The following is a 72,089-nucleotide window of genomic DNA, read 5'->3' on the forward strand; positions in this document are numbered from 1 at the left end:
AATTTTACTTTTTTTGTGTTTATCCCAAAATATCCATAATAAAGAGCTTTTAAAAAATGAGAAAACTACTTATAACTACATACTAACAATTTTGAAAACTTAGAAAAAATGGTCAAATTCCTAGGGGGAAAAATATACCTTGCTAGAACTGACTTAGAAATAAAAAATTATTTAAGAAACTAAAGCAATTATTAGAAAACATCCTATGATATTTATTGGTGTTTTTTAATTTTCTTAATGGCAGAGTAGATTATATTGGACTAATCCTCCTGCAGATAATTAGGAACACTTGACGAAAATATTAAAAAATCTATTTAAAGCCCCTGGAAGGCAACCAAAAACTGGTGGAAACCAGAGGGGATCAACCTTCAAAGGGGATCAACATCAATTCTCCACAAACTGATCTACAGATTCAATGCAATTCCAATTAAAAATCTCAAGAGGCTTTTTTGCAAAAATGGACTAGTTGATTCTAAAATTTACATAGAAATGCCAAGGACCTGGAACAGCCAAGAAATCTAAAAAGACTATTATGAAGGACTCACACTACCCAATTTCAAAATTTACTATTAAGCTACAATAATCAAGACAGTGTGGTGTTGGTATTAGGACAAACATAACAGTAGAACAGAAAAGAGTCCAGAAATGACACACAAATATGGTTGAGGCAACAAGGCAATTCAACAGGAAGAGTTGTCTCAACAAACGATGTTAGAACAACTGGATAAATGTATGGAAAGAAATGAAACTTGACCCATGCATCACTTTAACACTGGAATAGATAACAAGACCTAACTGTAAGAGTGAAAACTATAATTGCCTAAAGGAAAACATAAGAGAAAAATCTTCACAGTCTTTGGATAGGTAAGCGAAGGTCTCTAGTTTTTAGATGCATAAAGATGCAAAGATGAAGATGGGATACAGGATGAGACTTTTCTGGAGGAGACCCTGAGATGGGATGGGGTGGGGAAGTTGGGGGCACCAAATGTTTAGAATAAGTTACTGCTCAGATTCTAGCTTCTGTTTTGGGAGATGAGGGCACATTACTATTACATTACTAAAAATATACACATAGACCAGTCTGTCATGAACTACAGACTATGATTATTCCAATTCTTTATGTCTGAGGTCCAAAATTTAAAAATTACCTCAGAAAGTATTAAAAGGAAATACTCTAAAAAGCATTTTGAGGGAATGCACAGCGGTTAAGGATCCACCTGCCAATGCAGGGGACATGGGTTCGAGCCCTGGTCTGGGAGGATCCCACATGCTGTGGGGCAACTAAGCCCATGCACCACAACTACTGAGCCTGTGTTCTAGAGCCTGCGAGCCACAACTACTGAGCCCATGCACCACAACTACTGAGCCCACGAGCCACAACTACTGAAGCCCACGCGCGTAGAGCTCGTACTCCACAACAAGACAAGTCACTGCAATGAGAAGCCCGCACACCGCAAGAAAGGGTAGCCCCTGCTCACCGCAACTAGAGAAAGCCCGCACGCAGCAACCAGGACCCAATGCAGCCAAAAATAAATAAATAAATAAATTTTAAAAATATTTTTAGAAAAAAGCATTTTGAGTCTTTAAAAATTAATATTGTGCCTGCATATCTGGGCAGTAATGGTGGGTGGAATTTCAGCTCTCACACGGTCCTCTTTTCTGCAAATGTAAAACAGTGATTAGAGAATGAATTAATTTGATAAATCTGGACATAAGTATTTATATCTAATTGAGATAGTTTGTAGTACCATTCTTTAAAATATTTACGTAAACGTGTTCAAACCGTACAGTGTTAAATGGAGAAACAATTCTTCCAATAATTATACCCTCAGTGTTAAACCTTTGGTCAAGGGGAGATAGAATGCACACTTAACAAGTTATAAGCCAAAATATGTACCAGCTGTTTATTGCTACCTAACAAAGCACCCCAAAACTTTATGGCTTAAAGCAATACATAATCTGTTTCTGTGTACCAGGAATTCATGAGAAGCTCCTTTGAGCAGTCCTGGCTCAGGTCTCTCAAGAGGTGGCAGCAAGATGTCGCCTTGAGACTGGAGCTCCGCTTCCAAGGCAGGTCACGCACATGGCGGGCAGGTAGTGTTGGCAAGATAGCTTCTCTTTCAGCAGGGCTGCTTAAAGGTACCTACAGCATGGCACTGGCTAACTCCAAGAAACTAAGGCTGAAGTTGTAATGCCTTTTAGGGCCTAGCCTCAGCAGTCACACATCTTTCCTAAAGTATTTTGTTGGTCACACAAGTCAGCCTTGTCTTCAGTGTGGGAGGGTACTAACTATACAAGGGCTGGAAGGTTAGTCAACATATTAACGACTAGAAGGATAACCTTAAAAAAATCTTTTAATTTAGGGAAAGTGGTTAAGGACATGGGAAGAGGGCAGGACTCAACTTTTAAGGTGAAAGATGACAAAAGGTTTCAGTTGGCCTTCGGTGTAATATGTGAACCATCAGGACCACATGGGCAGGGCACATAAACGCACAATTATGTCCTGATGTAGGAAGGCACTGCCATCCACTGTGCCCTACTTCTGGTAGTAAACCTGGGAGAATACCAGGTCCATTTCTGGGCACCAAACATTGAATACATTTTTTAGGTAGCTCCAGAGGGGGCATCAAGGACTGGTTTAAATTATGGGAAGCATTTCACTTAACACAGGAAAAGGAAGTACTGGCAGTATCCTAATGTCGGGCCAACAGAAGCTTTAATCGCCCCTAAGTTCCTAGTCCACGGGTTACAATCTGCTGTTTGTTTAGAAGGTAGTCAACCACACTCTTTAGAACTATGATTAGAGGAAACTCATGAGCAGAATCCCCTATGAGTAAACTAGCGGGACTTTAAGGTGCCTGCGCCACCTGCTATGGTGGCTGCTCAGTTTCTTTGGTTTACCTAATGATTTTCAGATGTTCACACAGGTAACATTTTGGGATGAGCTGAGCCCCAGGAGGCACGGATGCTCCTGTATTTCTTACAAATGACCATGTGTAATGTTTGTCAAACTAAAGAGCCTATAACTAAGACAAATTAAATACAACTACCAGACACTATGGCTCCAAGATTATTAAAATTTAATGCTTTATTTTTTTAAAAAGGTTATTTTCGAAATTCCATATGTGATTTTTCACCTACACATAGGAAGGGTATAAAATAATGCGTGAAGAAGTCAGTGATGGAAGAGCCGGAGATTCGTGTGAGCGAGGATTATTCCCAGCTCATCGCAAGCCTCGATCACAACTTTGTCAGCAGTGGAACCGGAAGGGGCAGCGATGTAGGCCACGCCACTCTGAGGGGGAGACAGAGACGGACTCTCATAACACAGCCTCATGCCAAAACACGTCCAGGATCAACCCGTCACACCCAATAACAAATGCCCGCTAACAACGATTCACGCTGCAGACTTATTCGGTCAAGAGGCAAAATAACGGGATTTGGGTTGTCCATACAACAAAAGGAGAAGTCAAAATAATACTCTAGATGTTACTGATATATCACATCATCATAGCCTGGATATATAATATAACTCATAGAAATGAAAAATCAGAAGCAGCATCTCTGAAGTGGTTGCTGCATAATGACCAAATCCATACACACACCAATTCCACACTTACCCTTTTAGCTCTGTCTACATTGTCCCGGAAAGGAAAGAAAGCATCAGAGCTGATGGAAACTTCACTAAGTTTGTCAACCCATTCCCTCTTCTCTGCCTCGGTTAATAACTCGGGGACCTGCTCAAACAGTGCCTTCCACTTGATCAAATCTTCACCCTATGAGTGGGGGCAGAGGGGAAAGACAGGTTTTACACCATCTTCAGTACTATCTGATACAAATCAGAATGCCAGAAAAACACTTGGGCATTTTTCCTAGGACTTAATTATAAATAATGACTCATTTATACCCAAGTCCATATTTCTAGAACCTTTTTTTGATGCTGTATAACATTTCATTAAGAAAGAAAATTAATCTTAAGTGTACCAAATAAAGACTGTACCATTTACAAGCCAGTTTATTCCAAATATATTTTGTTCTTTAATCTCTAAGTTAAATCTACTGCTTTATATCCCTGTATCAAAGCAAGCAAAGAAACAGATAATTTCTAGAAGTACATTTCTACAATAATTAGTCTTAAGTACAGAGTCTGTCTAATAGACCAACCAGAACATGACTCAACAGTATTCATTTTTAAAAAGTACTTCTATTTAGGGTTTAAGCCAAAAGGCTTAAACAATATACTTTTATTCTTATTCACTGTTTGAAGCATTTCCTGGTTACAAAGCACACTCTCCAACGACACCTGTTGATCATGTCATGGATTCCTATCCCTGAATGGACAGCCCAGTGGAGTTGACTCGCCCCCTCAGAAGACCACTGAGTTTTTGATTACCAAGCTTCTCTTTGTGTTTTGCATCCAGTACCTGTTAAGCATTTCTATTTCCAGAAACTGGGCTAAATCCTATTCTTTTAGCAGGCTACCTAATACTTGCAATTTTAATGCTCCCATATACTTGCTTCAAAGTAGAAAACATTAAAGAACATGAAATATAACACAAGTACACTGAGTTGTTAATGGAGCTTGTAGAAAATGTAGAGGGACATTTGTTACCTGCTATCAAGTAATTTGTATGCAATGTTAAATACACACCTCTCACATAGTAAGCATTATGACTGGCACTGTGACAGACACCCAAGATGGGTGAAAAACAGCCCCTGTCATCAAAACTTATAATCAGGGACTTCCCTCGTGGTCCAGTAGTTAAGAATCCGCCTTCCAATGCAGGGGATGCAGCTTCGATCCCTGGTCAGGGAACTAAGAACCCACATGCCACGGGGCAACTAAGCTCGCGTGCCACAAGTACTGAGCCTGCGCACTCTAGAGCCCGCACACCACACCTAGAGAGTCCACGTGCCACAGCTAGAGAGAAGCCTGCATGCTGCAACAAATCTTTAAAAAAAAAAAAAAAAAAAAAGCTTATAGGGACTTCCCTGGTGGCGCAGTGGTTACAAATCCGCCTGCCAATGCAGGGGACACGGGTTCGAGCCCTGGTCCAGGAAGATCCCACATGCCGCGGAGCAACTAAGCCCATGCACCAACAACTAGTGAGCCTGCGTGCTACAACTACTGAAGCCTGTGCACCTAGAGCCCACACACTGCAATGAGAAGCCTGCGCACCTCAATGAAGAGCAGCCCCTGCCTGCCACAACTAGAAAAAGCCCACGCGCAGCAATGAAGACCCAATGCAGCCAAAAATGAATAAATTTATAGGAAAAAAAAAAGCTTATAATCAACAGGGGAGGTACAAACATACAAAACTAAACCAGTGGTTATAATCTAAAAAGACATATGATCTGTAGTGTCAGAAAGGGATAAAGAACGCCAAAGAAAGGTAAATGAGACAGAAGAAGTTTAGATTAGTAAATTTAGATAATACAGAACTTCAAGAAAAATATCTTTTATCTTCGTAGTGATGAAGATAGTCTGTTACACAGAAAGGGTAAACATACTAATACACTCCACCCACACTCAACGACAGCCCTTTTACCTCTCCGATGGTTCCAGTAACATACTGATCGACGGCGTTGGAGATTTCTGCTCTCTTCACTCCAGTTTTAAACTTCATGGAAAGCACTTGTGGGTGATGTCTAAGCCACCAATAGTTTGCCTTATCCCCGGCAAGGCGTGTGCAGTGTATCCGAGACTGCTGTCCAGCTCCAATGCCAATAACCTGAAGAATGAAGAACACGGACGTTAAAATGAATAACAACACGCTTCTCAATGGATCTTTTGTGCATATTCCCCCAAATCCATCAATTTTGTGGGGGGAAAAGAAAATCAGGCTGAAATAAGAGAAATACAAATAATTTTAAAGTCATTAAAAAGGTTAAGTGTAACATGTTTTAACTATTATTGGTATGTGTTACCTCTTCAGTGAAATTTGAGGTATGGCTATTAATTAATATCTGGAAGTTTCTAGAGCTCCTGGACATCAGTAGTGAAGCGTGGTCTTGCTGGAACTTATTAGACAAGTAGCCACAGTCTCCCAGGTTTTTGGTATTACAGATTAGCAATCTTGCAGCAGTAGGCAATCACCTAAATTCCGAATTTGAAAGGGTCTTCCAGGTCACATGCCAATTAACATCCATCCTCCCCTCCCACCTACGGGCCAAATAATTTAACAAATGGCTAGAGAGGAGCTCAAGGCACTGTGAGAAGAAACAGTGCTAAAGCCACAGCAAAACCAGGTTTATCCTAGAGCTAGGAGAGGCCCAGTGATGAGCCAGCTCAGTCCCGCATCCTATGGCTTTTAACCAGGAAAAGTTAAATACCTAGCTTAACATCAGATAGTAAAAGATGTTCAATATTTTGACTGTGGTAGTGGTCACGGTCAAACAACTACATACTCTGTGCAAACTGGTCAAACTCTACACTTAAAAAGGGTGAATTTTACTGTATATAAATTATGCCTCAGTAAACCAGATTTTTCATCATGTTAACTCTTAGTCTACAGATTCTTGGTAAAATAACATTAGAAGTATAAATAAAAATACCCTTTATGCTGCAAAACGATGGGCTAGTGGGTGGCAGTATGTTCTACTCCCTCTTCACTGGAAATGCTACCGATAGGGACGAGGGGAGCAAAAAAACTAGTTCCCTAGCAACCATTGTCCCCTAACCCAAAACATGCCAACTCGTTCCAGGCAAGAAGCAATAAGAACAATTTTAACACTTAGTTCCAAAGATACTTTGTATTCATTACTGAGTAAATACTGACAAACCGAGAAGAGAAAAACTTGGCAAATTTTCCTTTTCAAGCAGTCTAGTTCCCAAGACGGATGGATTTTTGAACATCATCTTGCAAAACAACAGTCCTCCCAAGGTGAGTCTGACAGCTTGGTTACCTGCCCGTCCCTGGCATAGCACACGGAGTTAGACTGAGTATACTTGACAGCAATGGTGGCCACAGTGAGGTCTCTGAGCGCAGATTCCGGCAACTAAAAAAACACAGAATGGTAAATGGGGCTTTTTTTTTTAAACCTTCATTTAACTTTTAGCATCTTATGTGTCCCTTATAACAGACCTATAATATAGTTCTATCCTTCAAATGAGGGAGTGAAATTAACTGTTCATAGGAGACACTATCATGTTTTACTGAAAGAATCATATTTAACATATTTGTCATGGAACTCTGTGCGACGCCTAATGCGTCACAAACTCAAATTGATGCCATTTTGCAACAAACTTTGGCTTAAACCTCTTTACGTATCACACTAGATATGAAATACCATAACCACTCCAAAACTGACAAACAGTATTTTCTCTATCACAGTAGCACCGAATAACTGGAGATGTGATAAAATTTATGTTCAAAAAAAAAACATTCCCTGGTGGCGCAGTGGTTGAGAGTCTGCCTGCCAATGCAGGGGACACGGGTTTGTGCCCCGTCCAGGAAGAACCCACATGCCGCAGAGCGGCTGGGCCCGTGAGCCATGGCCGCTGAGCCTGCGCGTCCGGAGCCTGTGCTCCGCAACGGGAGAGGCCACAACAGTGAGAGGCCCGCGTACCGCAAAACAAAACAAAACAAAACAAAAAAGCACTGAGCGTAATTTTCACAGACACTACAAATAACTGTGATGCACATACAGCCAAGACTGCTCAGGAAAAACCAAATTAGGATCATTTTTTGGTTTGCCTAGAATATTCTACATAGAAAGTATTCAAAAATGTATTATGTACTACCGGTTCAAACGAATGAAACAACTACTATAACTAAAAATGTCACTATCTTTAATATAAAGAGCAAATACAAATTGAAAAGAATAATAATGATCTATGTTGGTATGCTAAGCGGACAAAAAATATAAGCACAGCTAATTGATAAATTATCTAACTGAAAACCTGTTAAGTCAGACTTCATCAAAACTAAAGCTTCTGCTCTTAGAAAAGATCCTGTATTAAGAGGATAAAAAGACAAGTTACAGACCATGAGAAAATATTTTGCAAACCACATATCCAACAAAGAACTAGTATTCACAATATATAAAGACCTCTCAAAATTCAGCTACAAGAATAAAAATATAATTAGAAAATGGGCAAAAGACATGAAGAGACATTTGAAAAAAAGGATATACAGATGGCAAATAAACACATGAAAAAATGTCCATCACTAGGCATTAGGGAAGGCAAATTAAAATTATGAGGTATTGCTACACACCTATCTAACAAGAAAGCGACAACACCGAAACCTGGTAAGGATGCAGAGAAACTGGGATCATGCATATGTTGCTGGTGTAACATATAAAATGATGCAGCCTCTTTGGAAAACAGTCTGGCAGTTTCTTAAACTACATATGCAACTATGATGCCAGCCAGCAAATACACTCCTGTGTCTTTAGAACAGAGAAATGAAAACTATGTTCATACAAAAACCTGTTCATGAATGTACAAAGAATGAAAGTTACAGGAAGGGAAACAGATTAGTAGTTGCCCGAGGTTACAGAGGAGGCAGAGGCAGGAGAGAAGTGAGTGTGGCTATAAAAGGCAACAGAAGCCTCCTTGTAGTGAGGGGCATGTTCTGTGTGTTGACTGCATCAATGTCAATTATCAAGGTTGTGATGCTGTATTAATAGTTTTGCAAGACACTGTCCATTAGGGGAAATGGAGTAAAAGATACATGGGAACTCTTAAAACTGCATGTGTATCTATAATTTTTACTTTTTAAACTCAAAATTAAAAGCTTAAAAACCACTGTTAGAATTTTTTAAGAATTTATTATACTAAGGTACTATTGATGTATTGATAGTATATCCTTTTCTATCTGTATTTGCTCTTTGCCAACTATACATTTTATTCCTTTGGTTCTAAGAAAGATTAATAACAAAAGCCAGCCTTCTTAGCTGCCTACCTTCAAATATAACCCTAGTATCCCGAGTTAGGATCAAGGACTATTAGACATGTCAAGGGGTGGGAGTGAGAGAATCCAGTGTAATAAACATGGCACATATAAAACAAACTGAAGCATTATTCAAGAAAAATGGGAGAAGACAGAAAAATTCAAGCATGTTTGTTAATACTTAACACACACTCATTACACTTCTCCGGCTTCCTCAGGACTGAAACCATTCTAGACCTAATAGTATAATCTGATGATTTTGAGGCTGGAATATTAATAAAAACCTGTTTTAAAAGAAGGGAGAGGAATATAAAGGAGGATAATACCATCATTCTCATCCTTAGTTAGGTTTCCAAATTTCCATTAAAAATACATATGAACAAGTACAAAAGGATGTAGATAAAAGATTAAAATCAAACCCTTGTAAAAATATCCAAGCTAGCACAGCCAGAGGCACAAAACCTATCAAGTGCTACTAAATTAATCAGTCCAATACCTATAAAACTACAAGGAAAACTTACAAAAGTAAGAGTCTCAATAGGTAGACACAGTTGTCAGCATGGGTACCATGGAATCTAGCTCAATACCCTTTTGGTATTTTAAAAAATACATTAACCAGCCAGATTAATAAAGTTAAAAAAAAAAAAAGAGTCTCATTTTACTGTGAGCTGCTTAAAAACACTGCTACCCCAGTACCTCAGGGCCTTGACCAAAGGAGTGGATTCCAAAGGACTGAAAGATCTTTCTATGTATGATTCCTACATGTTCCTTCACTTCAGGGCACCATTACGTTTCAAAGATAAAAATGAAAGAATAACCAGTAAACCAACAAAGATCATGTCTTAATCACTATATGTTTATTAACAGAACTATCCTGATAAAGATTTTAAAGCCTATTTTCAGCATTCTACTTAAAGTCGCAGGATTCAGACCGGGAAACAATAGCCAACTCGTCCACTTGTTACAAAATGACTTCTTAAGAGACTAATCCTTTTCTAAGAACAAATAGAAAAACTGAACACAGAGCTCATAAAATATCAAGTACTGAGAGGCAAGAGGCAAAGACCCCAGAGATAAAGGAAGCTGGAAGAAATGAATGTGACGATGCTTTTCCCCTCAAGGCATTTTCCAAGTTGCAAGGCAGTAACTAAGAGGTAAATGAGCTAAGCCCCGCATAAGTCAACTCTATGAAGGGAAAAAAACACCATCCAGACCCTCAAAATATCCATATGGTTCTTTCATATTACGGACCAAAAAACTGATCAAATAGTCAACCTACAAAAGATATGGAAAATTTTATTTGAGACAACCTGAGGAACCCAGGAGACAGTCTCTCAGAAAGATCTGAGAACTGTTCCAAATAGGTAAGGGGGGTGGCCAGTATATACGTGATTTCGATGAAGGGGCACCTGCAATCAATCACACTTCTCGGCAGAAGGTTACTGCTATTCTCGAGGAACAGACATCCTAGTTAATGGTTTTAAGTGCTTTCCTAAGTACGGGAAGATACAAGAAACTGGGTTCACAAAATCTCCTGAAAATATATAACTATCTGAGGGCCAGTTTTGTCAGTTTTCCCAGAGCACAGAGTACCTCACCCTGAATTCCTTTCAGTGACTGCAGTGGCTAAAGACTTGATTCTTGCAAAACTGGATGGTGGGCGACATTCTTTATTTTACGATCCCCTCCCTTTTGGTCTTAATTTCAACCAAAGTTTGGGAGGCATTTTGTGACTAATTTGTCCCATGGTGCTAGGAAAGCTCATTCAGTTCACACAAGGATTTCATTGATAAGCCACTCGATGTGCTATGGACTAGGCCCTCTTGGCAGTAACCAAAAGCCTCTGGACCACCTGATTTACTAGTCTATTATGGTCCAGGAAATGGCTCCCTCTTATTGCTTCTTCCCATATCTATAGTTACACTATTATAATCACTGATCTTATAGAAAGATGTATTTGGCCAATCATTTCAACTCCCCTAGTCATCGTTATTTTTATCAAACGCTCAGTCACATATTTGGAAGAAACAATAATCTTGTAAAATAGGCAGACTAGAAAGAAAATAGCTAGTACTATTAATAAGGTCATAAGTATTTAAGCTAAGAACTTCCACTAGGTGCAGCCCAGAATCTCCCCACGTTGTCTGACCAGTCTGCTCTGTACCAATCACTATCTTTAAGGGAAGTGATATATTGGCATTGTACATAAAGTTCACCAAAGATGTCTGCATACACAAGGCAGAGTGGTGGCTCATCGTGACCCCTCACAGGATTGAGAAAGGAATGTTATCTTCTAAGGAGTTACGTGGCTGGCACCAGAAGAAGAAAAATTGAGCTTTATGGTTGAGCAGGTATTTCTGCCACTGGGGAAGCCTGGTTAACGCATAATGCAGATGCACAATGCACGCTAGAGGGGAAGGAGGAGGCCAAAGAAAAAGTTTCATGTTAAATTTTTCTTGCCTTGCCTTAAAATATGAATTTTTATTTCATCAATATCCAATGCCCAGCATGCAATCAAAAACACCAGCCATACCAGCAGGTAAGACCAGAAAACAATGAAGTCAGTTACACATCTGAAGTACTGAAAAGAAAGCACAGCCAACATTAGACCCAGCAAAAATATCCTTTAAAACTGAAGGCCCAATTAAGGGATTTCAGAAAAACAAGTACTACTAGCTCATCCATTTCCTTGTAGTATAACCTTGGGCAAATGTCTTAACTGTCCTCTCTGTCACAATTTTGTGATCTTTACAATAGAGTTGACAGTACTCACACCCCGCCCAGAGGGAGCTGTGCATATTAATTGATATAATACATGTAAATACAAATAGAAAACCATTTTTATCCTAGGAATATGTCCTTCTAAAAGATGACAACAGGACAATAGCAAAATCGTGACTATGTGAAAACACCCATCACATCACTGAAAATGGAAACAGCTTAAATATCCATCATAGTACGCAGATTGCCACACGGCCTTTCAGATGAAGATGTGGATCTATGTTTCTTGATATATAAACACATTTGTAGCTCAGTGCATAGAAAAAAAGGCAAGTTACAGAACAGATTTATAAAAGACATGATCCCATATATGTAGAATTGAAGGTAAATAACTACATATATACATATGCACAGAAGTTTCTAATATGGCCTTCTGTTCATTTTTTGAGTTCTCAAACTTACTTGACAACTCAGAGATGAGCTAGCTCTTTGCATATCGACCAGTTTTAAATATGGGCCTTAATAAATGCATAAGCATATAAATATTAAAAACAGATCTACTGGGCTTCCCTGGTGGCGCAGTGGTTGAGAGTCTGCCTGCCGATGCAGGGGACATGAGTTCGTGTCCCGGTCCGGGAGGATCCCACATGCCGTGGAGCGGCTGAGCCTGCACGTCCGGAGCCTGTGCTCCGCAACGGGAGAGACCCGCGTACCGCCAAAAAAAAAAAAAAAAAACAGATCTACTGAATTACTAGTATTCAGTTCAGATATTTTCAGACTTACATCTTTATTCTTGGTAACAATGTTGCTAAATAATGACCTGTTGATGACACTATTATTTCTCTTCTGGCTTAAACGAAGACCAAAGAGAGTTCGAACTTCGTTTTCATCCGGACTGTAAGACTGGTCCATCTAAATAAAACAAAGTTAAGGAGTTAAAAGAGTAAAAAATATGTCTACATCCCTCAAAATTTTTCACTTAATTTATGTTCAAGATATTTCATTATAAGCAAGGCTATATGCATTTTTTCTAACTTAGGCAGGTACAAGATCATTTCAGGATGGGTGTAATAGAATGGCCAGGCACCAATATTTTGCTCCAAAATTTTTTATAGGTTTTATAATCTTATAGGGTTTTGTAACTTATACCAAACATTAGAACCAATGATTCCAACAGAGCATTTCTGGTTTCAGTAACTGAAAGCACTATACATATGGTTTTTTCTTAAAAAAAAAAACTAAAACAGATATGCTAACAAATAGGCAGTGGCACAAAAACTAACCTCTAATTTTTTTCTAAGAATCTATTACAAATACTTAATTAAGACTTAGATTAGAAGTTAAAAGAGTAGGCTTCCCTGGTGGCACAGTGGTTAAGAATCCGCCTGCCAATGCAGGGGACAAGGGTTCAAGCCCTAGTCCGGGAAGTTTCCACATGCCGCGGAGCAACGAAGCCCATGCGCCACAACTACTGAGCCTGCACTCTAGAGCCCGCGAGCCACAACTATGGAAGCCCGTGTGCCTAGAGGCCATGCTCTGCAACAAGAAAAGCCAATGCAATGAGAAGCCCACGCACAGCAACAAAGAGTAGCCCCCGCTCGCCGCAACTAGAGAATGCACGCATGCAGCAAGGAAGACCCAACACAGCCAAAACTAAAACAAAACAAAACAAAAAAAAGTTAAAAGAGAGAGAACAGCATTTGTAGTCTGTGTCTTTGTTATTTGAAAAGGAATATGTCATTCATTGCTTTCTTTCTCTCCCAAATTTTTAACTGAAATGATAGTAAGACATGGGAATAACCTGCATAAGACCACTCTCTCCCTAGACACTTTTCCAAATTTGACAGTATTTCTTTGTTTAACCTTTGGATGATCTTTGATTTAGAAAGCACTGATATCTGTAACTTATAAGCAAGACCTCATATTAATTCTGCTTAATCTGCATTTTCCTGAATTCTAAAATGGTCCTTTTCCCTTTATATTATAAAATTTCTAAAACTGAGATGTGCCCGCCTATTAACTGATGTCATAAAAAAACCTCTCAAATAAACAGAATATTGAGGAAGCCCTGGTGTTCTTTTGACACCCTGAAACATGATATTGTCCGGTGCTAAAGAGGTCATGATCAGAGTCAGGCTCAGGATTTGGAAAACATTCTTCATGATGCTACAAATAACTGCTAATAGCCAGAAGTACTTACTACTCTTAATGACAACAACAACAAAAAACAGTTAAGAGTGAAAATACAGGGGCAGCTAACTGAATGATTAAGTACCTTTTAAAAAAGCTACTTCTGTCAAGTAGCTTTTTAAAAAGTATTACATTTAATGTGGTATTTTTGTTTTCTTTCCTTGAAAAGCTGACATGGAGTCTATGGTGAACCATGTAATTATTGGTTTCTTAAAGTGAAGAATAATAACTTTCAATATATGGAATTTGGATTCCACAAATTTTTTTTACATTAATACCTTCTGAAAAACAGTATTATGAATTTTAACTTTCAATTCAAATAACTTTTTGCTTTATCCATTTATGATCAGACTATGGGCTAATTTCCCTAATGTATAAGAGCTTGTTAAAATCAGTAAGGAAAAAACTCAACAATCTATTAGAAAGACAGGCAAAGAACACGGGCAGACAGTTCATAAAAGGGAAGTAAAAACACTTAAATGTGAAAAGATGTTCACACACACACAATAAGAAACTAAAACTGCAATGAGATGCCATTTTCATCTATCTAACTGCTAAGATAAAAATGTTTAAAAACTTGATGCTAGCAAAGGTGTTAGGAAACAGGCACCCTTACACATTCCCATTAAGACATAAAATTGGTTGTACAACCTTAAAACGAGCAGCATCTATCAAAGTCACCAATACAGACAGTCTGCAACCCAGTCCTAATTTTATTCTCAGGACTTTCCCTCTAGCTTATTTCACTGCAGGGTATGTGTAATAGCTAAAGACTGGTGACTGGCTAGATAAGATACACAGATACAGGACAAACTTCCAAGATGATGAAGCAGTGTGCATTTGTGTCAGTGGGGAGAAAAAGAAGAAATGCAAATCCAAATATTTGCTGAATATGTATAGACTACATATTTCAGGAAAGGTGAGCAAGAAATTGAGACTATTACTTTTAAAAAAGGTAACAGAGCGGCAGAAGGGAAGGATGAGGAGACTTCATCAAATAACCTTCAATACCTTTTGAATAGGAAACCACATTAAATATATTATTTTTAAAGAAATGAAAAGTAAGGGCGGGAAAGCTATCTTGATCTTAAGCCCAAAAAATTAATAGGAAGAAAAAATTTGCAGGGTTAAGGATAAAAAAACCATAGCAAAGAAGGATAAATTAGAAGGGTGCCAGTATCAAGGAAAGATTAAATATGGGGAAAAAGAGACAAAAGAGAAGAGCAAATTACTGTTTCAAACGTGAATTGCACTAACCTGAAGAACACAGTAGTTCCCATTTTTCTTCTTAGAAAGTAATTTCAAAGCTTCATCTTCATATCCCGGGGCAATAATACCATCAGATACCTATATGTGTATTAAATATTAATTTCTATTTTAAAAAATTAGAGAACACCTCTTAAACGATCTAGAGATAATTATCTGTCATAAATAATGCAGTAGCAGTTTCTGGTTTCTGCCTCCACCAGATAATACAAATACTATACTTGGAAAAGGTAAGTCTATGCTAGAATACAACTTTCTACAGCTGATCTTATCTCATTGGCTGTCCTTCTGGTTGTCTGTTTCAATTTTAACCAAGAATATATGAGTGATTCGCTGTAATACACGTATCTTAGGAAGAAAAATGATTTTTTACTCTTCTGTTCACAGGGAGGTTTTGTACTAGAAAGAGCATGTTCTTCTAATTCTGGCTCTGCCAAAACCTGGCTAAATGACCCGAGGCAAGGCAGGCTCCTCAACAGCAAGAAAAGAGGTCAGAGGAAATCAGATTTAACACATCATAAAGATAAGAAAGTCACAGATCACACCCCAAAGCCTCGTGCGTGCTGTAACCTATAACGCAGCACACCAGCTCCACGGCACCTGGGGATGGCAGGGGTGATGGTAAGGATCCCTAAAGCAACTAAATATTGTCAAGTCACAGGCCCTGTTAGCCTTAACTGCTAACTGTTTGTTTTCCTCCGAGGCATCTGACCTCCTTCATCTTCTTCGAGGCATCTGACCTCCTTCATCTTCTTCTCTATCTCCCCAGCCCCACCCCCACCTTTCCGGAATGCCTGTTTGGTACTCAATTGATGGGGGTTAGTTTTTTAGAGTAGTTTATAATTCCCCTCACTATACAGTCTCTTTCATTACAGACCTAATGAAAGTTTACAGCCAGGTTCACTATTACGTCACCATCCAAGATAGCATCCTCTATTCTTCAGAAACAGTAACTCTGGCATTAAGACAATGACTACTAGAAAATTTTAAAGAATTAAACACATAAAACTTGATCACAACAGCCAAACACAAATATTATAGGTTATGGTTTCAATAAACACTATGAACAAATTAAGCTCTACTTAGTTATGCATGGGACAAGATACAGAATGTCCACTAACCTCTCTAGAGATAATTTTGGCAGTAGGGACATCACAAGTATCAGATAATGCAACAAAATCACCAAAGGAGGACATCCTATCAGCCCCTGTAAATAAAAATTAAAACGTAGTATTTATCACAGATTATCCATCCTTATACAGAAAAAGGTAATGTTCAACAAACCCCAATGTGATCATATACAATCTAACTTCACTAAGATTTAAACAACAGATTAATAAGTCATTTAACTGAAATAATCAATAAGAAATATTCTTTCATTTTACCTCCTAGAGCAACATTCAGCAAACTTTTTCTGTAAAGGGCCTGATAGTAAATATTTTTTAAGCTTTGCAGCCACGCGACCCTGTTCCACCTCCAAGACTGTGGTTAGCAATCAGCCACCGACAATACTATGTGGCCCTATTCCAACCAGACTACATTTACAAAGCTAGGTGGTGGGCTGGATTTAGCCAATGAGCCACACTTTGCCAACCCCTGTGGTAGAAAGTAAACCATGAGAAAGTGTCTCAATAATCTCCCATTAATTTTACAATAATATTCACAGGTTATTAAGCTCATGCATTAGATACTTGTGAATTATATAAAATATAACTTTAACAAAATTCAGTGTACTTAAATAACCATACAACTTAAATTTAGCAATACAAATACATTCAATAGCCTAATGTGAAACTTCACGCACCAAATTCCAATTGTGCTTCCCTTTATTACATTAAGTACTAAAAGTAACACACACTTTTATAAACAAATTTATTCCAAGGCTCTCATATAGTCATTCTGAAGTATTAATGAAAAACAGATTAAGGCAATTTGAAATCCTATAACGAAACAAAGGATATTACTACTTTAAGATAAAATATTGCTTTTCCTCTCAAAAAAAAAAACAACAACAGAAAAAGCGCTATTATTCTTCTGACCTCTTGCTCTTGCATATGCAGTGGATATGGGTGTGAGCGTTTCGTACATATCATAGACCATGCAGACTTTGGCTTCATCTTCACTGAGTGGAATTCCAACAGCAGCGCCTGGTATAGAAAACCATAAATAAACCAAAAATCTCAAGTGACTACTTATTAATTCCTAAATCAGGACATTTTTCTAAACATCTAGTCTAAAACATCTAGTCTATATAGCATAATTTCTAGTGCTTGGGCCAAATTAAACAAAAACATGTTTGGCCAGGTAATTAAATGCCAAAAATATAACTGTAGGGGAGGGTGAGGCGGGGGGAATCTCTTCTCCAGCCTCTGAAAACAGAGCCACTGTCTTGAGTCTGCCAACACTAGGCGTGTATGAAGCTACTTTAATTCACTGCTGACTCTCTGTCCTGCTTGATATCACACACCGTTTATTTCTCTGCCACTCCCATTGTTTTCATATCCAAAAACTATCTGAGAACTAATTATGTGTTGAACTGTCAGTAGGTGACACAAATAACTAAGCTGTAAAGCTGACTTAAACACAGAAGAAAAAAGGTCTCTCATACAATGGCCACAAAAAGTTAAAGTGCCATAAGAACAATTTATGTCTACTCAGTTAACTTTTCAACCATGTGGAAAAATGTTTAGTTTAGTCATACTGCATTAAGCAACATCACTTTTATTTTCTAAAACATGTTTCCACTACAAATACAACTATCATCTGACCTTCCTATCTCATAATAGTGTTACATATTATATATATGTAAAAGACACATGCGCATGGTATTGTTATCAGATTTTATCCAGTTACTACACTGATACTGTTATTAACAAAAGTGGTTTCAGACTTTACAGAATGTCTATATTCGCTTTTGAGTCTTGTCAAACTTCCAAAAATTTTTTAAAAAGTGTATTTTGAACAGTTCCAGAGAATCCCAGAGGGCAGTGCTTTACCTGCCGGGCTGACATGTTTGAAAGAGGCAGCGGCTGGAATGCCTAAAGCTTCTTTGAGTTCCTTCACCAGCTGCCAGGCATTCAAAGCATCACACAAGTTGATAAATCCAGGGGCTCCATTCAAAACTACATATAAAAATATAAATACACATTAACAAGCCAGGTCAATAAGATCAGATATGTGTACACTTCCTAGAAAAATTTTAAAAACACATATATAAGGACTGCACAAATATGTTGCAAATAAAGTATAACGAAGAGGCAAACAGATACACACGAACATACAAGAACTTGCTGAGACTGAATAAAGCACCCGAGTCTGAGCCCATCTCAACAAACACACACACACCACGGAGGTGCATGAACACATACGTGTGCACACACCACTGGTGGACCAAAGCCAGCCAATCCATAAATAAATCAACAAAGAATTCAGGAACAGGAAAAAAGTACGACTAGACTAGTGATCATCAGGGATCCACTTCAGTACAGAAATAAGATCAAACAACTGTGGCAACTTTACTGTACAATTTATAGTATAAAATTTAAATTGTAAGTCCTGTCAGTTTAACAAATAATGTTACAAACTAAAGCAAGAGTTTAGTGGGTGGGAGAGATGGAGGGAAAAACGTGTGTTGGGTTTCTCTTCTTTTACACCAGACTCGGTACACTCAGTCTAAAGTTGAAATGCAGTTAAAAAGGAGACTACAACTTTTTCACTGCCTATGTTCTTAACAGTGGCAGGATTTTTAAAAGCCAAAATCTTGTGAATAAACATTTATAAGAAGTTCAGCGCACACACAAAACTAGTGGGCCACTAATTAAAAACAACTTTATAATTTCATTTCCTTTGTGTTATTTTGGATAGCACATACTTTTAAAAGCAAAACCTTGCCAAACATCTACTGAGTGCCTACTACAATGTTAAGCACTGTTCTAGGAACTTGGGATACTATCAGTGAATAAAACAGTCCCTCCCAAATTACTGTCATTGACAACCCTTTTAGATAGCCTCATCCAAGAGGGCAGACAGCAGAAGCAAGAAGAACTACACTTCTGCAGCCGGTGGAACGAAAACCACATTCACAGAAAGACAGACAAAATGAAAAGCCAGAGGACTTGTACCAGATGAAGGAACAACACCAAACCCCAGAAAAACAACTAAATGAAGTGGAGATAGGCAACCTTCCAGAAAAAGAATTCAGAATAATGATCGTGAAGATGATCCAGGACCTTGGAAAAAGAATGGAGGCAAAGATCGAGAAGACGCAAGAAATGCTTAACAAAGACCTAGAACAATTAAAGAACAAACAAACATAGATGAACAATACAATAACTGAAATGAAAACTACACTAGAAGGAATAACTGAGGCAGAGAAACGGATAACTGACCTGAAAGACCAAATGGTGGAATTCACTATCACGGAATAAAGAAAGAAGAATGAAAAGAAATGAAGACAGCCAAAGAGACCTCTGGGACAACATTAAACGCAACAAAATTCGCATTATAGGGGTCCCAGAAGGAGAAGAGAGAGAGGAAGGACCCGAGAGAATACCTGAAGAGATTATAGTCGAAAACTTCCCCAACATGGGAAAGGCAATAGCCACCCAAGTCCAGGAAGCGCAGAGAGTCCCAGGCAGGATAAACCCAAGGAGAAACATACCGAGACACATAGTTATCAAACTGATAAAAATTAAAGACAAAGAAAAATTATTGAAAGCAACAGGGAAAAAAGACAAATAACATACAAGGGAACTCCCATAAGGTTAACAGCTGATTTCTCAGCAGAAACTCTACAAGCCAGAAGGCAGTTGCATGATATACTTAAAGTGATGAAAGGGAAGAACCTACAACCAAGAATACTCTACCCAGCAAGGATCTCATTCAGATTCGACGGAGAAATCAAAAGCTTTACAGACAAGCAAAAGCTAAGACAATTCAGCACCACCAAACCAGCTCTTCAACAAGTGCTAAAGGAACTTCTCTAAGTGGGAAACACAAAAGTAAAGGACCTATAAAAACAAACCCAAATAATTAAGAAAAAGGTCATAGGAACATACATATCGATAATTACCTTAAATGTGAATGGATTAAATGCTGCAACCAAAAGACACAGGCTCGCTGAATGGATACAAAAACAAGACCCACATATATGCTGTCTACAAGAGACCCACTTCAGACCTAGGGACACATACAGACTGAAAGTGAGGGGATGGAAAAAGATATTCCATGCAAATGGAAATCAAAAGAAAGATGGAGTAGCAACTCTCATATCAGACAAAATAGACTTTAAAATAAAGACTATTACAAGAGACAAAGGACACTACATAATGATCAAGGGATCAATCCAAGAAGAAGATATAACAATTGTAAATATTTATGCATCCAACATAGGAGCACCTCAATACATAAGACAAATGCTAACAGCCATAAAAAGGGAAATCGACAGTAACACAATAATAGTAGGGGACCTTAACACCCACTTTCACCAATGGACAGATCATCCAAAATGAAAATAAATAAGGAAGCGCAAGCTTTAATGACACATTAAACAAGATGGACTTAATTGATGTTTACAGGACATTCCATCCAAAAACAACAGAATACACTTTCTTCTCAAGTGCACACGGAACATTCTCCAGGATAGATCACATCTTGGGTCACAAATCAAGACTCAGTAAATTTAAGAAAATTGAAATCATATCTAGAATCTTTTCTGAGCATAACGCTATGAGATTAGAAATCAATTACAGGGGGAAAAAACGTAAAAAACACAGACACATGGAGGCTAAACAGTACATTACTAAAGAGCCAAGAGATCACTGAAGAAATCAAAGAGGAAATAAAGAAATACATAGAGACAAATTACAACGAAAACATGAACGATCCAAAACCTATGGGATGCAGCAAAAGCATTTTTAAGAGGGAAGTTTAGAGCAATACAAGCCTACTTCAAGAAACAAGAAAATCTCAAACAATGTAACCTAACACCTAAAGGAACTAGAGAAAGAAGAACAAATAAAACCCAAAGTTAGAAGGAAAGAAATCATAAAGATCAGAGAAGAAATAAATGAAATAGAAACAAAGAAAACGAGCAAAGATCAATAAAACTAAATGCTGGTTCTTTTTGGGTTTTTTTGCATTTTAAAAAATCTGTATTCTACAAACATACCAGTGAATGCTATAAATAAGGTAACATGACATAAAACAAAAAACGCTGGTTCTTTGAGAAGATAAACAAAATTGATAAACCATTAGCCAGACTCATCAAGAAAAAGAGGGAGAGGACACAAATCAATAAAATTAGAAATGAAAAAGAAGAAGTGACAACAGACACCACAGAAATACAAAGCATCCTAAGAGACTACCAGAAGCAACTCTATGCCAATAAAATGGACAACCTGGAAGAAATGGACAAATTCTTAGAAAGATATAACCTTCCAAGACTGAGCCAGGAAGAAATAGAAAATATGAACAGACCAATCACAAGTAATGAAATTGAAACTGTGATTAAAACTCTTCCAACAAACAAAAGTCCAAGACCAGATGGCTTCACAGGTGAATTCTATCAAACATTTAGAGAAGAGCTAACACCCATCCTTCTCAAACTCTTCCAAAAAATTGTGGAAGAAGGAACACTCCCAAACTCACCACCATCCATCGTCACCCTGATACCAAAACCAGACAAAGATACTACAGAAAAAGAAAACTACAGAACAAATAACATTGATGAATATAGATGCAAAAATCCTCAGCAAAATACTAGCAAACAGAACCCAAGAACACATTAAAAGGATCATACACCATGATCAAGTGGGATTTATCCCAGGGATGCATTTCTTCAATATAAGCAAATCAATCAATGTGATACACCATATTAACAAATTGAAGAATAAAAACCATATGATCATCTCAACAGATGCAGAAAGAGCTTCTGACAAATTTCAACACCCATTTATGATAGAAACTCTCCAGAAGGTGGGCACAGAGGGAACCTACCTCAACATAATAAAAGCCATATACGACAAACCTACAGCAAACATCATTCTCAATGGTGAAAAACTGAAAGCATTTCCTCTAAGATCAGGAACAAGACAAGGATATCCACTCTCGCCACTATTATTCAACATAGTTTTGGAAGTCCTAGCCACAGCAATCACAAAAGAAAAAGAAATAAAAGGCACACAAATTGGAAAAGAAGAAGTAAAACTGTCACTGTTTCCAGATAACATAAAACTATGTATAGAGAATCCTAAAGATGCCACCAGAAAACTACTAGAGCTCATCAATGAATGCGGTAAAGTGGCAGGATATAAAATTAATGCACAGAAATCTCTTGCATTCCTATACACTAATGATGAAAAATCTGAAAGAGAAATTAAGGAAACACTCCTATTTACCACTGCAACAAAAAGAATAAAATACCTAGGAATAAACCTACCTAGGGAGACAAAAGACCTGTATGCAGAAAACTATAAGACACTGATGAAAGAAATTAAAGATGATACCAACAGATGGAGAGATATACCATGTTCTTGGATTGGAAGAATCAATATTGTGAAAATGACTATACTACCCAAAGCAATCTACAGATTCAGTGCAATCCCTACCAAACTACCACTGGCATTTTTTACAGAACTAGAACAAACAAATCTTAAAGTTTGCATGGAGACAAAAAAACCCCAAATAGCCAAAGCATTCTTGAAGGAAAAAAACAGAGCTGGAGGAATCAGACTCCCTGACTTCAGACTATACTACAAAGCTACAGTAATCAAGACAATACGGTACTGGCACAAAAACAGAAATATAGACCAATGCAACAGGAGAGAAAGCCCAGACATAAACCCATGCACCTATGGTCAACTAATCTAAGACAAAGAAGGCAAGGATATATGATGGAGAAAAGACAGTCTCTTCCATAAGTGTTGCTGGGAAAACTGGACAGCTACATGTAAAAGAATGAAATTAGAACACTCCCTAACACCATATGCAAAAATAAACTCAAAATGGATTCGAGACCTAAATGTAAGACCAGACACTATTAAACTCTTAGAGGAAAACATAGGAAGAACACTCTTTGACATAAATCACAGCAAGATCTTTTTTGATCCACCTCCTAGAGTAATGGAAATAAAAACACAAATAAACAAATGGGACCTAATGAAACTTCAAAGCTTTTGCACAGCAAAGGAAACCATAAACAAGATGAAAAGACAACCCTCAGAATGGGAGAAAATATTTTCAAACGAATCAATGGACAAAGGATTAATCTCCAAAATATATAAACAGCTCATGCAGCTCAATAATAAAAAACAAACAACCCTATCCAAAAATGGGCAGAAAACCTAAATAGACATTTCTCCAAAGAAGACATACAGATGGACAAGAAGCACATGAAAAGCTGCTCAACATCACTAATTATTAGAGAAATGCAAATCAAAACTACAGTGAGGTATCACCTCACACCAGTTAGAATGGGCATCATCAGAAAATCTACAAACAACAAATGCTGGAGAGGGTGTGGAGAAAAGGGAACCCTCTTGCACTGTTGGTGGGAATGTAAACTGATACAGCCACCATGGAGAACAGTATGGACGTTCCTTAAAAAACTGAAAATAGAATTATCATATGACCCAATAATCCCACTACTGGACATATACCTAAAGAAAACCACAATTCAAAAAGACACATGCACCCCAATGTTCACTGCAGCACTATTTACAATAGTCAGGTCATGGAAGCAACCTAAATGCCCATCGACAGACGAATGGATAAAGAAGATGTGTTACATATATACAATGGAATATTACTCAGCCATAAAAAGGAATGAAATTGGGTCATCTGTAGAGACCTGGATGGATCTAGAGACTGTCATACAGAGTGAAGTAAGTCAGAAAGAGAAAAACAAATATCGTATATTAACGCATGTATGTGGAACCTAGAAAAATGGTACAGATGAACTGGTTTTCAGGACAGAAATATAGACATAGATGTAGAGAACAAATTATGGACACCAAGAGGGAAAAGCGAGCTGCAGGGAATGAATTGGGAGACTGGGATTGACATATATACACTAATATGTATAAAATGGATAACTAATAAGAACCTGCTGTACAAAAAAAATTCAAACATTAATCTGTTTCTCTATACTTCTTCCAAACAATAAAATGCTCTTTGAATTTAAAAAAACAAAAACAAAAAAAAACCCAAGTTACTGTCATCATGGAGCTTACGGGTGGAGTTAGAAAGGAAACAAAATGCGCAATAGAATTATACAATAGAAAATATTATTTACCCAAATGAGTTGAAAACTTGTGTCTACACAAAAACATGTACACAAGTGTTTATATCAGCTTTATTCATGAACTGCCAAACAGCATCCTTACATTCTTGATGTCTTCAAAAGGTGAATGAATAAACTGCGGTACAGCCACACACAAGGAAATATTATTCAGCAATAAGAGGTAATAAGCTACCAGAAGACACAGGAGGAAACTTAAATGCATATTGCTAAGTTAAAGAATCAGTCTGAAAAGGCTATATACTGTATGTTTCCAACTATATGATACTGGAACACAGCAAACGTATAGAGACAGTGGTTGCCAGGGGTTAGGGGGGTGGAAGGGGAGGAGTTTTTAGGGTGGTAAAACTATTATGTAGGAAAATTTCACAGTGAATACATTATACATTTGCCCAAACCCGTAGAATGTACAACATATTCTGAATCTAAACTATTGATCTTAGTTAATAATAATGAACCAATATTGATTCGTTAATTGTAACAAACGTACCACACTAATGCAAAGTTGTTAACAGGGGAAACTGGGAGAAGGGGGACATATGAGAATTCTTTGTACTTCTGGGAAATGTTTCTGTAAATCTGAAACTGCTCTTTTAGGGTCCAGTGGTTAAGCCTCTGCACTTCCACTGCAGGGGCATGGGTTCAATCCCTGGTTGGAGAACCAAGATCCCACATGCCGTGCGGTGTGGCCAAAAAAAAAGGATTAATTAGAAAAACCCAAACAAACCTGTTCTTTTTAATAAAACTACTTGGAAATAAAGTTCCCTCGAGCAAAAAAAAAAAAAAAAAAAAAAAATTACTGTTCTCATGGAGCTTATGCAAGAGGCATAGAAGAAACAAAATAGGCAATAAACAGTAAACAACAAAAGTAAAATATCCTATAAGACATACAACATGCAAAAATTAAATGAGACATCTTTTATAAAACTCCCCCATCTCCCTTTTTTTATACTTTAATTGTGGTAAGTGGGAGAAAACTTGGCTTCTGAAACATTTCAGTTAGTTAGAATAACCCCTTCAAATTATCAAATTTCCAAAGACACTAACAACTCTTTAGACACAAGAGAAAATGCTATAGAGAAATGTTTAAAGTTGTTTAATTTTTTTAAACAGTTGAAACAAAACAGAACTCTTCTCGTTTCCATTCACAAGAAAACCAGTCATCAACATCATTCTCTCTCACACACACAACTCTAGGGCTGAGCATACGGGCTTGGGCAGCATTAGAAAAGATTCAAAATATATCTGAGGCAAAGTAGTAACAGAATTTACCGACTGTCAAGAGCAAAGAAGAGAGTATTTTAAATGCTCCTTAAACTTCCTGCAGTGCTTCTCTCTCCTCCCCTCTCTCTGCTGCTAACAGGGAGTAAACAGCACCAATCTACCAATGTGCGCTCTGAGCTTGCCTTCTCAGTGCCTGAAGGAAGCTGTCCGGGCTCCCACCCAGGGCAGCCCCCCACCAACTTCAACCCGCCGAAGTCTTCACACCTACAAGTCTCTCCTCTGCCCACTGGACCCACTCTTCCCTTCCACCAGGGAGTAGGACGTGCTTGCTCATTAAATGGTCCACCTTAACAACAAAACAGAACCAAAAACTGTAAAATCCCTCTCATAACTCTACAAATCCTTAAGCCCTGACTAATTTCTCTGTTCAAAGAATTATCTTTATCATTCTTCTTTCCTAACCTCACATTCCTATTTTGGCCCATTGTAACTGGGCTTCCAGATCCATCATTCCAAGGAAACTGTGTTTGTAACATTCCCAAATCAAATAGCTACTTCTCTCAGCAGCATTCCGACTGGTTGAAACCCTATAGGTTCTCTGATGGTTCTCCACTGCCACGTCAAGGTTTGGTCTTGACCGTCTTCACCAAAATTCAGCCACCCCATCCTGTCCTACATCTTCAAAACCATCTACACACCAGACACTCGAATCTGTATCTTCAACTTGACTTCTCTCCAGAACCCTGGATTATCTCAATATTTTTTGTTCACAAGTCCCACTGACAGCTCAAACTTCAGGCAACTATAAGAGGTACTATGTAATTTACTTTATCTTCTAAAAAGTGAATCACACCTGATACAATAGAGAGAAAGACACACACATCCAGACACGGCAAACTGTGCCACGTTAACGCTCAGCTTTTACCTGTGATTGGGAGCTTGGGCTTCAGGGTATATAACTGGGCAGGAGTTTGATGAGGGTTCATTCCATACCTCAAGGGCATCTGAGATATTCCTTTACTATATTCTTTCCTGAAGTAATCGGAAATTGCTTCATCATATCGTGCCGTGTGAGTGAAAGCCTAGAATAAGAGTTAAGATTTGTGAAAATAGCCGCAGTATTTCTGAAAGTGAGGTAAAAATGGTTATAAGTAGTATATATCAAACTACAACCCACAGCCCGCACACATGCCTGTGCAGGAAAGACACCAAATAATAATAAATAGCACAAAGAATTATTCCCTTTCCATTTCTCTTTCAATCTTTTGACAGACTACCTCTCTGATAGTTGGTCTTCGCATTTACAACAAAAGGATAGCAGCTCCAAGCAGAACCCTGGAGGGTGATGTAATCTGGCGAGAAGTGAGTACTGTTGGTTTTGCAAGCACTGCACTAGATAAAAGCATGTCCGTACCTTCAAGGCTAACTGGCGTCTTGTCTCCAAAGATGTGTCTTTGCTGTCGGAGCCCTGCATCTCTGAGGACACAGCCGCGTAGTCCTCTGGTTCACACACTACTGTCACTCGAGTGTGGTTTTTGGCTGCCGCTCTCAGCAGGGTTACTCCCCCTTTGAAGAACAAAAGACGATTTGCATTTTCCTATCAGTTTCACCTCTTTCAAATCAAGTCACTGTACGCATACGTACTTTCTACTATAATTCTTGCCTTAAAAATAAGAGAAAAATAAGCCAGATGAATCTCTAAACAGAGAAAGAGCTCAGAAAATATCGATGAATCGGTCATCCCAGAACACAATCTGGGGGCAGCGACTGTTTGCTAGGCCCTCAATAGGGAACGTCCAAGAGTCATCTTGTTTACAGTGTAAAGAAGTGTCTCCTCCAGCAGTCTTCAAATATGGTTTTTCTGACTTACCAATATCAATTTGCTCAACCGCCACTTCAACAGTTACAGCCGGAGAAGCCACCGTCTTTGCAAAGGGATACAGATTACAAACAACAACTCTAAAAACAAAGAGGAATTCAGCTGTCACTAAAAACTCAAACTTCCGTGGTTTACACACCTCAGTCAGTAGCTGTTAACATGACCAAACCCCTTAAGACCTAAAATATCAACTGTGAGCCTGACGTTTTAAAGTTCTAAAGTTACTTTGAAACATCAGGACCTCCCACATTTGCAAGAGCAGAGGTATACAGAAGGGGCTGTAGTCAGCAAATGCTCTCAATACACATTATTCCCTCCAAATCATATTGCAATGTTGCTGCTTGGGTCACCTTAGCTACCCACTGTCCTATCGAGCCATCAAAATTTAAAAACAAAATTTTAACTGAAATAAAATACAAAGCTACCGATAATATCCTCAATTTGGAATGTGATCACCATTATCTACGACATTGGATTTTACACTCTATTTCCAGTGGATTGTGTAAAATGATGAAAAATGATAGGTCATTCTAAAGGGGAAATATTTGTTTTGTCTTCAGAAAGGTCATACACAATAATGGTAAAAGGACAAAAGAGTAATTTAAAGGACAGCCCTGATCTAAAATTCACCACCAGTGAAACAGAGATCCACCCCTAGGGCTGCAATGTGAGGAGATATGTGGGCAGGTTCCCCAGTGAAATAAGCACAACTGGTAAAAACTAACAAAAAAAGAAAAACAGAAGGGGGGGTGGTGGGCAACACTTCCCAATGCCTGATACTGAAACCAGACAAAATGTCACACACACACAAAAAAACAACCAGAACAGTATCTTATGAATACGGACCAAAAAGTCCTTAACATACTACCAAATTGAATCCAGTAAAATATAAAAAGAAGTACACACTACAGCAAAGTATGGTTTATCCCACGACTGTAAGGTTGGTTTAATATCTAAAAGTCAATTATTGTAATAGCTATGTCAATAAAATAAAGGACAAAAACCACCTGATTGTCTCAATAGATGCACGGAAAGCATCTGATAAAACTAAACTCATTCATGATGAAAACAGTCAAAAATTAAGAATAGAACTTGCTCAACACGATACAGGATATTTAAAAAAAACAACCCACAGCTAACATCATACTTCAAGGCGAAAGACTGAAAGGTCTCCCCTAAGATCTGGAACAAGACAAGGATGTCCACTCTCACCACTTCTACTCAACCCTGTACTGGAGGTTCTAGCCTGGTCAATTAGCAAAGAAAATGAAATAAAAGGCACCAAGATTGGAAAAAAGTGATGCTATCTCTATTAGCAGGTGACATGATCTTGTATCTAGAAAATCCTAAGGAATTCACACAGAAAAATCATTAGCACTAATCAGTAAATAAGTTCAGCAGGGTTGTAGGATATAATCAATTGAACTTATACACACTAGTGAGGAACAATCCAAAAGTAAAATTAAGAAAACAGTTCTACGTACAATAGCATCAAAAACAAACAAATTTATGAATAAATTTAAGAAAAGAATATGACTTGTATCTTAAAAAGTACAAAACAATGTTGAAAGAAATTTTAAAAAATCTTTAGAAAGAGATGCCATGTTTATGGACTGGAAGACTTAATATTGTTAGGATGGCAATATTCCCCAAATTGATCTACAGATTCAAGATAATTCCTACAAAAATTCCAACGCCCCTTTTTGCAGAAATGGGCAAGCTGACCCTAAAATGCATATGGAAATGCAAGGTACCCTGAATACCCAAAACAATCTTGAAAAAGAAGAACAAAGCTGAAAGACTCACACTTATCACTTTCACAATTTACCGCAAAGATAATGGCGTGGTGCTGGCATAAAGGAGGTATAGATCAAGTGTACCAAGATCACTCAATGGGGAAAGAATAGTCTCTCCCACAAATGATGCTGAGACAACTGGATAGCCACATACTAAATAAAGCTGGACCACTACCTCACACCCACATATAAAAAAAGTAGCTTAAAAGGAATCAAAGACCTAAGCATAAAAGCTAAAACTAAAAAACTCTTAAAAGAAAACATAGGCATAAATCTTCATTATTCTGAATTATGAAATGGTTTCTTAGAAATAACACCAAAGGCACAGGCAACAAAAGAAAAAATATAGGTAAGTTGGATATTACCAAAATTTAAAACTTTTATGATGCTCAAAGGATACTATTAAGAAAATGAAAACAATCCACAGAATGGGATAAAATGAATTCTTACAACTCAATAATAAAAAATAAGTGACTCAATTAAAATGGGCATCTGAACAGACATTTCTCCAAAGGTATACAAATGGCTTATGCTCATGAAAAGATGCTCAACCTCATTAGGAAATGCAAATCATAATCACGAGATACCACATCATAGGATGGTTAGAATCAAAAATATCAATAACGAATGTTGCTGAGTATGTAGAAGTGAGAACTTTTGTACACTGCCGGTGGGAACGTAAACTGATGAAGCACTTTGGAAAATAATCTGGCAGCTCCTCAAAAGTTTAAACAGTTACCAGATGACCAAGAAATTCCACTCCCAGGTATATACCCAAGAGAAATGAAAATATATGTGCACACAAAAATTTGTACATGAATGTCCATAGCTGCATTATTCATAACATCCGAAAGTGCAAACAATCCAAATATCCATCAACTGATGAACTGATAAATGGGAGTATATCCATACAGTAAATTACTTTTCAGCAATAAAAAAGTGAATTGATATATGCTGTAACATGGATGAACCTTGAAAACATGCTAAGAAGCTAGTCACAGAGGACCATATATTATACAATTACACTGACATGCAATGTTCGTGTAAATCCAGAATAGAAAATACACTGGTGGTTGCCTACGTCGTTGGAGGAAATGAAGAATGAAAGTTAATGGGTAGAGTTTTTTTGGGGGGGAGGGTCAGGGTGGGAGGTGGGGTGATGAATATATTCTAACATTAACTGTGGTAATAATTGTACAACTCTAAATATACTAAATTACTAAACTACTGAATTATCTACTTTAAACTGGGGAATTGTATGGTACATGAATTAAGCTGAATAAAGCCGTTATACATATGTATTAAAAAGAAAGACTGAATATCATTATGCAAATAACTAAGTTACTTATATATATGACAATTTAGATCACAACTTCCTAAAAAAGCAAAGGTTGTTTAAGCATAATTATGTATTTTAGTAATATAAATTTGGCAAAATCAAAATGCTTATTTACCCACATACAATGTCACAAATGTCCTCAATAAATGTTTATAGTAAGTGATCAGGAAACTAAACCTAATGCTAACCTTGATCTTTAAAAAGAGACACCAGATTTGGCTTCTTTGTCTTTGATCCCTAATGTATTAAAAGTTCAACTTTGAATTTTTACCTTATAAGACTGAAATCAAGTCTGGCCATGTCAGCACTATCTTCTGGGATATTACGAGCCAAGATGCCTAATTTAACAAAGTTAGAGTATTAGGTTCAAAAAACAAGTCAGAATAAGGTACTTCTTTCCAACACAATCCCATCAATCAAGTTAAAGCCCCTAGCATTGCCTAATTAAGAATACCAGACAGTACAAATCTCAGATTAGTGGGTATACTTAAAAACGGTTTGCATCAGTTCCTGATTCCCTTTCTCTTGAGCAACAAAACATAAAAGGAATTTTCATATAACTGTTGTCAGTTCCATCACTCCATGTACTCCCATAAATACTGAAGCATTTTGAAAGAATTCCTTTGAAAGTCAGTTACACTGTGATGCTTTATTCTAAGTTTGGAATCATCATAAAAGTTTTTTCACACTCTAAAATCTAAGTATTTTCATTAACTCCAGCAGGAAATATCACACTCTAACTTATTTATCAGGCCAGGACTAATAGCAAGCAGAGGAATCCATCAAGTAACAAAGCAAACCAGATTTTAAACAGGTTCTAATGTATTATGAACTTTAGCAGCACATGTGACAAAACCAGCATAACCTCACAGATAATTTTTTTTTAAGCTATGACCTGCCTTTTTCCTTATTCCTTTGTTTATTCTACAGAGTAACTGATTGTTTTAAACTGAAGGTATCCGGGCTTCCCTGGTAGTGGTTGAGAGTCCACCTGCCGATGCAGGGGACGCGGGTTCGTGCCCCAGTCCGGGAAGATCCCACATGCTGTGGAGCGGCTGGGCCCGTGAGCCATGGCCGCTGGGCCTGCGCGTCCGGAGCCTGTGCTCCGCAACGGGAGAGGCCACGGCAGTGAGAGGCCCGCGTACCGCAAAAAAAAAAATACTGAAGGTATAAACCACTTACCAGCATGGACTGCAGGATGCAAGGTTTTCACACGCCCCCCTAACATTTCAGGAAATCCAGTTACCTCAGAGACGTCTCTGAAAACAGATAAACAGAATATTGCTGGTGCTTCTGCTGAGTTGTCATTTTACATTTTACACCATTCCAAAACATCTTCCAACATTTTTTCAGAGCCTGGTTTTTCAGAATTCAGAAAATGAATCATAAGCCATACTAATGAAATATTAAGAAATAAATGCAACTCACAAGTAATTTGGCAATATACAACAAAGTATTAATATTCTTATCTCAGAAACAGACTAAAGAAAAAGCAAGGATTTATTTTTATGATTAAACAAGCATAAAGACAGCAAAGTAAATGAGTGGGGCAATAAAAGATTGTTTAGTAAAGTGGTGTTGGTATTAGAATAACTGGTTAACACTATGCAAATACAGATTCCGAATCAAAAGTTTGAGCACTTTAATAAAAGAAGTACCAGAATTAAGTATGTGAGGAATGCTTTCAAAACATTGAACAAAGGACTGATCTATGTAAATTTAAAAACTTTTTACTCAATACATGAAAAGAAAAAGCTGGAAAAAGATAATCACAAAACATGACAAAGGGACACATAAAAGACAGCATTTCAGTATCAATCCATATCACCAAACTGACCTGAACCCTCTCTGCCTGAATTTACAAGCAAATTTTTAAAAACCCACAATATGTGAAAAAAGCAACAAGCAAGACCATCTATCTTCTGTATGAGCTATGAAATAAAAAAAATATGCTTATAAAAACACTGGAAGGAAACACATCAACATGTTGAACATGGTTACCAGAGATGCTAAGGGAAGAGAGACTGAATCTTCAGAGTTGAATTTTAATGATGTCAACAGTTTCACTAACGAGCCAGTCAAAACGGATCATATGCATCCTGCAAATCACAACTTCCCTCTTGCCCAACAGACAGTCCACCTAAATTAATCTGTTGTGGCTGAGGAGGGCTCTGAAATGAGGACTCTGGGGGTCCCAACTCCTTACTCTGTAAATATGAACAGAAGTTACTAAATTTCTCTGGGCCTCATCTCCCTCTTCCACAAAGGTGGTTAAGTAGTTTACCAATCTCACAGCCTGGCTGGGAGGAATAAATAACGTTATTTTACTCAGTGCTTGGAATACATTACTTTCTGGTCAACGTCATCACACTAGGTTCTGATTGGACTTAACTTAGAAAGCAAGTTGTGCCTTACCTGACTGCCAGACCAGCATCTCTGAGAGCTTTTGCAGTCCCTCCAGAAGCGATCAGATGCAAACCCACAGAAGCTAGGTTCCTGGCAAATTCCACAAGGCCGGTTTTGTCAGAGACACTCAATAAGGCTGAAACAGAAAACATTTCTCATCACTCGCTGTACACATTACATTCCTCAAGGCCGGGGAGGCGGGGTGGGCAGTCGGGAATCTCAAGGCCCTCACTACTCAGACCTTGACCGGGGGCCGGGCCTGCCGCCAGCGAACCGCACTTCCGCGGGCCGGGGCCTAGCAGACCGCAGCGCCGCCTCCCACCCTGCCGGGCCCCCGCAGCTCCCGCCCGGCCGCCGCCATTGCCGGGGTGAGAGTGCCGCGGGGCACGGATGCCGATGGCGCGGCACCTCCAGGGCGCCAAGGGACTCACCGAGCTGGCCGGGTGCCATGGCTGCAAGCGGCAAGGCCCCGGGGAGCGCGGGGCACAAAAGCGGAGACGCCACGTGCGGAAGGAGGGGCGGTGCGGCCAGAATTTACGCCGGAAGGAGGCGGGGCGGACCCGGTGGGCGCCTGATCCGTCACGTGACCCAACCCGCCCCCTGTTCAATTTCAGACGCGAAATTGGAGCCGCAGGGTTGTAAGGGAATGCGGGGTGGGGTGCGGTGCAGCTGGCTTCCTAAATCCAGAACTGGAAGGGATCACCACCTACAGTCTCACACTCCGAGAGTGATTTGTCCCTGCCCACAAAATGTGGTCGCCCGAAGCCTCGGGAGCTAACTCCTGTTGCCCAGGGCAGCCTGTCCCGGAGGCTGATCAAAGCGTCAGAAGCCCTGACGGAGGAATCAAGAAAAACACAAGGAAAAGTTCTTGGAGCAGCAAAGCTGGAAAGCATCTTGGCAATCATCTGCTTTCCTCCCGTTTCAATATATTAAAAAAAGTAAAACGAAGGTCTAAAGATTAAGTGACTCCACAGTTCCCAGAGGCAAAATGAAGTGAAATTGACATTCATTTGAGTTTTAGATTCCACCTTATACAATAGCCTGAAATCTGCTTATGAAAGGTGGTGTCTTCTGGCAAATCGGTAAATATTTTAACTCAAGCCTGGATAAGAGGAATGATAATGGTTGGGGTGGGGGCGAGGGGAATGCCATTTTTTATTTTGGCCGCGCCTTGAGGCTTGAGGGATCTTAGTTCCCCAACGGGGATTGAACTCGGCTTCCCGCAGTGAAAGCACCGAGTCGTAACCGCTGGACCGCCAGGGAACTCCGGGGGATGCTCTTCTTAATCCATGAAAAATAGGGAAAGCAAAACTGAACACATTCACTTCTTTTTGAAAATAACATCTTTGCCACAAAATATACACATGTTGCTGTCTAAAGAAATCTTCTAAAAATGTTCCTTGTTAGAATTATATTACAAAATAATAGTGCTGCCTATCTTTTATACTCTGTCTTGGGCTCACAGCTGCAGAAAAAAAAAGTCTTCTCTTACCCACATGCTATTTATTTCTGTTTTTCCTCTTCCCCAATTCTTCCAGTCTCTTCTTTACTCCGCAAAGTGAATACCTATTGGCTAGAATCAAGGGCTGTATTTTATAACCTCTGAATACATGAACACTTTGCTCTGAATATTTCTCACATTTCTAAGAGAAATATATTAAGATTATAATGGTGTCTTCAGAGTGTGTTTGCCAACTTTTAATTTAAAAAGACAAAAAGTTCATAGCTTGTAATAAAGGAAATTTCCCTGGCCAGTCACTGTAGGTTTTTATAGGATACAAAAAGCAGAAAATAATGCACAGATTTAGTGATAAGAGGAAAATAAACAGCACTTAGGCACTGGGCATTTTTCCTGCATGTGAATTTCAAGTATTCAATGTAATAAATATTTATTGATCCCTGTCTGCCTGAATGGCAGAAATACAGTGTCAGAAAGACAAAGATGAATATCAATTAATCACTGTTCTCAAGGAGCTCATGATGGAATGTAAGTGTAGCAACATAGTTAGGTACAACTAGAAAATACTAATAGAAAGAGAAAACATGGGATTAAACTGATTTTTGTAGAGGTCCTTTGGAATGCTGCCATATATACTAAAAAAGAATGAACTGTGGGTTCCAGACCAAGACACAACTCTCTTCATTTAATGATGTTTGCTAAGATTAGTTCTAACTAATCCTGCCATAGTATTAAAGTTCAGACTTGATAACTATCTCATATGTTAATGGCAAGAGGAGTAAATGAATTTACTAGCTTTGTGATCCTGACCACATCACTACATCTTTGAGGACCTTAGTTGCCTTGTGTGTAATAAAGGCATAATTTTGTTCTGTAAGCTTTAGATTGTAAGATGCAAATTAATTTATTGAAAGTACAAAGTGACTTTATAGTGAAGTGACTAATAAGGGTAACAAAGAAGCATATTTCCTTCTTGGTTCATTCCCTTGATATAGTTGACTAAGTGTGTATCTCTCTGGACTTCATAGTATGCCCTCCTTAAAAATGCTAGTCACAAGCAAGCTAGTGTGTCAGAAATGAAACGAGAGATATTTTCATAAAGATGTGGACTCACCTTCTAAGGGTCTATCACTAGCATTCCTGTTCCAGACAGACAGAAAAGAACATGCGTGCACTATAATGATTATATTTTCATTGCTTCTCTTCTTACTTCACACCCCTCCCAAAGGAAGCTTAAAGAATCTGAAATCATCTTTATATATCTAAAAACATTTGATATGTTTATAAGTAATTTCAATTTCTCAAGTGTGCTATTATCTGTTTTTCTTCTATGTTGTTTATTCTTTGTGTAAACTTATCATTTCCTCCAAAAAGCCTCCATTCTACTCCCAAATCTGTGAACTCCTACTAGACTCTAAGGATTAGTAAGGCTGCTCATTTGCGGCCAACTTGCTCTAAGGGTTTACCACTCACATGGATATAGTCTGCCATATAAAGTGATTCCCAGGAGCTTGGATAATCAGATTAATGCATTAAGGATTGTCAATAAAATTTCTCTCTAATTTAGAGGTTAAACTATCTTATGACATATTAATGAATTTGAACATTTTCCTTGAAGGTTCTAGTGAAACAGGAGGGAAGGGGGGGCAGGGCACAACCTTTAAAAGAATGACATAGCTTGAGGACATGACATAAACTGATTAGAACCAAATAGATCCAAGATGGCTAGACCTTGAGCCTCAGTCTAGATGGCTAGAGCTTGAGCTCATTGTAACACATCAGGAAGCAAAATGACACACCCATAGGCGCCATGACAGTTCCAAGGCAGACCATAAAGGTCAAAAAGTGGGCGGTGGCCTAATTCCTAGAAATCCCCACTCCTTTCCCAAAATAGATGGAATACTCCTCCCACTCAGCCTGTGAAATTACCCACCCCTATAAAAGCTGAAAACCCCCATACCCTGGTGCCATCTCTCGCCTTCTGAGATGGCCCACACTCTGTCTGCGGAGTGTGTTTCTCTCTAAATAAATCCACTTCTTACCTATCACTTTGTCTCTCACTGAATTCCTTCTGGGACAAGACATCAAGAACCTGAGCTTCATTAAGTCCTGAGACCAGGTGTGTGATCTCAGTTAAAAGACCGTGGGTTCAAGTCCCAATCTGAGTTGCACGGTTTCAGTAGGGGTGTTCTGAAATGTAAAGTTGGCAAACATACAAAGAATGAATTAGAAGAGCTATAATCAGAAAAACCACTTAAGAAATCACACAAACCCTAATCAAAGACCTGAAAGCATGGAAAAGGAGAGATTGACTGGAGAGAAAATCAGGGGTAAAACCTACAGCACATGGAGATAAACTGCATAAGGGAAACATGAAGTGGAAAGAAATAAGGGAGGCTCCACCATTTCTAGCTTGGCCATCTGAGTTGCTGGTGAAGCAAATCACTAACATTAAAAAAGAGAAAGAGGGGGCTTCCCTGGTGGTGCAGTGGTTGAGAGTCCGCCTGCCGAAGCAGGGGACACGGGTTTGTGCCCCGGTCCGGGAAGATCCCACATGCCATGGAGTGGCTGGGCCCGTGAGCCATGGCTGCTGAGCCTGTGCGTCCAGAGCCTGTGCTCCACAACGGGAGAGGCCACAACAGTGAGAGGCCCGCATACCGCAAAAAAAAAAAAAAAAAAAAGAGAGAGAGAGAGAGAGAGAGAAAGAACAGTTTGGGTGTGTGTCTATTTTTATTTGAGGTCAACGTGAGCATTTGGGTAAATTTGCGTTTCTGTTACCAAGGCTGTTGCGCCAGATCCTACCGCAGCCCCTCCCTCGAATGGAAACCAATTATTCTTATATTCTTATATAATTATATTCAATTATATTCTAAGTTTCAGGAGGAAGCTGCAAAGAGAAAAAAAAACAAGAACTAGTTAGAACCATCTATGCCCAAGATGGTGGAAGATTTGACTTCCAGTAGACCTTGAGCCTCATTATACGATCATTGTAACACATTAGTACGCTAAATGACACATCCACCATTGCCATGACAACAACCCCAAAAGCCCATACAAAGACTGAAAAGGAGTGTTGCATCATTCCAAACCACACCCCTGTTCTTGGATAACTCATGAATATTCCTCCCATTTTTTTCCAATTCCCTTGCTTTTACCTCAACCTTCCTATATATCTGGTGTCTCCGCCCGAATTGGGTTGAGAAGTTGATTTGTGAACTAGGTTCTTGCTTCTCTATTATTTGGCTATTGAATAAAAGCTTGTACTGTTCCAGTCTCAGCCTTTGCTGTTGGCTGCGTGAATCTGATTGGAAAAACAACTTCCCTGGCCGAGACAAGGGGTCTTGGCTTGGGGCTAGGACCCTGGCATGTGTCTAGCTGACCAATTTGGTAACATATCTAGATGTTGATTTTGAAGTATAAATAACAAAATGAAAATATACAGTAAGTTTTTGGGAATACAAATGCAAATCAGGAATGGACATGAGGCTAAAGATAAATAGATTTGGAAATTTAATGACACTGAAGTAGCAGTTGAAGACTGAAAGATGATAAACTGGCTTACTTAGGCCCAGCAAATAGCTTAAGTCAGAAGGCCAAAGAAAGAAAATAAGCAAACACTTAATGCCCTAGAGTGCATGTGGATTTTAACCATTTAGCCTTCGTATAATTAATACAATGGCTGATAGAGTAATACAAAATTGGTATTACGGCAAGTGTTCATCTGGTGAATACTTATTGAAGATGATATTCATTCACTCACAAATTCATTCAAAAAATATTTACTGGTGGCTTACTATGCAATGAGGATGCAAAGGTGGACCAAACAGATTAAAAAAAAGAAATCTCTGCCACCAAAGAGTTTATATCTCAGAGGAGGAGATGATAGTCAATAAACAACAGAAATGCATAAAATGTACAGTGTGTTGGATACGGAGACACTTCATCCCTGTGGGAAAAAATAAAGCAGGGAAGAGGGTAGGACAGAAGAGGCCTGCAATTTTAAGTAGGCTCAGCAGAGAATTTCATACTGAGAAGGTACATTTGACTAAAGAACTGATGATGGGGGAGGGGTAGGAAGTCATAAGGTATTTGGCAGAGACTGTTCCAGGCAGAGAGAATAGCAAGTGCAGCGGCCCTGCATGAGGGTGTGCCTGTCAGGTTTAAGGAATGGCAGGGAGGGCAGTGTGGCTGCAACAGAGGGAGCAATACTAAGAAAGAAGGAGCAATGTCAGCAGTCAGATTGTACAGGGCTTTCTGGGCCACTGTAAAGACTTTGGCTTTTACACTGAGACGGGAAGCTGCTGGAGAGCTTTGAGCAGGAGTGAGGTCTAGCTTGTGTTTTAACATGTTCACTCTAGTTGTGCAAGAGTGAAGGTGAAAGCAAGGAGATCCCTAGAGAGACTCCCTGTGCTATGCGGCTGTTTCCCACTAGCTAACTATTCTACATTTGGTAGTGTATATATGTCGATGCTACTCTCACTTTGCCCCAGCTTCCCCCTCCCCTCGTGTCCTTAAGTCCATTCTCTATGTCTACATCTTTATTCCTGACCTGCCTCTCGGTTCATCAGTACCTTTTTTTTTTTTGAGATTCCATATATATGTGTTAGCATACAATATTTGTTTTTCTCTTTCTGACTTACTTCACTCTGTATGATTGACTCTAGGTCCATCCACCTCACCACAAATAACTCAGCTACATTTCTTTTTATGGCTGAGTAATATTCCATTGTATATATGTGCCACATCTTCTTTATCTATTCATCTGTCGATGAACTAATACCTTTTAAATAAGTAAGTGTTTGCTAGAAGAAGAGATAGGGGAGTAGAGACTGTATTCAAGAGAGGAGAAACCAGTATGTGCAAAGGTCAAGAAGGGAAGATTACCATCTACGGACAAAAGTGGAAGAAGCCTTGTATATCTCAAATGTAGAAAGTAAGGGGCAGAGTTATAGCTGGGGTATTGGAATGGGTCTATTTGAATAGTGAATTTTAGTCTTATTTCTAAGGGTAATGATAATAAGCAACTGAAGAGTTTTAAGTAAGAAATCAACTCAACAGATTTGAATTAAAAAAAAAACCTTCTGTTTGCTGTGTGGAAAATAGTTTGGAAGGAAACTGGAGGGGATGTAGGCAATGACAAAGAGAAATTGATAGTAGTTTAGATTAAGGTAGTGACAATAGTGATGGGGAAAAGTGAATAGACTCAAGTAATGTTTAGGAGGTAGAATCAATAGCATCAGTGAATGACAGGATGTGGCAAATGAGAGAAGAAAGAATCTTAGATAACTACAGTTTTCTCTTTTGAGTAACTGCCATTAACTGAGATGGGGACACTGATAAAAGGACAGGTGACAGTGGGGGGGGTGGTTGTGGTGGGAGGGGGTGGGAGATAAGGAACTCTGTTTAGGACATATTACGTTGGAGGTTTCTGACAAAGTTGTTAATGGAAATGACAAAGAGAAGTCTGGCCTGGAGATGTCAGTCTGGCCCCTCAGCATATCAATGGTAGTGAAATTTCCCTGGATGAGGAAATTTGGGGAAGGGGATTGCCGAGTGAAAAGAGGGCTTTGGACAAAGTGTTCAGGACAAAGCTTAAGATGTCACGAAAGCCAAGGACAGAAAGTAAAAAAAAGCTGTCAAATATTTTAACTATTGTTGGAAAGCAACACGAAGACGTAAAAGTGACTGTTGCGATTAGCATTGTTGTCATTGTCAAGGTCAATCGTGGTGTTGGTAAGATCAGCTTCAGTGGAGTGGTGGTAGCAGAAGCCAGGCAGGAGGAAGAATGCCAGGCAATACTGAAATGCGTCTGATGTTGATGATGGTGAATTTATAGAGATTGTTGAAATATGTGATTTTCCTCTAGCAGCTTGGTAGTCCTCATACAGACACAAAGAAGGCGGATGGTTCATTTCATCCAGGATTGGGGTTTTGACAGGAGGATGAGAAAAGAACAGGAGTCAATGGACTTTGGTATTTTGGTAAGTGTGATTGACTTGATGGGCCATGAAATATAAGCTGGGTAGGGAGAGAAGTAAAAGCCAAGAGGAAGGCTGTAGCATGTGAAGATGAAGAACAATTAGGGGTCATGCAAACCTGGAAGGATGGAAGCACTGTTTTAGAGAGTGGGTTTATAGGGTGGAGCAGTCTTGGGTATTGACAATATTCAGAGTGTCACCATGGGAGTGGGAAGTTAAGGTGGAGTGTGGGGAAGGTCATTGGGATGCCCAGGACTGTGCCAGTTTATGTCTCTTCTTCTAGGGTACTTGTTAATACCACCAACTTTTACTTTCAAAAGCATGCCTATTTGGACAATAAATTGTATGGTCCAAATGAAGTTTTATCATTTTGATAATAACTGAATAATATGTAACTCTATACGAAATACCAATTCTAGTAATATATTAGGTAGGAATTTCTTAAAGGCAGTTATAATGGATTATGTTCATAAATTCATATTACATTTAACATTTTCAGGTATCTTTTTTCATTTTGGCAGTTACTTTAGCTCCTCTACATATTTAAGGAATTTAAAATTAAAGCCAAATTATTATTTTCAATATTGATACTAAGAATTGACTCAGACAAGAATCAACAGCAAAAATGGGGCTCCAGCTACTATGCAGTGTCTTTTTAGATAATGGACATTCTGGGCTAAGATTTACAAAAAAGTCCTTTAGTTTTTATTTAGTTTTGATGATCAAAGTTCCTTTTCCAATCACCTGCTGAGCAGCCCAGTCCACAGTTGGAATTGGCCTTTTCCTTGTCAGTCTTCCTATCTTATTCCTCCCAGATATAACTGCCTGGATTTTCAAGTATCTGCTAATGCCCTGGGTCTTTCTGGTCATCCCCACCCAGCTGCTGAGTTCCTCTGCCACTTATCTTTGATTACTGGTGTCACACATTTGTCAGAACTGGGGCTGAAGATTACCACTTAACCTCAGCCTCCATCATATTTCACCCTTGACTAATAGTCACCATCAGTTTTTGTAGATTTTATACAGTTTTCTCAGTACCTGAACTGCTGCTATCCTATGTTTTCAAAAATAAGATATCATAATGAATTAATCCCAAGATAAAACAAATAGCTTTTATGTTTTTTCTTCTAAAGGCTTTCTTGATCACTCCCTTTCCCACATAGATTAATTCTTTCTTCTCTTATCCTGGAGCTTACTTTAATTGTAACACCTTTAACATTATACTGCATTAATTTCTTTGTAAAACTGTCTACCTCATTACATTTGATAGACAGGGACTATGTTTTATTTTTCTGTCTTTACCTGAATGCCTAATAAAATAACTAGTAAACAATAGGCATTAACCGTCGAGCTTAAAAGATGGGGCTCTACGACCCTCTATGCTTAATCTTTGTCATCTCAAATTCATAGACACCATCACTCATTCACAGAGATCTTGGCACCAGGCTTACAGTCTTTCTACCTCAACTCCTATGATTATCTTGGTGACATCAATATCCCCATCAATGACCCATTCAATGTCCTGGTCTTTGAGGTCCTTGACTCTAAGTATAAAAAAGATATCTTGGGCTTCCCTGGTGGCTCAGTGGTTAAGAATCCGCCTGCCAATGCAGGGGACACAGGTTTGACCCCTGGTCCAGGAAGATCCCACATGCCATGGAGCAACTAAGCCTGTGCGCCACAACTACTGAGCCTGTGAGCTACTGAGCCCCCTTGCCACAGCTACTGAAGCCTGTGCACCTAGGGGCCATGCTCTGCAACAAGAGAAGCCACAACAATGAGAAGCCTGCACACTGCAACAAAGAGTAGCCCCCCGCTCGTTGCAACTAGAGAAAGCCTTCATGCAGCAACGAAGACCCAATGCAGCCAAAAGTAAAAATAAATTTTAAAAAAGATATTTTAAAAGCTCTAAATCAATACTAATTTTGTGGGCAAAATTTTCTGGGTAAAATTCCTTGGAATTTTCCTGGATTAACTCCTAACAAGATATTATTAAAACTGGTATTCCAACGTGAATTCTACTTACTAATGGCATTGGAGCCAAGTGAAAAATATTCTTAGGTGAATTATAGCTTACTGCCCAAATCAGCACAGACCTGACAATCTCTGCCTTTTGAATTGGATTGTTTAGCCCATTCACATTTAATGTTATTATTGATATGTTTGAATTTATGTCTGCCATTTTGATATTTGTTTTCTATGTCTCATGTCTTGTTTTGTTCCTCTGCTCTTTCATTACTGTGTTCTTTTGGATTAAGTGGATATTTTCTAATGTACAATTTTAATTCCTTTACTGACTTTTAGTTATATTTTAAAGTCATTTTCCTCAGTGGTTGCTCTAGGGATTATGACGCACCTCTTAATTTATCAGAAATTACTTCAGATTTATACTAACTTAATTCCAATGAGATCTAGAAGACTTGCTCCATTATAGTTCCTTTTCTTGTTACAAATCCAACAATGCAGTGTAATAATCATGGTTTTATGTAATCATATGACCTTTGAAGAAATTAAGAGAAGAAAAAATATATTTACCAAGTTTTTATGTTAACAATCTTATTAGCCATTTCCAGTACTTTTATTTCTTTTTGTGGATTTGAGTCACTGTCTGATTTCACTTCCTTTTCTCACTATAGCTTCCTTCTTCCTCACTTCTTTGTCTTGTTAAATATACTATATCTTTATATGCTATCAGCCCCCAAATTCAATTTTTTAGGAATTATTTTATGCTATTTAAAAAAAATCAATTAGGAGAAGACAAATTAAATTATACTATCTTTTGTAGTTACTACATAATTGCTTTTACTGGTACTCTTTGTTTTTTCATGTGCATTCGGATTACACTCTGATGTTACTTCCTTTCTGTCTAAAGAAATTCATTTAGTATTTTTTGCAAGGCGGGTCTGCTAGCAGCAAATTTTTTCAGTCTGTTTATCTGGGAATATCTTTCTTTCTGTCTTCATTTTCAGATGGTAGTTTTCCTACATGTAGGATTCTTGCTTGGCAACTTTTTTTTTCTTTAAGTACTTTGAATATGTCCTAACTGCCTTCTGGTCTCCCTTGTTTTTGACAAATCAACTACTAATCCTATTGGAATTCTCTTGTACATGATGAATCATTTTCTTTCGCTGCCTTTAAGATTTTTCTCATTGTCTTTGGATTTTAACATTTGACTATGATATACCTAGCTGTGGATGCCTTTGGTTTTACCCTACTTAGAGTTCATGTGTAAATTAACGTTTTCATCAAATTTGGGAAGTTTTCAGACATTATTTCTTCATATATTTATTTCTGTACCCATCTCTCTCTCCCCTTCCTCTAGTATGTCCATTATACACATATATAATGGTGCCCCATATTTTCTAAGGTTCTGTTTATTTTTTTCATTCTCTTTTCTTTCTGTTCTTCAGATTGTATAATCTGTATGGATCTATCTTTAAGTTCACTCATTGTTTCTCTGCCAGCTCTTATCTACTGTTGAATGCCTCTAGTGAATATATCATTTCCATTATTGTATTTTTCAACTCTAGAATTTTCATTTCATTCTTTTTAAAATAATTTCTATCTTTTTATTAATATTATTATTTCAATGAATTTTCATCATACTTTAATTCTTTAAACATGATTTCTTTTAGTTCTTTGAACATATTTACAATAACTACTTTAGTTTTGCCTGCTATCCCAAATTTGGGCTTCCTCAAAGGTAATTTCTGTTGTCTGTTTTGTTTTGTTTTTTAAACTAGGACACTTTTGTGAATGCAAGTCATTGTTATTTAATAAATACACTGGGGCAAAATGAATAAACTCTCATGGTCCTGGTAAAACTGGGATGTAAGGTTACACTTAAAATGCAATGTGACACTTGATAAACTTGACAAATTGAGATTACCAATATTTCCTTCTGGATTTCTATATCCAGAAATGATGTATTTCTGAGACACATAAATCTTTGTTCAGAAAGGAATATATAAGTTTAGGAACTTGACTTGATATAGATAAATACCTTGATACTTTCTATTGGGGAAAATCCTAAAAGTCAAAAATTAAAAAGTGTGCGTACAGTTACTGCGTGTGGCACATCCTTGGTTTCCTACTCAAAATTTCACTTCCCCCTACTTCTTATTGGCAGAACCTCAATTTTATTCCAGTTTACCCCTTTAAGAAGATCATATACTTATGGAAGGAGCTTTTAATTATAATCACATTTCCCTTGGCAGTGATGGGTTTATGGGTGCATATATGATCAATTTTGGGGATAATAAAACATGCAGAAGATCTATTGGAGGGTCTTTTTAAAAATCTCTTAGAGGCTCAAGGAAGACGTAACCCCTTTTCTTCTGTGGGATATGACTCTTAGAGCATGGCAACAACCTTTTAACTACCTCTTTTAACTATAAGATCTACCTTGAGGCCAAAGAAAGATGAGAGTAGTCTGCGCTTTTGATGCCATCATGACGCCTCTGAATTAAGCAAATCTTGAGCCACTCCCACATTCAAACTTCTTATTACTTGAGTAAGTCAATGTCTTTTTTTTAAGCCAGTTGATTTCGAGTCTTCTATACAAGTATTTTAAAATGTTCTAAGAGATTTTTAAAAATTAAATAATTGTTTCAGAAAGAGACTAGCAAAGGATAGGACTCATTCACACTTAACACAGTGTGTGGTTGACTTGAACTGTCTCATCCTGGTCTGTCCAATATGGTAGCCACTAGCTACATATGACTATTGAGCACTTGAAATGTGCCTAGTTTGAACTAAGAGGTAAGTGTAAAATAAACACCATCATTTGAAGACTTAGAACCAAAATAATAAGACATATAAAATATGTCTAATAATTTTAATTGATTACATGTTTAAATGACAATATTTAGGACATATTGGGTTAAATAAAATATATTATTTAAATTAATTTTACTTTTTTTTCTTTTTACTTTATTTTCAGGATATTTTTTGATGTGGACCATTTCTAAACTCTTTATTGAATTTGTTAAAATATTGCTTCTGTATTATGTTTTGGTTTTTTGGCCACGAGGCATGTGGGATCTTAGCTCCCCCACCAGGGATGGAACCCACGCCTCCTGCATTGGAAGGCAAAGTCTTAACCACTGGACCACCAGGGAAGTCCCTCTTTTTCCTGTTTTTAATGTGACTATTAGAAAATTGAAAACAACTTATGTAGTTTCCATTATATTTCTACTGAACAGCACTGATCTAGACAAAATCAAAGAATTGTCACATCACTTCCCAATTGGGGTAAGGTACAGAATTCCTTGACATGCATTATACTTGAAGCTTTATATACAATTTATATAGCAACATTCAAACATAAATTGCAAATTTTAGGAATTATCTGAAATTAGAAATGTGGTGTACTTGAGTTTGTCAGAATTCTTAGAATTTCCAGAGACTTAGGATTGATTATAGAAAATCTAGTCTACCTAAATTCAGGATTTAGGTACCATATCTTTCAGATATATTCTTTGTATCTTCCTCCTGTCTCTGAAATATTAAATAATGTTCAGGGAAAATGTATGTTGTATTACTTCAATTCTCTAGATCAGAAATCTAAGTTCCTTTGAGTCTAAAATCCTAGATTTTGAGTTCTGTGATAAGGAATGTTTCTAACAACAGAAAAAGCTAAATTAAAATTTGACTTTAAAAACCTAATCTTCATTAGAAAAAAATAGAAATAGAACACAGCTTGATATAGACTCTCCTTATGTTCCTATAGGACTTAAAGGAAGTGCCTTTTTTTCTCATGCTGAAAAGTGATCATCATGTGAAAGCGTTGTTTCCTTTCAGGGTTGCTTGCCAACATGCCAGTTTTTAAATTTGGAAATAAAATAGTTGAATATATGCTACTGAACACAAGTTTGTGTGTCTGATGCACAGTGAGGCCAAACAAACTGAAATGTTGGAGTCTGGAGCAGAGAAAGGTTTATTGCAGGGCCAAGCAAGGAAAACGGATGGCTCATGCTCAAAAACCCCGAACTCGGGGCTTCCCTGGTGGCGCAGTGGTTGAGAGTCCGCCTGCCGGTGCAGGGGACACAGGTTTGTGCCCCGGTCTGGAAAGATCCCACATGCCACGGAGCAGCTGGGCCCGTGAGCAATGGCTGCTGAGCCTGCGCGTCCGGAGCCTGTGCTCCGCAACGGGAGAGGCCACCACAGTGAGAGGCCCACGTACCGCAAAAAAAAAAAAAAAAAAAAAAAGACACAGGCTTGCTGAATGGATACAAAAACAAGACCCATATATATGCTGTCTACAAGAGAACCACATCAGACCTAGGGACACATACAGACTGAAAGTGAGGGGACGGAAAAAGACATTCCATGCAAATGGAAATCAAAAGAAAGATGGAGTAGCAATACTCATATAAGATAAAATAGACTTTAAAATAAAGAATGTTACAAGAGACAAGGAAGGACACTACATAATGATCAAGGGATCAATCCAAGAAGAAGATATAACAATTATAAATATATATGCACCCTACATGGAGCACCCCAATACATAAGGCAACTGCAACAGCTATAAAAGAGGAAATCAACAGTAACACAATAATAGTGGGGGAGTTTTAACACCTCACTTACACCAATGGACAGATCATCCAAAATGAAAATAAATAAGGAAACAGAAGCTTTAAATGACATAATAGACCAGGTAGATTTAATTGATATTTACAGGTTATTCATTCTATCCAAAAACAGCAGATTACACATTCTTCTCAAGTGTGCATGGAACATTCTCCAGGATAGATCACATCTTGGGTCACAAATCAAGGCTCAGTAATTTGAAGAAAATTGAAATCATATCAAGCATCTTTTCTGACCACAACGCTATGAGATTACAAATGAATTATACAGAAAAAAACGTAAAAAACACAAACACATGGAGGCTAAACAATACGCTACTAAATAACCAAGAGATCACTGAAGAAATCAAAGAGGAAATCAAAAAATACCTAGAGACAAATGACAAAGAAAACACGATGATCCAAAACCTATGGGATGCAGCAAAAGCAGTTTTAAGAGGGAAGTTTATAGCTATACAAGCCTACCTCAAGAAACAGGAAAAATCTCAAATAAACAATCTAAACTTACACCTAAAGGAACTAGAGAAAGAAGAACAAACAAAACCCAAAGTTAGCAGAGGGAAAGAAATCATAAAGATCACAGCAGAAATAAATGAAATAGAAACAAAGAAAACAAGAGCAAAGATCAATAAAACTAAAACCTGGTGCTTTGAGAAGATAAACAAAATTGATAAACCATTAGCCAGACTCATCAAGAAAAAGAGGGAGAGGACACAAATCAATAAAATTAGAAATGAAAAAGGAGAAGTTACAACAGACACCGCAGAAATACAAAGCATCCTAAGAGACTACTACAAGCAACTCTATGCCAATAAAATGGACAACATGGAAGAAATGGACAAATTCTTAGAAAGGTATAACCTTCCAAGACTAAACCAGGAAGAAACAGAAAATATGAACCCACCAATCATAAGTAATGAAATTGAAACTGTGATTAAAAATCTTCCAACAAACAAAAGTCCAGGACCAGATGGCTTCACAGGTGAATTCTTTAAAACATTTAGAGAAGAGCTAACACCCATACTTCTCAAACTCTTCCAAAAAATTGCAGAGGAAGGAACACTCCAAAACTCATTCTATGAGGCCACCATCACCCTGATACCAAAACCAGACAAAGATGTCACAAAGAAAGAAAACTACAGGCCAATATCACTGATGAACATAGGTGCAAAAATTCTCAACAAAATACTAGCAAACAGAATCCAACAACACATTAAAAGGATCATATACCATGATCAACTGGGATTTATCCCAGGGATGTAAGGATTCTTCAGTATATGCAAATCAATCAATGTGCTACACCATATTAACAAACTGAAGAATAAAAACCATATGATCATCTCAATAGATGCAGAAAAACCTTTTGACAAAATTCAACACCCATTTATGATAAAAACTCTCCAGAAAGTGGGCATAGAGGGAAGCTACCTCAACATAATAAAGGCCATATATGACAAACCCACAGCAAACGTCATTCTCAATGGTGAAAAACTGAAAGCATTTTCTCTAAGATCAGGAACAAGACAAGGATGTCCAATCTCACCACTCTTATTCAACATAGTTTTGGAAGTCCTAGCCACGGCAATCAGAGAAGAAAAAGAAATAAAAGGAATACAAATTGGAAAAGAAGAAGTAAAAGTGTCACTGTTTGCAGATGATATGATACTATACATAGAGAATCCTAAAGATGCCACCTGAAAACTACTAGAGCTAATCAATGAATGTGGTAAAGTGGCAGGATACACAATTAATGCACAGAAATCTCTTGCAGTCCTACACACTAATGATGAAAAATCTGAAAGAGAAATTAAGAAAACACTTCCATTTACCACTGCAACAAAAAGAATAAAATACCTAGGAATAAACCTACCTAGGGAGACAAAAGACCTGTATGCAGAAAACTATAAGACACTGATGAAAAAAATTAAAGATGATACCAACAGATGGAGAGATGTACTATGTTCTTAGATTGGAAGAATCAATATTGTGAAAATGACTCTACTACCCAAAGCAATCTACAGATTCAATGCAATCCCTATCAAATTAACAACGGCATTTTTTACAGAACTAGAACAAATCATTTTAAAATTTGTATGGAGACACAAAAGACCCCGAATAGCCAAAGCAGTCTTGAGGGAAAATAACGGAGCGGAAGGAATCAGACTCTCTGACTTCAGACTATACTACAAAGCTACAGTAATCAAGACAATATGGTACTGGCACAAAAACAGAAATATAGATCAATGGAACAGGATAGAAAGCCCAGAGATAAACCCATGCACCTATGGTCAACTAGTCTATGACAGAGGAGGCAAGGATATACAATGGAGAAAAGACAGTCTCTTCCATAAGTGTTGCTGGGAAAACTGGACAGCTACATGTAAAAGAATGAAATTAGAACACTCCCTAACACCATATGCAAAAATAAACTCAAAATGCATTTGACCGGACACTATAAAACTCTTAAAGGAAAAGATAGGAAGAACAGTCTTTTACATAAATCACAGCAAGATCTTTTTTGATCCACCTCCTAGAGTAATGGAAATAAAAACACAAATAAACAAATGGGACCTAATGAAACCTCAAAGCTTTTGCACAGCAAAGGAAACCATAAACAAATGAAAAGACAACCCTCAGAATGGGAGAAAATATTTGCAAACGAATCAACAGACAAAGGATTAATCTCCGAAATATATAAACAGCTCGTGCAGCTCAATAATAAAGAAACAAACAACCCAATCCAAAAATGGGCAGAAGACCTAAATAGACATTTCTCCAAAGAAGGCATACAGATGGACAAAAAGCACATTAAAAGCTGCTCAACGTCACTAATTATTAGAGAAATGCAAGTCAAAACTACAATGAGGTATCACCTCACACCAGTTAGAATGAGCATCATCAGAAAATCTACAAACAACAAATGCTGGAGAGGGTGTGGAGAAAAGGGAACCCTCTTGTACTCTTGGTGGGAATGCAAATTGATACAGTCACTATGGGAACAGTATGGAGGTTCCTTAAAAAACTAAAAATAGAATTACCATATGACCCAGCAATCCCACTTCTGGGCATATACCCAGAGAGAACCATAATTCAAAAAGACACATGCACCCCAATGTTCATTGCAGCACTGTTTACAATAGCCAGGTCATGGAAACAACCTAAATGCCCATCGACAGACGAATGCATAAAGAAGATGTGGTACATATATACAATGGAATATTACTCAGCCATAAAAAGGAACAAAATTGAGTCATTTGTTGAGACGTGGATGGATCTAGAGACTGTCATACAGAGTGAAGTAAGTCAGAAAGAGAAAAAGAAATATAGTATGTTAACCCATGTGTATGGAACCTAGAAAAATGGTACAGATGAACTGGTTTGCAGGGCAGAAGTTGAGACACAGACATAGAGAACAAACGTATGGACACCAAGGGGGGAAAGTCGCGTGGGGGTGGGGATGGTGGTGTGCTGAATTGGGCAATTGGGATTGACATGTGCACACTGATGTGTTTAAAATTGATGACTAATAAGAACCTGCTGTATAAAAAAATAAATAAAATTCAAAAATTAAAAAAAAACAGTAGAGAAAAGACTCCATGTGCTCAGTTATAAGGTGAAACACAATTGTCATCTGTCTCCGTTCCCCACCAAAGCATCTAGTTTAGGATTAAGATTAAATATCAGACCCAAGAGATCCCACAGTGCCTCTATTATTGAACCTGAATGTCAAAAGAACTTCCAAGCAGAAGAATTACTTCAGCATAGCATCAATATAATTTATTTTCACTTTTTTGTCATTAAATATTAAGGGATGTCAACTGTAAATTAATATAATTTTTAAGTTTGTTTTGTTTAATCCAAACATAATCTACTTGGGCTCTTTGATAGTAAGTTTTCGATAAGCATTTAGGAACCTGTCTCCTTTATTTGTTTTTTGGATGGATATAATAGCAGGAGAGCAGAGGGCAAGGACTAGGTCCTTGAAGAAACATAATAAAGAATAAGTATGATTTTTGTCTTCAGAAAAAACTTTTAACTTGTTTTGGCCAAAATAAAAGGAATCTAGAAAAAGCTATGTTTAAATAAAATGATCAGTTTTTATTTTGAAGGATAATGCAAACTAGAAAGGGGCCAGAAGACCTACGGTTAACAGAGCACAAATATAAGTGGACAAAGTACTCATGGTGCAAATTCATTTACAGGCTTCCTCCTTCCCACTAAAAATTCATGTTTGCTAAAATGTTAAGTACAAGGAGATGGGAATGGATAAAAGGAGGGCATTTAAGACATTTAAGCTTAACAAGGGCAGAGAAATGGAGAAATCTAAGAAAGTGCAATCACAGAAGAATAATTAAACCATTCTCTGCTCAGATTATTTTCTACATAATATTTATGCAATGAGTTCATGCAGTTCTACACAGAATATTAAGCATATCAAAAGAAAAGCATCACCTCAAACAGTAATGAAAGCAAAGATGATTTATTTCTAGAACAGTACTCCCAGGAGAACATGCCACCACTAGTGAGCAGCAAAGGCTGTTCCCTGGGTCATCAACATCAACTTGCAATCTCAAAGTCAAAGATAATCAACTATATTTGCATAATGTTTTCAGGTTTAAAAAGTGCTCTTATAGCTCATTTTCCTTATAACACAATGAGGGGCATTCTATTCTTATCCCCATTTTTCAGATGCAGAATGTGAAGGTCTCAAGGTCAGAAGCTCAAGGTCACGGTGCTAGAAAGTGATAGAGTTGAAACTATGTTTTCTACTCTAAAGTCTGTGCTTGGGCTAATAGTACAGAGAGTTAATGATAAAAGACACCCTCCTGGGAGCATGAATTATAGCCAAAAAGGAGCAACCACTGAATTTTTCAGGTGTACCATTGATTTTATATCAGTTTTTTTTTTTTTTTTGCTGTTAGGTAGGAGGAGAGGTATAACACTCCACATTAATTTTAAGTTGCATTCCAATTTTAGAAAATTAAAATAAAGTGTGTCATAAACTTATGTTTGTGTGTGTGCATGTGTGCATATGTGTGTTGATAACCTCTTAAAGAAAGTGGTACAGCACGTGAAAAAATGCTCAACATCACTAATTATTAGAGAAATGCAAATCAAAACTACAATGAGGTATCACCTCACAGCAGTCAGAATGGCTAGCATCAAAAAATCTACAAATAATAAATGCTGGAGGGGGTGTGGAAAAAAGGAAACCCTCCTACACTGTTGGTGGAAATGTAAATTGGTACAGCTACTATGGAGAACAGTATGGAGGTTCCTTAAAAAACTAAAAATAGAGCTACCATATGATCCAGCAATCCCACTCCTGGGCATATACCCAGAGAAAATCATAATTCGAAAAGATACATGCACTGCAATGTTCATTGCAGCACTATTTATAATAGCCAGGACATGGAAGCAACCTAAATGTCTGTCAACAGAGAAATGGATAAAGAAGATGTGGTACATATACACCATAGAATATTACTCAGCCATAAAAAAGAGCGAAATAGGGACTTCCCTGGTGGCACAGTGGTTAAGAATCCGCCTGCCGGTGCAAGGGGCCATGGGTTCGATCCTTGGTCAGGGAAGATCCCACATGCCGTGGAGCAACTAAGCCTGTGTACCACAACTACTGAGCCTGCACTCTAGAGCCCACATGCCACAAATACTGAGCCCACTTGCTGCAACTACTGAAGCCCGTGTGCCTAGAGTCTGTGGTCTGAAACAAGAGAAGCCACTGCAATGAAAAGCCCGTGCAACACAACAAAGAGTAGCTCCCACTCGCCGCAAGCAGAGAAAGCCCGTGAGCAGCAACAAAGACCCAGTACAGCCAAAAATAAATAAAATAAATTTATTTTAAAAAAAAGAATGAAATAATGCCATTTGCAGTAACATGGTTGGCCCTAGAGATTGTCATGTTGAGTGAAGTAAGTCAGACAAAGGCAAATATGATATGATACCCCTAATACGCGGAATCAAAAAAAAAATGATACAAATGAACTTATTTACAAAACAGAAATAGGGTCACAGGTGTAGAAAACAAACTTATGGTTACCAAGGAGGAGAGGGGGGAGGGATAAATTGGGATTAACATATACACACTACTATAAATAAAATAGATAACTAAGAAGGACCTACCGTAAAGCACAGGGAATTCTACTCAGTGTTCTGTAATGGCCTATATGAGAAAAGAATATAAAAGAAGAGTGGATATATGTATATGTATAACTGATTCACTTTGCTGTACAGCAGAAACTAACACAACATTGTAAATCAACTATACTCTGATAAAAATTAATTTAAAAAAAATAAAGTGGTACAATGAGTCTGTACTCTTCTTATTCTTGGTCACGTCTCCCTAATTCTCTCTCCTCTTGTTTCATACTAAAGTGTGTTTATCCTGTATGTCATTGCTATAGGGCTAGTTCTCACTGAAATTTCAAAGTGATGCATACCAGATGATTCCTGACTCATTAGCAAAGTTAGAGAAGGATCCTAAGGTTTCCTTCCCTTCTCAAAAGCATTGACTCCTTTAAAAAAAAAAGCAACGCCCAATTTCAGGCGGGGTAGTAGTAGTGGTTGGTGTCAAAAGAGAAAATATTTTGCTTAAGTGGAATTTGCAACACGGTTCATTAACACTGCGGGAGTGGATGTATTCTCCACCCTTATTTTGCATTCTTAAGAAGGCCCACCTCTTTCTTGCCTTACATGTATTTCCATCTGCTAACGTTGACCAGACAATTTTCAGTGTGCAGCAAATATGACTGCTTTGTCACCAGGATTTTTGAAAGATTGAGAGGCCGTGGGCTAATATTGAAATGAAGGAATTGGATTAGATCATTTGACAGGTTCATTGATTCGACAAACATGTAAAGAATACCTACTATGTGCCGTACTAGATTGCTACTGGGAGCATTAAGGTAAGGAAATAGTTTTCAGACAAAAAAAAAAAAAACCCAAAACTTTCCAGCGACACATGGTAAGATCCAGACAGTACCAACATCAAATGCAAAATGGGCGCCAGCGGCTCCGCAGAAAATCCTCTCCCAGCTTCCTTATGTAAGGAAATACAGTTGACCTTTGAACAACTCGGGTTTAAATTGCACGGGTCCACTTTCACCAAGACTTGTTGGCCCTCCATATTCTCCGGTTGGCATTCGGATCCGCAGATTCGAAATTTCCATCCACAGTGGGTTGAATCCGCGGATGCAAAACCCGTGCATAGAGAGGGCGGCCTGTGGGCCCTGAACATGCGCAGATTTTGGTGCCCGGGCCTTCTGGAAGCAATCCCCCGCCTTTACGCGAGGGTTGACTGTACTAGCAAAGCGCTGTTTAACAAATAGTGCGTTATCCAGCCTCTCGACGATCCACAGCGTGTTGTGCCGAAAAACATGGGAACTGATCAGAGTGGGTTTGCAGTTGTCAGCCTCCCACGGAGTTCCAGAGGATGCCCACCACCCGCTCTCCTCACCTGTGTGGGGTCCCATCCCACACTAGCAGGGTTGGCCTGGCGACAGGACGCGGCAGAAGTGACGGGGCCGCTTCCATCCGGGACCGTCTGGCTTCTCCTCCCTCAGACGGCGAGCCGGTCGAGGCCGGCCCGTGCTGTGAGCGGCCTTGTGGAGAGGCCAGCGGCGAGGCGCTGAGCTGCGGCTCCTTCTCGGGCGGTGGCCGCGCCTTCGGGGGACTGCGGCCTCCGCGAGGGACCCTGATCCCCAGCCCCCGCCGGATGTGGACCCACAAATGGTAATGAACGTCCGTTGTTTGAAGCTGCTAAAAATTTGGGAGTAGTTTGTTAACACACTAACAGAGCGGAAATAACTTTCTAGGCCCCCAAGAGAGCCGCTCCTGCCCGGGTGCCACGTGAGCAAACAGAAACTTAAAAGGGTCACTTTCAGGTCCCTGTCAGTGCCCGGCTTCACCAGAAACGCAGTCTAGGCGGTCAGCCAGTCCCCTCGCCCAGGCCACCGCTGGGCTGTGTTCTCGCGTCCTTGTTCCCACTCACCCCAAACCCGCTTGGCTCTGTGGCCCCAGCCAATCAGGTATATTCTGTTCGTCTCTTTCGGGTTCTTTATTCTTTGTCCTAGAAAAGCGTCCTGCCTTCCACCCCATTTTTTTTTTTTTTTGCGGTACGCGGGCCTCTCACTGTTGCGGCCCCTCCCGCTGCGGAGCACAGGCTCCGGACGCAAAGGCTCAGCGGCCATGGCTCACGGGCCCAGCCGCTCCGTGGCATGTGGGATCTTCCCGGACCGGGGCACGAACCCGTGTCCCCTGCATCAGCAGGCGGACTCTCAATCACTGCGCCACCAGGGAAGCCCCTTCCACCCCATTTTTGCAGTTCTCTGAGAGGAGACTGTCCGCCTCATGAAGTGTTAGATAAAGGTGTTGCTATCACCTCAGCTGTCTTCTTTAATCACTTCTTAACAGCTTTTGGCAACGAGGAATGAGATCCGAAGCTGACTGCTAACAGCCTATGGGGCAGCGAGACACAAGCGAGGCGCCTGCTGTATATACACTTCGAGTTCTCTGCCCCTCTCATCCTTAACAGCTGTGGGTAAGTGACTCTCAAATTGGAGCTCCACTCCCTTGAGTGAAGTTCTACGACACAAACACTCTCTCTATATATATATATATCTCTCCCAGAAAGTTCCTGGGTTTCTAGAAAGACTCTAGGGTAGTAGTATTGGGAGCCCTCAGAAGTGGTAGCCATTAAGGGACTCAATAACGCCTCAAGGTAAGTCCACAGTATAAACTGCTGGGGGACTTGGGAAAATAAATTAGGACAAGAAATTTGAATTGCTTTGAACATCAAAATCAAAATTTGGCAGAAAAGCATTGATTCCCAAAGCTTTTTTCCATCCCTGCACTTCCCCCCACCCCCAAGAATGCCTCACGTAGTCTTTACGTCTCATCAGTGCATCTGTATCTGACCACTTGTGGTCAAACACCTTGAAGTTGCCCTGAATTTCTTTTTTTCTTCTCATACCCCATATCCAGTCTGTCAGTAAATCCCATCAACTCTGTCTTCAAATGTGTACAGAATCTAACCACTTTTTACAACTACCTATCTGGCCAAGTTACTGTCATCTCCTTCCTGGATTATTGCAACATCCTTGTAACTGTTTTTCCCATTTTCTACCCTTCCCCCTGCAGCCTATTCTCAACAGTGTGACCAGGTGGAGAAATCCTTTCAAAAGCGTATACAATCATAATTCATCTCTGCTCTAACCCTTCCAGTGGCTTCCACTCTCACTTTGAGTAAAAGCAGAAGTATTTATAATGAGCCACAGACCTATACAATCTGGCCTCTTACTTTTCTTCCTCTTCCACTATTCACATTTTTGTCTGTTCCACTGCAACCACAGTGGAATCTCTGCTGCTTCTTCAACATTCCAGGCATGCATCCACTTTTAGGGCTCACTCCCTCTCCAGTCTCACATCTTTCCTCATTGTCAACTTTTCAGAGAGGCCATCCGTAACTGCACTTTTCATTCATTCCATATCTATTTACTGAGCACCTATTCTGCAATGTTCTAAAATCTTGGGGTACAATAGTGACTCAGATAGACAAAAATTCCTGCCTTCGTGGAGTAAGAGAGGTTGCAGATAATAAGCAATGCACAAAATAAAGACATAAATTCAACCTTAAATCTTATAGAAAAAGAAAGTATAGAATCCTTTACAGAGGATCAAAAACGACATGCTTCAGTGATCAAGGCAGGCCTCACTAAGAAAATGATGTTTAAGGAAAAACTTGAGGGAGAAGAGGGAGTTAGCTACTCAGGTATTTACAGAACCATTCACATCCTTCTATACTTCCTTCCTCTTCCACTTTTCTCTCTATGTAATATTACTGCCATCTAATATACTATAATTTTACAGATAAATGAGGTGATTTTATTAATGTATTATATCTTCCATAATTAAATAATGGGATAAAATTAGCTTCTGATAAGCCTCTGAGAGAAGCCTTCCTCATTTGAATGTGTGTAAAATGTTGCTTGAAAAAATATCTTCTAGAGAGGATAGACTTTTGCAAAAATCAGGTATCAAATAGACTTTAGGGAACTTGTTTCCTTTGATATGAAATCCTGTTGGACTTGGTGTAGGAAATCAATCTATAAAAATACCTGATAAGATGGAAGAATTCTTCATGACATTCAAGAAAGGATTCTCTCTCTCTCTTTCTCTCTTGCTTCCTCTCTCAGGTTTTGTCACATGGAACAGGAAAACCAATTTCTTCTTTATGTACAGAGACCAAGGAAGATTGAGTCCTTAGATACTGAAAGGAGAGTACGTTCTTTTTTTAAAAACCACCAAAAGCCTCTGGCAGAGGAAGAAGGGCTGTAGGGGTTTTTATCACTCTTAGAACTGGTTTGGTGAAAGGGAATCCACATTCCCTGGAGAAGCCAAATAAGTCGGAGTGAATTAAATGTGAGCTGAGGATAGGTCAGCCTCAGATGAAGGCTCCAGTATAACAAATGATGATTAAAGCAAAATACATTTTTCTATACAAGAGAAGCCCGAGCTATTAATAGCTCGGTGAATGAATTATTAAAACTAAGGGTGATCAATATTTTATGATCGATATTCTTCTTGTCTTTCATTAGTTTAAAAAAAAAAGTCATTGGCTAGAGTCAGCTCTAGGTTTGACGTGTTTCTGAGCCCCCATACCGTGATTAAGAATGCTGCCAAACTGTGAAATATGGCTTGTACAATTGGAGTTATTTGGGGGCCAATGCATTTGTGCTGCTTCATCCAGATTCTTACTAATCAATAGATCGCTCTTGTGACTAATAATCCATCATGAGTTTGCAAGACTTGCTTCATCATCTGGGGATCATCAGGAGGCCTTGGGCTCATTAGCATAGGAACTAACAAGCTGAGCTAATTGGTCACACACTGCAGTAACTTACAACATGATTATTTATGGTATGCCAAAGATACAGTCTTAAAGTTTATATCAAGGACACTTTAGTTTATTTGTAAAATTTAAAAATAAGAGCAATAGTAAATGGAATAGTATATCATTCTTCCCGTACATGAAGTTTACAATACTGAACAATTTCCTAAAGGAATGTTTTTTACTTCTTTTGAATCCTTAACCCCTTTGTTAATAAACATAAAATTGTCATGCTCCATTTATTTGCAAATCATTGCTATCACCTACACATTCCCACCAACCAAAATAAATCTATGATGCTTTATTTATGTAGTCAGATATAAAATATTATAATATTGTTTGCTTTTACAAACTACAAATATACTTCCTGAAATGTCTGACATGTCCTTTCTTGCTCTTCTTCTGCCTGTTTTATCTCTAACCAACCAGGCTCAAAATTAAAAGCATATATCCTTTGATGTGATTTTTCTGCAAACGTATGCAGATTTAATGTATAATTTCAAAATATAAATATAATTTGTATATAAATAGATAGCATGGATCAAACTTTCATTTAATTAGTAGGTTAAAAACACCAGGCTAAATAAGAATATGAGATTGATATGTATAATAAGTAAAAAAGTAAACAAAAAGGAATCCTGAAATTAGATTGCTAAATTATATGTAAATCTGGCTACTAATGTTCTACATGGCAATAAACCATAACCTTCAGAGTCGCTTCTCTTCAGGACGAAAATCATTTGCAGTTGATCGGTTTCTGTAAGTTACACATCTAACTTCACAGAACTTAGGCCCTAATGAGTAGTGATATTAAAAGATAACAGAACCATGTTTTCTCCAAATTTCTGGTAACTTTTTAAAATACAAGTTATAAAAATGTAAGCATATGATACAAATAGTAAATGATGAAGTGGTGGGGTTTTGGGTGCAAGCTTTTCCAGTGATTGTGTAATACCACGCCACCTTTCCCCATCCATCTCCCCAAATCACTTTTTCCTAGAGTATTTTGGAAATTTTGCTCATCCTTCACCAGCTCCTGAGCGATCCTCTTGACTCTTGTCTTTCTTGGCTCACTGTGCTTCCCATCTCATGTTGTTCTACTTTGGGACTGATCAGTACTCTTTTTGATGCTAACAGTGCTTACATATTCTGGAAACTAGGCCTCCCATGATTGCATGCAGAGGGGTAGATGAGCAACTGGCTGTACTTCCTTTCATTACTCCATTCCTTAGTTTCATTCTTTGCTACACTAGGCTGTGCAGATGTGTCCGATTCACCTATTGTGTTGGGAGGAAAGAGAATTAGGACATAGAAAAAAGTTTTAAACCGTGTGTTGCATGTCACTATTCCCATTTCCCAAGGGAAAAGCTCCCAAAGGCTCGAACCTTTGTGAAGGACTGCCTTTGCGGACACAATTCAGGTTCCTTCCTTGATCTCCTGCCCTCAATTCCACATTTCTTGGTACCTGCTTTCTTCTTCATACCTATGCTGTGTGAACCTCTGATTCCCTTTTGGGAAACCCTCTCTATTCACCGGGATTTGTTTGATCTTCCTCTTCCATGTAATCTCTAGACATAATTATCCACAGCATGACTTGCCTGAATATCTGAATTATTCAAGCTAGAATATCACCCCTGGGAGCTTCACCATGATAGTCCAAGGTGGGCACTAGTCTCCATGGCAAACCCCCTTCTCCATTCTCTCTTTCCTACTCCTCCTTCAGTGTTAAATAGAGATACACCATCTCATTGGAAGCCTCCCATTATCAAGTCTAATACACACAGACACACCTGTTTCCCAAGGAGAAAGGTACTTTGTAGAGAGGAATAGAAATCTTTAGCTAAATATGACAATTGGCCAGGGTCTCTGCTCTCTTATGTATGTATCACTTTATATTTATTACCCTGAGGGGTAATTGTTACCCTTTAACATAGTTTCTTCCAAACTATGCCTTTTCCAGGCACTCTTGGCCATCTGCCCTTGTTCTGTACCCTTTAATATAGAAGGAATTGAATAAACTTTGAAATGACCACATTAGTGAGAGTAGAGTAGAGCATCCCCATTTCACTTTCTTTTGAAGCAGAAGGAGGAGTCATAGAGGATTTCTTTTCCTCATGCCCGAGCATCATCTCTTCTGTGCCCAGGAATCAGCAAGGGAGTTCTTCTAGTTAAACTTACTCTTTTTGGAAAGAACATGACAGAACGTTTTTAATCATTGTTGTGGGTTGAACTGTGTCCCCTTAAATTATATTTTGAGGTCCTAACTCCCAGTACCTATTAATGTGACCTTATTTTGAAAGAGGGTCTTTGTAGATGTAATCAAATTAAAATGAGATCGGGCCCTAATCCAATATGACTCGTGTCCTTATAATAAGAAGAGGAGAAGACACACAGACACATACACAGAGAGATGGCCAGGTGAAGATGGAGTCAGAGAATGGAGTTACGCTGCCAAAAGCTAAGGAGTGCCTAGGACTACCATAAGGTGAGAGAGGCGAGGAAGGATCCTCCCCTGGAGGCTTCAGAGGGATCATGGCCCTGCCAACCCCTTGATTTTGGACTTCTAGCCTCCAGAAATGTGGGGGAATAAATTTCTGTTGTGTGTGTGTTTTTGTTTTTTTTTGGCCATGCCACACAGCTTGTGGGATTTTAGTTCTCCGACCAGGGATTGAATCCAGGCCCTCGGCAGTGAGAGCGCAGAGTCCCAACCACTGGATAGCCAGGGTATTCCCAGTTTCTGTTGTTTTAAACCTCTCAATCTGTGTTACTTTGTATGGTGGCCCTAGCAAACTAACAGAAGTATCATTGTCGTCATCATCTTAGGTACTGTTAATGACATCTGCTATGTGTCATTCACTGTGTCATTTGCTTGACTGAGTCGTGTGCTAGATGGAAATGTAGGTTCTGGAGTCAGAGTCTGTGAGTTCAAATTCTGGCTCACACTAACTAAGGCAAGTTATGTAACTGTCACTTATTATTTCTATTATTTTCTCAAATCATTATAATAACCTTAAAAGGTAGATATTAATAGCCCATGTAACAGTAGAGCCTTCTGAGGCATAGAGAAATGAAGTTGGATATATTTTAAAACTTTTTATAATACTTTGAAATAATTTCAAATTCATAGAAAAATTACAAGAATAACACAAAGAACTCTCACATACTGTTCACTCAGACTCCCCAGGTGTTAACTTTTTTTTTTTACCACATTTGCCTCATTGTTAGCTTTGTCTCTATATAGTTTATATATATATATATATATATATTTTTTTTTTTTTTTTTTTTGTGGTACGCGGGCCTCTCACTGTTGTGGCCTCTCCCATTGCGGAGCACAGGCTCCGGACGCACAGGCTCAGTGGCCATGGCTCACAGGCCCAGCCGCTCCGCTGCATGTGGGATCTTCCCGGACTGGGGCACGAACCCGTGTCCCCTGCATTGGCAGGCAGACTCTCAACCACTGCGCCACCAGGGAAGCCCTATAGTTTGTATATTTTATATTTTATTCCCTTGAGAAGTACAGACATGTGCCCTATTACCTCTTAATACTTTAATATGCAGTTCCTAACAAGAGCACGCTCCTGTCTAATGAAAGTTCAATCATGAAAATCAGGAAATTAAGGTTGATACATTACCATGTTGGGTATATTTTTAATTGAACAGTTTTATCTAACAATGACATACATACAGAAAAGTGCACAAATCATAGATACACAACTTAGTGAATTTCCACCAAGTGAACACATCTTTGTAACTACCAGACAGGTCAGGAAATAGATCACTGTTAGCACCCAAAAGCTCCCCACCCTGTGTCCCTTCCCAGTCACTTCCTGCTTCTCATCTGCCTCCTTCTCTTCCCCAAAGACTTTTTGACTTTTATCACCATGGATTAGTTTTGCCTGCTTTTGAACTTTATATAAATGGAATTACATAGCTGTCCTTTTCTCTTTTTTTTGATTTAAAAGATTGACTTCTTTCACTCAATGTTATGTATGTGAGGTTCATTCTTGTTGGTGGGTATATCTGTAATTTGTTTATTTCTTATTGCTGTATAGTATTTCCTTGTATGGATACATTCCAGCTTACCCATTTTACTGCTATCGGACATGTGGATTGTTCTTAGTGTTTGACTGTTAACATTTTCGTACATGTCTTTTGGTGCATATATAGGTACATTTCTGTTGGGTTTATTACTAGGAGTTGAATTGTTAGGTCATAGGGTATGCATAAGTTAACTTTTAGTACATACTACCAAATAGTTTACCAACGTGACTGTACACTCTTCAGCAGTGTATGAGAGTTCCAGTTGCTTCCTATCATTATCAACACTTGGTGTTATTATTTTTAATTCTAGCCTCTCTAATGGGTATATAGTTGTATCTCATTGTGCTTTTAATTTGAATTACCCTGATGATTAGTGAATCTGAGAACCTTTTTGTATATTTATAGACCACTTGAATAACCACTTTTGGGATGTATTTGGGGACTGCTGGAGTTTAATTTTCCCCATCTGACCTCACAATTGATTTTTTTTAAGTTGTTATTCTAAACTCTTTTTATACATCATGGTGTAAAATTTTAGTTGGTCAGTAAGAACTAAATGAGCACTCTAATAACAATAGTGCTGTAGGTGCAGCAACTTCAGTTGTATTATCTATTTATCACTGCATCAAGGTGTCTCACTCATAAGGCTGATGAACTGATGCTGGCTGGTGGCAGGAGGCCTCAGCTCCTCACAACATGGACCTGTCCATAGGGAAGACTAAGTGTCCCACTTAATGGTTGGTGGTTGGCTTCCACCAGAGTGAGTGATCCAAGAGAGAGCAAGGTGGAAGCTGCAACGTATTTGATGATCTGGCCTTGGAAGTCACACTCAATCATTTCCATAGTATCCTGTTGGGTATACATGTTAGTTTTATTTGATGTGACTGCATGAGGGTCATCTTTGAGGTTGGCTGCCACAGTTGTTCTTATAAACTCAATTGCCTAAGGTCTTTCAAAAATGTAAATGGAGAAAAAAATTACTTAACACATGTGTATTCTTTTGACAAATATAATAAATTAATTGATGGGTAACTAACTTCTATTTCTTATAAGATTTGTGGGAGTAAATGAGTTTGGATATTTTTGGTAGTTCTTTTTACCACTTCTCTCATTTCTTTTCTTCTTTCTCGTATTTGATGACTTACGGAGTAAACAGACTTGGTGTATATTTATAAGTTTGCTTATAGTAATGGAGCATATTATGACAAAGTCTGGTCACTGTCCAGGAGTTTCTCTTGGTTGTACTCTAAGCTGAAAAGTACTCATTAAAATATACTTTTCTATTCCTGGTCTTCTTGGCATATGTCTAAACTAAATAAAAAACTAGACCAAAGCTGTATGACCTAAGGTGTTCATCCCAGTATGAAAATAATTAACATTTACTGAGAAAAGCCAGGCACTGTGCTTAACTCTTTTGTATGCATCATCTTGTTTACTATTGCAACCCCGTAAAGTAATTTGTATTATTATCATCTTAGTTTTTTATAGCTGAGAAAATTGCTGTTTAGAGAGATTAAGTAACTTGATTAAGGTCACATACCTGATAAATGGCAGAGCCAGCCAGCAGTTGAACCGAGTCTGATTTTAAAACCATCTTTGTAACCTCTAAAAAAAATTGTGTTCAACAATAGGAGAATGCCCATGTGCGTTAACTTCAATACAATATAATATTATGCATTCATTGGAAATTGTGTACTCTAATTTCTGTTGAGTTTGGAAAATATATTTTAATAGCAAATAGAAGAATAAGATACACACTGATATGTTGTGATATACATATTATTATCTCAGCTGTATAGAAAATTAATTATGTGTGAATATCCATAGAAAAGAAGGGCAGTAGTATATCTAAGCATTAGTAATGTTTATCTCGAAATGTGATAAGACTATGAATGCTTTTTGCTTTCTTATTATGCATTTCTATAATGATTGTTATTACTTTTATAATCGGGAAAAAGGTATTAAAAATCTTTAATACTTGCAATGTGAGAGAGAAAATATAAAGACTTGTTTTTTATGATTAAAGGAATGATTCCATTTGATAACTGCTGGATCCATTTAAAGGTGCAACGATTCAATTTAAGATCTGTTTTTGTTGTGTGTGGCTATCAGATGTTCAGACACAATGTAGTATTCTGCTAGCTGCATTCTCTTTCTGCCTTATGTTGGAGATAAAGCTGAAAGTGTGTGTTTCTCATTGGGAAGCTGGCATTTGAATGAAACCATTGCTTTCCTCAGCTTAAAAAAGATAAAAGGAGTTATCAAGTAATGTTTTCTTTCACTTAAGGATGTTGGTCCCACTCCAACAATTGGAATTGATTGAACTCCAGTGCTTGCAAATTTAAAAGCCTAACACAGGGGATCTGCACTGTGAATTTTACAAATCAATGGATAAACTCAAAACAAAAACCCATTACAAAGCACCTTAATGTTTATCTGTTTGGCAAGATAAACATTTGTAAACAAGCATTTTCAACTGTGAGCTTCAGTAATAACACTATGAGATCTGTATTGGAGATTGATCTGTATTAAAATTTTTCATAGAACTATAAAGATAGGACAAAGCCAAAGGAGAAAATTGCTTTTTAAAATATTGTCTTCTGACTCATATTTTCAGTTAAATTGTTTTTCATTTATCTAGACTAGAGTCATTTCTCCTGACTTTTGATAACATTTTTATTATTGTCTATGGAATGTAGCATCTCATGAAATAAGCATGCCTTTGGTATTTGATTAAATAGTATTGCTTCTTGGAAGCCTATAAACCATTGAACCAGGCAAAAGAAATGTTATTAAATTGACTTATATTTGATGAGCATAATGATTGCTAGTTTACTGTTTAGCCCGAAGTTGTCAAATCTAAATCTTGACATTAAATTTAGACTTCATGTTTTACTTGCTGAGATTAACCAAACTGGAGGAAAAATTTTTAAAAGACATTATCTATGTGGAATCAGTACTTTTGCATAAAAAGGTAAGTTATTAGATTTTAATCAATAGACCTAAGGGCCTTAACATCTAGATCAGTGCTTTACAAATTGTCTTTGAACCAGATGATGGACCAGATCCCCTGGCCCCCTCCAATTTGTTGCTGACCAATACTTTTATAAACTACAGTAATATTGATGTACTAGAACGATGGAAAAATGAAAATAAAGCCATACAAAATAGAAACACACATTTTAAATTATTAGTTTCAGCAGCCGTACAATTATCATCAAATTTTTCCAAAAGTTTTAAATCGTTACTCTCAATTTCTGTACTTATCTTGCCATAAACCAATAACAAATAATTCTTGGACCTGCAGCAGTGTACTGACCACACTTTAGCTCTTCTATGGGTTCCTCTGCTCTTTTCTCAGCCCCACACTGCCACTTGGCTTGGGCTGGGAATCGGTTTAGGGAGTGGAATGAGGCTGACTTCATTATTCTCACTTCCACTTCCCCTTGAGAAGGCCTGCAGACTGTAATTATATCTGTGTAGTGCCAGGATCTATCAACTGTAGTGTCCTGATGTTATCCCTGTATTTATAAACACTGAGGCAGGTGTTCCCAAGGTTCAGTTGCCTGTGGTTTCACATGATCACTCCAACTAGTAAGTGGGCCAATGTCAGGGGATCCCCAAAACAGCAAACCTAGCTCAACCAGGGGAAAATATTACTGAGTGTTTTACATCTATATGGATGAAATGGTTAATAGCCTCTGCCATGTGTATGACAATCATGGCCACAACAATGAGGTTTTAAAAAATTGTTAGAACCCAGTGTAACTGCTGACGCTGAGTCCCTTGCTGTGGCTCATGTAGACAACTTAATCTAATTCATTTAATTTTCTCCTGCTTCAAAACAGTGAGTTTTCAGGTCAGCTCAGGATTTAGAATTCATTCAACATTTCAAAACTTCTTCCCCCCTCCTCACTGGTTGATTCTGACACCTCAGGGAATGAATGCAGCCTACAGCCCAAGTCTGCAGGGGAGGGGTGGGATCCCCTTGCTTGGTCTTTTCTGCCAGAGGTAGGTGACACTGGCTGCCATGCTGTTCTCAGCACAGTCAGCATGGCACTTGCTTCAAGAGATGGGGAATTGGCATTTCTGCAGCTGTTTCCTGCTTCTCTTGAATAATTCACTGGCGTGAAGATCCCCCAGATGCAACTGCATCCCCTCACCATGCTAGGGTCCAGGTACATCCCTCTGTGGGGCAGGAACTTCTCTTAGCTGGCATCTAGGTTCTCTTTCTTGGATAACTTCTGCCCTTCGCTCAGGGTACTATTGGAAACGTCAACAGCAGGTTTTCCGACTTTGGAGCTTGGCCTTGACCCCTCAGCTCTTTTTCTCCTTACAAACCTTACCTTTGTAAAGGCCAAGAAATACATCCAGTGAAGCTCTAGCCACCAGGAATCTCTTAACTAGGAGCAGGGGTATATGGGTTGAATTGCTGGGGAGGGAGTGAGGGATGAGGAAAGAGAGGCACCCTGCTACCCAGGTCACTTGGGCCCCAGGCCAGAATCTAGTTGCTCTCATGGCTCTTTTCCCAAAGTAGGAATGATTTTCATTGGATCATCCAGCCAGGAAACTTGGAAGCATCCATGAAAACCACATCTGATGAAAATAATCCACGGTGTTTAGAAATCAAGATAGTGGGTACCTTTGTCAGGGGTAGAGTCTGAGGGGCTTCCTGAGGTGCTGATAACGTTGTTTCTTGATCAGGATATTGGTTATATAGTTGTGTTCATTTTTTGAAGTTTTGAATTTTATAATTTTACTGAGCTGTACACTAATGATTTGTATACTTTTTTGTGTTTATTCTATACTTTCAGTAAAATTTTTATTTATTTTTTAAATAATTTTTTTAACTTATTTTTTTGGCTGCATTGGGTCTTCGTTGCTGTGCACAGGCTTTCTCTAGTTGCAGCGAGTGGGGGCTACTCTTTTACCTATCATATTGATATTTACTACCAGCTTATCTGTAGGAATATTTTAAAGATGGGTTTGGTTTTAAAACAAATGGTTTAGGATGGATGGAGCTTGCTTTGGGAGGTAGCTTAACTGTAAACATGGTAAAAACAAGAAAAAAGCTCAAAATATCCAAATATTCAGAAATATAATTTAGGTGCTTCAGAAATACCATATATTTGGGGAAGCCACACTGATAGGCCCATGTCTTAAGATGGTGGTAGCATACAGGGTATCTCCATCTTCATTTTGCCTTAATCTTTGCTTTCTCCCTACTCCTTTCCAAACTGTTCCAAGAGTGTATGTCATTCATTTCTGAGTTGATAATTAGGCCAGGACTCAAGATCACCAAATCCCTAAACAGCTACCTATTGTTATCACAGCTGCTTCTAGATCCCCCATGGGAGATGCATGCACTGAGGATGAGGCCAAGCCCATGAGTACTGTTTATTACTATATAGGTTTGGTGCCAACATCTTATGTGGAATTCCTCGGCCTGATGAGCTGTGCTGTACTATGTAGGGCTGAAAAAATTCCTATGTGTCTTTTGTTAAAGGCCTAACTCAAAGAGATTTCTTCAGCTCTCACGTTAGTGGCAAAAAAAGGATAAACCCAAAGAGAAAACGGGGGTGTATGGGATGATTTCTTTTCACCCCTAGGACCTAGGGTGAAGTGGTCCAGTGCTCTACCCCAGGCCAGGCCTTTCTTTCACAAGCCAGGAAGCAGAGTTTGGGTGGGTGGTCAGAGGAGGCAGTAGAAGGAATTGATTAGTAGGTGGAAAGCAGGGTCTCTTTCTAGAGCTGATGGGAAAGTCATTTTAATGAGATGAGTCAGAAAGGACAGGACCTCTGAGAAACCAATTCCAGCTGGGGAGCATTGGCAGAAGATTTTGTGCCTTTTCCTTACCCTAACACTGGGAGTTCTTCCCTCTGCCCCAAAACCATGGCCCAGTGAAGATCCTCAAAAATTAATACTGCTTCTCCTTAAGATTGGAGGGCGGGGGGGACTGGAGCCTTGATTTGACCACAGAGGCCAACGATGTATATTGTCCAACAGATGGTTAATGCCTGGTCAAGATTTACCTCCCCAGGCATGTCTAGGGTCTGTCACCTCTATCAGTAGAGAGGTGAGCCAGAAACTGGTGCTCTTGCCTACCAGCCTTCCATAGTGCCTGTGCTGCCTCTTTCCTCCCGTGCTCCATTCAAATCGAGGGAGGCACAGATCTTGCGGGTTTGCATTATGACGAGGTGTATCTGATCACAGCCTCTGAATGCTCTGGGGTGCTCCATGGCTGTGCAGCAACAAGCATGAATCAATTAAGTGACTATTAGGTTCAGACTCTAGGCAATGGCGTAGTCGGCTTCACACTGACTTTGTTATATATGAAATCCCCAAAGAGAATAACACCTTATCTAAACTTTTATTATATTTTGTAGTACAGTGAATATGGATCAATAATAAACTTCGTTCCAATATAACATTAGTTTCAGAAGAATTTTCCCCCTTTCCTCTTTATCAAGAAATCAAATTAAGGCTTCCCTGGTGGCGCAGTGGTTGAGAGCCCACCTGCCGATGCAGGGGACACGGGTTCGTGCCCTGGTCTGGGAAGATCCCACATGCTGCGGAGCGGCTGGGCCCGTGAGCCATGGCCTCTGAGCCTGCGCGTCCGGAGCCTGTGCTCCGCGACGGGAGAGGCCACAACAGTGAGAGGCCCGTGTACAGCAAAAAAAGAAAAAAAAAAAAAAGAAATTATAACCATAGAAATGCAGGCTTTCTACTTAAGGACTCTGTGAAGAGAACAAGGGTTTCCATTTTAATATTAATATTTTCCCTTATTGTTTTAAAATAAGCTTGGGTGATTTTATACAATATAGAATTAAATATGTTTCTCAGAACATGAACTTACACTTGGATATTTTTGAAAATTAACCTGTTATACATGACAATGAAATTAGATCATGTATTATTAAAATATAATTACTTTTAAAATTTAACTTAGGAAATTAAGTTGGGAAGTATATCAAATACATAGGCAAGAATGAAAAATAAAATTATGGAAATCCATTATCTATTTATCTACCAAACTTTATTAAAATTATATTACGCTATATATACCTGAATAGTTTCTAAAGAAATGATATACTACAGGTATAACCGTGGCCACCTTTGTTTTTCCCCCATTCCATTACCCTCCCTTGCTCTGAGAGGTAACCACTATTATGAAATCAATGTTCATCATTCCCATAGCTTGTATATTTTTACTGTGTATACATAGAAACTATACAGACTTATTTTGTGTACAATCATACTATACATATCTTTCTCCAACTTGATTTTTAAACTCAACATTTCAGATAGAATTTTTTTTTTTTTGGCCGCAGCATGTGGGATCTCAGTTTCCCAACCAGGAATTGAACCCGAGCCCCCTGCATTGGAAGCATGGAGTCTTAACCACTGGACCTCCAGGGAAGCCCTCAGATAGAATTTTAAACCTGGAGAACCTGGGATGTGTATAGAAGTAGGTAAACCCCAAGCCTTTAACTTGGAATGCAGACTCTTCAGGTACTACATGAACTCCTGAAATTATAGGTGCATGCACATTTTTCTAAGAAGTAAGTCCATAGCTTTCACAAACGCGCAGGCTCAGCGGCCATGGCTCACGGGCCCAGCCGCTCCGCGGCATGTGGGATCTTCCTGGACAGGGCCACGAACCCGTGTCCCCTGCATCGGCAGGCGGACTCTCAACCACTGCGCCACCAGGGAAGCCCCCCTCAGCTCCATCTTTGACCTCCTAAACCTTTCTTCAAATTTTTTGAGATTCCATTAATGTACAAAGCTTTTTTCTAACTGTGATGTATGACTAATTTTCTTTGTTTTGTTCAATAGGTTCTATTCTGGTGCAGCATTTTAAAAAATTGATGATTCTATTGTGTGTGTGTGTATATATATATACACATATATACACATACATATACATTTTTTCTTTTTTTGGAGGGGTGGTCAAGCGCATTTTGAAGGAAGGGAATGATTTAATAAAACTGCAGTTACCATACTGACCGCTAGAGGGCACTAGACAACTAAAAACTGAGAAGGCAACTTTTTGGCGTAAAAAAATTACAAGTACAGAGGAGTTGCTTGCAAGATCTTCACATATTTACTTATCTCTATTTACAGATTTCTACATCGAGCTTCTAATATGTTCTAAAACTTTCATGTTCAAACTATTTTAGTGTTATCAGTCTCAAAAAACAAATTTAAAGCAGGCCCGAAAGCGAGACTTCAAATAAATGAAGAACACTACAGCTAGATTCTGGCTACTTATCTAGTCATTGCTGAATTTTTGAGACACCAGTTACTGGCCAGTTAATTTATATCTTTATTGATAAAAATAAATAACATGATTTAGAAATTTACATAAAAAAAACAGCATCTTCATTTAAGACTTTACAACCTTCCTACATATTCACTCTTTGGGAACATTCCCTATCTTTCTTTTGCCAGTTAAGAAGGTGGCTGTGGGCATTTTGCATCCTTAAGGCTGTACGGCTGGAACTCTGGCAGAAAGCAGTTATTTCACCAGAGACCCTGCCTGCCCATCACCCACTTTCCTTTCTTTGTCTCTGCTGAAGAGCTAAGATAGGCAGGGATCAATTTTCCTTCCCCTAAATGAGAACTACTCAGGGATTTTTATGTTCTAACTGCCAATTGTCAATTAAGATAATTGCCAAGAAAAGCCAATCTAAGCAAGTATTTCAACACCAGAACATTAAAATAACTCATGTTTATAAAGCGCTTTACAATTTACAAGGAATGTTTGCCTGCAAGCCTGACAATAGTTTCTTGATATAAGAAAGTAATATATGGTTTTTCCCATTTTATGAATTAGGAAACTGATGTTCCTAATGTATTTAATGCTGTGGACTATTCTTGACCTTGTTTGCCCTTAGGGTTAATAAGTGCAAGAGTAGCGTCTTCTCTGGAGATTTTCTGATTTCTAGTCAGCTAGGAGTCTTTTCTATACTCATGTATCTATTCCTTTCCTTACTTGTTTTGAATACATTTCTTTTTGAGGTTTAATTAATCTATAGTGTGGAGTCTTTAAAAAAATAATGTTATTAAACCCACTTTCTTAATTTTGTTCTGCATTTCCCCCAAAATCTTTAATTCTATTTTAACCATTATTTTGATACAGTCTCAGAATTATCTAGTAAGAACGTAGCTGCTTATTAATTCATTTAATCTGTTGAATAAAGCAAAGGTCCCCATCCAAATGGAGCTTACATTCTAGAGGGAGGAGGACACATAACAAACAAGTAAATTACATCATTTGTTAGAAGGTGCTAGGTGCTGTAGAAAAATGACAAACAGAGCAGAATAAGGACAATGGAGAATCAGGGGTGGAGTTTGCATTTTTAAGTAGGTGGGCCTTCCTGAGAAGGAGATGAGGGAGCTAACCCTGTAAATGTCTAGACGAAGGTAGACAAAATAGCTAAAAAAGAGTTTCTCAGCTCAGAGAGAACCTGGCTCGTTGAGGGTCTTAAAGGAGGAGACCAGCATGGTTGGGGTGTGGAGGGAGTGGAGGGGAAAATACGAGGGGAGGTGGTCAGAGAGGTACGATGCAGGGCTGCCCATGGTAAGACTTTGTGGGCTGCTGTACGGGCTTTGACTCACTCTGAGTGAAGTGGGTGGTCATAGAGTGGAAGGACATGATCAGAGCAAATATTTTAACAGGATCTCTCCAGCTGCCATACGGAGAATAGGCTGTATGTGTGAGTTGGGGGAGAGGTTAAGTGTAAAAGAAGACATATAGGTCTACAGTTATAGCAATCCAGATCAAAGGTGATGGGCTCGGACCAGGGCACTGGTGGTGGAGGGGTGAGAAGTGGTCTGCTTCTGGATACACTTTCAAGGTAGAGCCAACCCAACTTCCTGATGACTGACCATGATGCGAGTGAAACAGAAGGTAAGAATGGCTTCCAAGTTTGCACCTGAGCAACCGGGAAGCTGGAGTTGCCATCAACCTACAGCGCTGTGAGTGGAACAGCTTGATGGGTTGAGGTGGGTAGATCAGGAGTTCAGATCTGAATATATTCGCTTTAAGATGTAATTAGGCATGGAGTGGAGAAGTTGATTAGGTGGTGAGATA

General features: G+C 38.6%; 1 protein-coding gene across 1 annotated transcript; it reads right to left on the reverse strand.

The window, feature by feature from the left end:
• Positions 1-3,081: 3,081 nt before the first annotated feature.
• Positions 3,082-33,542, reverse strand: ATIC (5-aminoimidazole-4-carboxamide ribonucleotide formyltransferase/IMP cyclohydrolase). The gene is made up of 16 exons (XM_029226103.1): positions 33,448-33,542; positions 33,026-33,152; positions 31,793-31,869; positions 30,882-30,948; positions 27,467-27,555; positions 27,011-27,162; positions 26,522-26,678; positions 18,071-18,196; positions 17,114-17,221; positions 16,196-16,281; positions 15,066-15,155; positions 12,402-12,530; positions 6,907-6,999; positions 5,550-5,732; positions 3,621-3,776; positions 3,082-3,295 (listed from the first exon to the last, which is right to left on the reverse strand). Exons 1-16 carry the CDS (start codon positions 33,464-33,466, stop codon positions 3,176-3,178), a joined length of 1,779 nt encoding a protein of 592 aa, XP_029081936.1. The 5' UTR covers positions 33,467-33,542; the 3' UTR covers positions 3,082-3,175.
• Between the last annotated feature and the right edge of the window lie 38,547 nt (positions 33,543-72,089).

This window comes from Monodon monoceros, unplaced genomic scaffold (assembly GCF_005190385.1).
Source record: "Monodon monoceros isolate NGI ecotype Baffin Bay Population unplaced genomic scaffold, NGI_Narwhal_1 Super_Scaffold_16, whole genome shotgun sequence".
NCBI classification, from domain to species: domain Eukaryota; kingdom Metazoa; phylum Chordata; class Mammalia; order Artiodactyla; family Monodontidae; genus Monodon; species Monodon monoceros.

Excerpts from the sequence above, each read along its gene's own strand:
- ATIC (XM_029226103.1), bottom strand. Across the intron at positions 30,949-31,792 it reads GCATCCTGCAGTCCATGCTG|GCATCTTGGCTCGTAATATC; the intron begins GTAAGTGGTTTA and ends TTGTTAAATTAG. Across the intron at positions 15,156-16,195 it reads CCAAAATTATCTCTAGAGAG|GTATCTGATGGTATTATTGC; the intron begins GTTAGTGGACAT and ends ATACACATATAG.